The sequence below is a fragment of the Lolium perenne genome, chromosome 2, assembly GCF_019359855.2.
Source record: "Lolium perenne isolate Kyuss_39 chromosome 2, Kyuss_2.0, whole genome shotgun sequence".
In the NCBI taxonomy this organism is placed as follows: domain Eukaryota; kingdom Viridiplantae; phylum Streptophyta; class Magnoliopsida; order Poales; family Poaceae; genus Lolium; species Lolium perenne.
The window spans coordinates 4,699,260-4,771,348 of NC_067245.2; the positions used below are offsets into that span (position 1 = coordinate 4,699,260).

General features: G+C 47.0%; 2 protein-coding genes, 1 long non-coding RNA gene, 1 other non-coding gene and 1 pseudogene across 4 annotated transcripts; 3 read left to right on the forward strand and 2 right to left on the reverse strand.

Moving 5' to 3' along the window:
* Window positions 1-8,508: 8,508 nt before the first annotated feature.
* On the forward strand, window positions 8,509-11,369 carry LOC127330970 (glyoxylate/hydroxypyruvate reductase HPR3). Its single transcript, XM_051357055.2, has 2 exons — window positions 8,509-9,547; window positions 10,739-11,369. Exons 1-2 carry the CDS (start codon window positions 9,119-9,121, stop codon window positions 11,258-11,260), a joined length of 951 nt encoding a protein of 316 aa, XP_051213015.1. The 5' UTR covers window positions 8,509-9,118; the 3' UTR covers window positions 11,261-11,369.
* A 3,034-nt stretch (window positions 11,370-14,403) lies between these two features.
* LOC127329647 (uncharacterized) lies at window positions 14,404-14,928 on the forward strand. The gene is made up of 3 exons (XR_007868984.2): window positions 14,404-14,487; window positions 14,574-14,685; window positions 14,756-14,928. It is a non-coding gene; the product is annotated as an uncharacterized lncRNA (long non-coding RNA).
* Window positions 14,929-21,273: 6,345 nt separating this feature from the next.
* On the forward strand, window positions 21,274-46,318 carry LOC127330971 (uncharacterized). The gene is made up of 6 exons (XR_011751259.1): window positions 21,274-21,438; window positions 21,526-21,602; window positions 21,774-21,879; window positions 42,172-45,313; window positions 45,578-45,742; window positions 45,919-46,318. It is a non-coding gene; the product is annotated as an uncharacterized protein (transcript).
* Window positions 46,319-50,101: 3,783 nt separating this feature from the next.
* On the reverse strand, window positions 50,102-54,649 carry LOC139835111 (uncharacterized). Its single transcript, XM_071825089.1, has 4 exons — window positions 54,132-54,649; window positions 53,574-54,031; window positions 51,386-52,173; window positions 50,102-51,115 (listed from the first exon to the last, which is right to left on the reverse strand). Exons 1-4 carry the CDS (start codon window positions 54,647-54,649, stop codon window positions 50,102-50,104), a joined length of 2,778 nt encoding a protein of 925 aa, XP_071681190.1.
* A 9,546-nt stretch (window positions 54,650-64,195) lies between these two features.
* Window positions 64,196-65,736, reverse strand: LOC139835936 (glyoxylate/hydroxypyruvate reductase HPR3-like; annotated as a pseudogene).
* Between the last annotated feature and the right edge of the window lie 6,353 nt (window positions 65,737-72,089).

Genomic DNA, 72,089 nt, shown 5'->3' on the forward strand with positions numbered 1-72,089 from the left:
ATCTCTGTTTGGATTCCGTAAGCACTTCGCTAATGTAGTAGACTGGCCTTTGGACTCCATACTCGTGTCCTTCTTCCTGTCGCTCCACTACGATGACGAGGCTGACGACTCTGTTGGTAGCTGCCAAGTAAAGGAGCATAGGCTCTGACTCTCCTGGAGCTGCTAGGATAAGTGGGGAGGTGAGTATCTCCTTCAACCCTTGAAGTGCTGCATCTGCTGCCTCGTCCCAGACAAATTTGTCTGTCTTCTTCAATAGCTTGTACAGGGGTAACGCCTTCTCGCCAAGACGGCTGACAAACCTGCCGATTGCTGCAACACAACCAGTTAGCCGCTGCACGTCTTTGAGACAAGTTGGCCTTTTGATGCACAAGATTGCCTTGATTTTCTCCGGGTTCACCTCAATGGCCCTATTTGAGACAATGAAGCCAAGGAGTTTTCCAGCTGGAACGCCAAAGACGCACTTCAGCGGATTCAACATCATCTTGTACCGACGGAGATTCTCAAAGGTTTCTGTGAGATCTCTGATCAAGTCGGATCCTTTCCTGGTCATGACCGCGATGTCGTCGGCGTAGGCGTGCACATTCCGGCCAATTTGGTCCTTCAGGCACCGCTGCATCGTACGTTGGTAGGTGGCACCTGCGTTTTTCAAGCCAAAAGACATAGTAACATAGCAGTAAGTGCCAAATGGGGTGATGAACGAGCTCGCCTTTTGGTCGGACTCCTTCATCCGGATTTGATGGTACCCGGAATATGCGTCAAGAAAACACAGAAGTTCCGCCCCCGCCGTCGAATCAATGACTTGGTCAATGCGCGGCAGGGGAAACGGATCCTTCGGGCAATGTTTGTTCAAGCCAGAGTAATCGATGCACATTCTTAGTATTTCAGAATTCTTTTTGGGTACAAGGACGGGGTTTGCGACCCAATCAGTATGGACAACTTCTATTACAAAACCTGCCTCTAGTAACTTTGCTAGTTCCATTCCTATGGCGCGGCGCTTCTTATCTCCAAAGCGTCGCATAGCTTGCTTCACCGGTTTAGCCCCCGGATTTATGCTGAGGTAGTGCTCGGCGAGTTCCCTAGGTACTCCGGACATGTCAGAAGGTTGCCATGCGAAGATATCCATGTTAGCGCGGAGGAACTCGACGAGCGCGTCTTCCTATTTGGGGTCCATGTTGGCTCCGACCGAGACCTGCTTAGATGCATCTCCCTTCTTGAGGTCGATGTTTTTGGTCTCTATCGCGGCCTTGAACGAGTTTTTCTGTTCGGAGATTTGCCTCTTGGTGGTTTGCATCTCAGTCGGATCCACCGTGGCTCTGTAGCCTTCCAGCTCTTCTCCGGAAATCACAGATTCTGCGAAGGCGGCTTCGCCCAACTCGCACTCGTGAGCTTTCTTGTAGTCTCCGGATATGGTAATCATACCATTGGGACCCGGAATCTTGAGCTTATTGTAGATGTAGCACGCTCTGGCGTGGAACTTGTGGTAGGTGGGCCTGCCGAAGATGACGTGGTAGGAGCTCTTGAAGGGCACGACCTCAAACGTGATCATCTCTTCGCGGAAATTCTCAACATCGCCGAAGGCCACGGGAAGTCTGATGCTGCCTAAGGAATTCGCCTTTTTACCCGGAACCACACCATGGAATTCAGTGGTGCTGTGTTTAAGCTGTTCCTTGGTAAGGTTCATCCGCTCCAGAGTCTCCAGGTACATGATGTTCAAGCTGGCACCGCCATCCATGAGGCACTTGGAGAAGTCATAGCCGTCTATGCGGGGACTTACAACCAATGCATAGCACTCCTTCGGAACGACAGTAGGATGGTCCTTCCTATCGAACGTACACGGAGTTTCCGACCACCTGACATATCATGGCACACGGAACTGTGGCATTCAGGATCCGGAGAGCTGATTTGCTGTGCCTGACAGTTGGGGTTCCGAGGAAGGTGTGGTACGCGCCCGCACTCTTTTTGACAAAGGGGTTAGGTTTAGCTGCGGCTCCTTCCTTGGGATCCGGCGAAGCATCATCCTCGTCCATTGCCTCGAAACTGTCTTCCTCCTTGTCCTTGTTCTTGCCCTTGCCTCCTTTGCCGCGTGGGCGGTGCTTCCGGGCTCGCTTGTAACCTGCTTCCGGGTCAGATTTCAGATCGTTGACCCACTTGCAGTTGCGATTAGTGTGAGTGGACTTCCCTGTAGCCGGATCCAAGTGGGCCAGGCAGGGCATGTCTCTGTACTCTTCATAGGTTTGGGAGGCGCGGGTTCCGGCAGCAGTGACTTCGTCGCGTTGCTGGCCCCTGCCGGCTCCGCCTCCGCGGCCGCGTCCTCTTCCACCTCCTTGACCTCCGCGTTGGAACGCCATGGCGACCATCTCGGATCCGCCACTCTTCTGGTCATCAGGGGGATTTTTCCGCTTCCTGCCGCTGCTGTTACCGTTGTCACGGTTCTTTTTCTGTTGGTGCAGGGGAATTGCTGTGGCTGCTAGATCTCCGCCTGCGTCGTCATCGGCGGCGGTATGATCACTGGTAATGGAGATCATGTCATCCAAAGTCAGTTTATTTGCGTTGGCCAAGCATGTGAGCTTGTGCCACAGCAATCCTCCTCGCTGCAATCCTCCTATAAAGGCGTGCATAGCCGTGGTGTGATCGACGTTCTCACACTCGTTCCTGCATGCCAGCCATCGGGTGAGGAAGTTCCTTGATGTTTCTCCCTTCTTCTGGATACATGCCTGTAAGTCGCTTGTCGTGGCAGGCCTTTTGTAGGTGCCCCTGAAGTGCTTTTTAAAGGCGTTCTTCAGGTCGAACCAACAAAAGATGGAGTTCTTCTCGAGGTCGCTGAGCCAGATCCGGGCTGGACCTACAAGGTACAACTGGAGCATGCGGCAGGCGATATTAGGGGTTCCTCCGGCGAAGGTCACAGCATTGTAGTAATCCTCGATCCAGATATCATGCCTTTCGGTGCCAACATAGTGCTTCAGGTTTCAGGGTAGCTTGAGGTTCATCCTTGGCTTTGGTTCCTCTTGAATCATCCTGCCAAAGCATTTTGGGCCGATGTAGTCAGATCTGTATTCGTTGAGACGTTCACGTGCGTCACGCGGGCCGTTGCGGGGAGACTTTGAGCGAGAGCGAGATTTCCGACCACCGCCTCCGCCTCCACCTCCGCCTCCACCGCTGGGTGGTGGCGAGGGAGACCTGCGAAGGGGTCGGTTTGACCTTTTGCTTCCGCCTTCTGATTCTCCGTGCCCTTCGCGGTGCTGACTCCGGCTTCGGTGGCTGCCTTCACCGTGGTGCTGGCTGCCGCCGTCGTTCCGGCTTCGGCGGGGTTCCGGCTCGCGGTCGTCGTTCCGGCTCCTCCTTGGCTCGGGCTCGCGATCGTCGTTCCGGCTGCGGCGAGGTTCCGGCGTGCGCTCCCTGCTCCTATTCCTCTCAGGTACCACGTTGTCGCGGATATTGATTCCACCTGGCCCATGGGGTCTGGTGTTTCCGGCTGGACTACGACGGCGGGGGAGCGGAGGACGCGGGTATCCCCTAGGTGGAGGTGACGGGTTCCGGTACTTGTTTTTACCAGAGTACATCGCATCCTTTCCCTTATTTGGATCTGACGGAGGTGTCTTTGATGGTATGGGGATTGGATTTGGGTGCTCTCTGGTTCTCCTCCTGCGCTCCGAGGATCCGGTGCGCGATTCATCATCGCGATGGCGATTGTCGTAGGCGTCCTTCTGCGCAGTGGAGATGCAATGCTCCGGGTTGGATTCCAACCTGCGCGAAGTGTCTGCTTTGCTCTGCTGCTTCATTGCTGAGGCAACCAGCGTTCGGACGTAGTCGATATCAATTTCCTCGTCCTTCTTCTTTAAGATCTCCGCAGCCTTCTTCATGTTATCCTTTGGAGTTGCGAGTGGCTGTTGCTCAGTGGGGGTCGCGAAGGTAATCTTGCGGGGAGGTATAGCTTCCCGCCTGATTTTGTCGGCCTCGTGCTGAAGCTCGGTGACCTTGTTTTTCCAGTGTTGTTGGAGCTCCTTGACTTTTACCAGTTGTTCGTCAACCTCAAGCTCTCGCTGGCGAAAATTTTCCACGAAGTGCGTGGCTTCTTTCCTCTCGTCCAGCATTGCCGCTGCGGTTCTGGCGAATTTCTGGGCAGTTGCCAGCATCTCCCGTCTTTTAGCTTCTAGAGCCTCCGGATCTGCGGCATCGTCAGGGGTTATGGGTTTGTTGAGAATGTCCGAGTGTGTGATTGCCTCCATGCCTACTTGCTCAACCAGCTCTTCTGGAGATAGCACTTCCCTGTGCGGACGTACCCGCGAGAGCGGAAATCCAGCATGGGATGGCTGAGGGTCGGAAAAGGTATTATCATCAGAATGTCGCTGATCCAGCGCCGCCAAAGTTGCAAGAACCTGTTTAGGCTGGGCGGATTCAACTTCAGACTGTTCACCATACCCGAGTTCCGACACCTTGCGATCGAACTCTTCAGTGTTCATGGAGGGGGCATCCCCGGAAATTGGGCTCAGATTACCCAGAATTGACTCTTCGCCCGGAGCGTCGCTTTCTCCGACAGCCTCCTGCTGATCCAGAGCGGCGCTGATTTCCGGTGCCTCGACCTGCTCGGGACCAGCTCCGGCTTCTTGAGGGGTGGTTCCGGCGGTATGGGCCAAGAAGTGTACGAAGTGCCACCTTTGCTTCTCTAACACCTGAGAAACCCAGGCGGATCTGCATTGGTCTTCCACCTTTGTTTCCTGCTCAGGGGGCGGATTGGGTGGGGTTTGATTTTTCCAGATCTAAGACGGAATCTTCCTGGGGAAGTTCCTGCGTCTCAGATCGGATCTTCGCGTCTGCGTCCTGCTCAGCGGCGGTCGCGTCAGCGTTACTTACCAGAGCGTTTCCGTCGGAATCGACGGTTTCGCAGATGAAGATGTGTATGCCGCCGACTGGGACGATGGAGAGCTTGACGGGGTTTGTCTTGGCCGGAATCCAGCACTCATCCGGAGGGACGATCGGAAGGTTTCCGGCGTAAAGAACGCGCCCCACAGCGATGGTGTCGTCGTAGCTTCCCATGGCGGAACCCTCCCGGTTCCGGCCTCCAGACGCCGCAGGCCCCACGGTGGACGCCAACTGTCGTTGCCTAATCGACGATACCTCGGTGGAGGGATCCTCACGAGGGGGAGAAGAAGTAGGGGCCATAGGGCGGAGAGCACTCGGGAAGGTGGTACGCGATTTACCCAGCTTCGGAACACCTGTACGATGACAGGGCCTACTGCTGCTTGTCTGGTATTATCTGGGCGCTTTCGCGTTGTTACAACGAGTTGTTGTTCTGCCTCTAGGGCTCCCAGGATCCGGCTTATAAAGGCGCGCGGATCTAGGGTTTACATGGAGAGTCCCAGCCGGATTACAGGTTGCCTAACTACGGTACAATGTCTTGCTGTGTACGTCAAGGATCCGCCTTCCCTTATGCGCCGTACTGGATCCGGGTTCCTTATGGGCCTCCATGGATCCGGGTAACTCCAAAGGTCGGTCGGATCCGACTTCCCCCTCCTGGGCTGGACTTCATCCTTCAGGATCAACAGCAACTGGGCCGCCCGATGGGCCACATGCCTCATCACCAACTATGGGCCACCCGGGCTTGCCGGATCTAGGCACTGTCGATTTGTACACCCATGAAGTATACCCACAACAACCTCCGCACTCGGTCACACGTACGGTGTTGATGAAGACGTCCTTCTCCCAGTTTCAGCGGGCAGCGGATGTACTAGATCCTCTTCGGAATCCCGCCAGCACGACGGTGTGGTGACGGTGGTGGTGGAGATCTCCGGCAGGGATTCGCCATAAGCGCTGCGGGAGAAGAAGGAGGAGGGAGTAGCTAGGGTTTGGGAGAGGGGGGTTGCTTGGGCGCCGGCCTGGGAGCCCTTTGGTGGTGCGGCCAAGGTGTATCCAGCCCTCTCCCTCTCCCTCTCTTTATATAGGTGGAACCCCCAAGGGTTTGCCCAAAATCCGAATAAGAGTCCAACTCAAAACCTTCCATATGGGTAAAACCTAGGGGAAGTGGGACTCCTCCCTTTCCTTCCCCTATGGCCGGCCATGGTAGTGGAGTCCACCATGGACTCCACCTTCCCTTTTGGTCGGCCTAGGGTTTGTGGAGTCCATCCGGGACTCCACCTTCCATGGTGATTTCTTCCGGAAGGTTCTAGAACATTCTAGCGCCTTCCATAAATGCACCAGATCATTTCTAAACTTGGAAAGTGACTTCCTATATATGAATCTTATTCTCTGGACCATTCCGGAACTCCTCGTGATGTCCTGGATCCTATCCGAGACTCCGAACAACATTTTAACTCCATTCCATATTCCATATCTACTTAAAACGATATCAAACCTTAAGTGTGTCACCCTACGGTTCGAGAACTATGCGGACATGATCGAGACTCCTCTCCGATCAATAACTAATAGCGGGACCTGGAGATCCATAATAGCTCCCACATATTTAACGATGACTTCGTGATCGAAAGAACCATTCACATAAAATAACAATTCCCTTTGTCTCGCTATATTTTACTTATCCGAAGTTTGATCGTCGGTATCTCCATACCTAGTTCAACCTCGTTACTGATAAGTACTCTTTACTCATACCGTGATATGATATCCCTTGTGAACCAGTCACATGCTTGCAAGCTAATTAGATATCATTCCACCGAGAGGGCCCAGAGTATATCTATCTGTCATTATGATGGACAAGTCCCACTATTGATACAAGTGCCTCAACCCTATACTTTCCGAACACTTAATGCCACCTTTATAACAACCCATTTACGCAGTAGTTTTTGGTGTCATCAAAGCATCCATCCGGTGTAGGTGATTAACAAGATCTCATGGTCAAAGGATTAAGTTACTATGCATATTAAAGCTTGAAGCATAAAGAACTAAATGACTTGATCATATGCTACGCTTACTATGGGTGTATGTCCATCACATCATTCACCGAATGATATGACCTTGTTATTAATAACATCCAATGTTCATAATCAGGAAACCATGATCATCTATTAATCAACAAGCTAGTTTAACAAGAGGCTTACTAGGGACTCCTTTATGTTTACAAAACACACAAGTATTAATGTTTCCGGTTAATACAATTATAGCATGGGATGTAACCATTTATCATGAACACTAAGATATAACAATAAACACTTTTATTATTGACTCTTGGGCACCAACATTGTGTTCGTAAGCGCGCGCGGGCCTCAACCACGTCGACCGACCTCCCCGAGTGTGCGCGCCGCGGCGTCACCATCGCCAACGCCGCGGGGATATACTCCACCGAAGTCGCCGACTACGCCGTATATATGCCTCCTCATCAGGGCCGTACCGCTGGCATGTGCAGCCTGTTCAACCACACAGGGCCTCCCGATTTACAGGGCCTCCAAATTAATATGTTAAACTAGTACTCTAATAACCAATTTTATTTAATTGGATCTCAATCAATTCGATGAGAGATGCTACGGAGTACTATACTCCATTAAGGCTAGCCATAGTGCTAGTATCTTAGCTAGTATCATGTATATTGGTCCTACTAAAATACTGATGTGGCAGCTAATTAAGAAGGAGAGATGAGATTAGAGTAACATAGGTGGATTCCCTATCATAGCGCATATTACGAGAAAAATTAATGCCTAACAAATCTTGCACACAAATTTACACTGAAATTCTAAAAATAGTAAATATAGCATATCTATGATAGTATTCCATGATACCACCCACTATAGTGATAGTATCATACACAAGTATCATATGCATGATACTATTACATGATACTTAGCACGATGGCCAGCCTAAGGCACTACTAGTGCTTAGGAAATTTGTAATCGCATTAACTCCAAAGGCCCCTAAGCCACCCGCGCCTCTTTACCCGTATCTTTTCTTTCTCTTCCATCGCGAGTGCAGCTAATTCAGTTAGTCTTCTAATGAATATTAAGATTTTGTCTCAAGGAGTTTTATGAAAAACTGACTAAAGATTCATTTTTGAAACATGGCATGTTTTGACTAAAAATTAGCACTTTTGAATTCTTAGATTGCTTTTTCACATGATGCACTTCTTTTAATTTATTTTACCATATATTACCTTCATTCCAATAAATAAAATGCACACATATTTCAATGTGAACGTTGACCAAATAAATATGATAACAATATCACGATCATATAATACATAAGCAACATTGTTAGAATCGTGTTGGAAAATACTTTCTAATGATACCAGTTTTATATCAAATATTTTTTATATACTTCATCCTGAAAAATATGTTTCAACTTTATCAAAACTTGCATGTATCTACAAACTAAACTCATCAAAATGCATGTATATCTAGATAAAATTGAAACATCCTTTTTAAATAGAGAGATATAGATTCATATTTTGTCAAAAATAAAATACAAAAAACAAGGACGCATTGTTTATTGAAATGAAGTGAGTAGTATATATATAATCAGCTTAGTTGCCAATGATCATGTTGAGAGCCTCTATTTCTTGTTTTGCTTAGGGCTCTGTATTCTCAGGTACGGCTCTGCTCCTCATCGACGTGCTCGGCGCGCGGCGTCTGCGCGGGCGACCGCTTCCTCCGGCGCCGCGCGGCGAGCTCCTCCTCCGCGGCGGGCCAACGTCGATGAGGCGAAGCTCCTGAGGGCGCTGGCGGAGGGCAGGATCGCCGGCGCTGGGCTGGAGGTGTCCCGGGCCAGGTGCTGGGCATGGACACTGTGGTGCTGACGCACCACTAGGCCGTGTTCAGCCCGGCTGCCATGGCCGACCTCGACCGTCTCGTCGTCGGCAACCTCGAGGCCTTCTTCGCCGGCGCGTCGCTGCTGACACCCATCCTCGTCTTCGATTGATCGTGCCGAGATCGTCAACAAAATTTGAGCTTTTAACTGAAAAAGTCGTGATTTTTACTCTGGGTTTGGGAAAGAAAAACTAGCTCGTATGTAAAATTTTCTGCCGGAGCTCTTCAGATCGTGATCTGGTTTCGAGTTGAAATGATTGGATCGCTGACATTAATTTCTAGCGTCATGTCGTTTTCTAGCAGTGTCTACTGGTGGCATTACTGTGTCTCTGTGCCTCCAAACGTTTCAAGCCACACAAATCCCAGTGAAGAACATGAGGCCACCGCCACCGCCCAGCGACGAGAGGCCCCTGGTGCTCCTGGCGCAGCCACTCTTCCCGGACTTCGCCGCCGCGCTCGCCAGCCGCTTCCGGTTCGCTCTGGCCGCTGACGCGGACGCGGCGGACGCGGCCGAGGGGAGGGTGCTGCTCGTGGGGTTGAAGCCTGTCACGGACGAGCACCTGGCCGGGCTCCCGGCGCTCGAGCTCGTGGCGGGCATCTCCGTGGGCGTCGACCACGTCGATCTTGCCGCATGCAGGCGCCGTGGGCTCAGCGTGACCAACGCTGGTGCCGCGTTCGCCGTCGACTCGGCCGACTACGCCGTCGGGCTCCTCATCGCCGTGCTTCGCCAGGTGGCCGCCGCCGACGCGTATGTCCGGGGCGGCCGGTGGCCGGCCGACGGGGATTACCCTCTCACCACCAAGGTTAGCACGAGTACTAGCATGTACTTCTACATTTTTATTTATCTTAAATTAAATAGTTTAAACTTGACCAACTTTATGAAAAAAAACGTGATAATATGTATGGCGCCATTTCAGTATCACAAGAAGGGTGTAGAAAGGTAGTTTCATATTCCACGGATTTGATGTCTTCTTTGCAACTTTTTTTAATAAAATTGGTCAAAACTTTAAAACATTGGCTTCATATAGGAGCTAAAAGTAGGAGGTGGTGTTTCGGCACGTGCATATGAACCTATTATATAAAATGCAGAAAAGCCGAAATTTCATCTTGGCATCGCGATTTTGCAAATTAAATCTCAAACAACACGGAAGATGCTACATAGTAAAATCAAAAGTTTTAAATAGCGAGCTAATTATTTTTTAGGCGCTAAGGAAGCTACAACGGAGCTAAATTATTTAGCGTTTTTTTTGTTGTACAAAACAAGAAAACTCCTAACAAAAATAGGCATCAGACATTCATATCATCTTTACATATGACAAGAAATTCAATGATACCAAACTTGTACTCAACAATTACGATGATTTATTTTAGTAATAAAAATAGTACATAAATGCATATTGCATAAGTAGGTCCAACTTTTAAATTTAAATGTTAGAATACTTGGTCTTAGCGAGAGTTTCTATTTAACGCTAAAAGTGCTCATCTTTAGCGGGAGTCTTCTGAATCTGCTATAGCAATGCTATAGCAAAGAGATAGCCGAAAATACGCTTGTGAATCTTGGGAGCAAGCGCACCCTATATTTAAAAAAAATTAGTAATTCATAAAAAGATCAAAAAAAATTAAATCTTTTTGGGAATCAAAGATAATCATGTATTGTACTCGTATAGGAAAGATTCACCATGAAATAACTTCTCTTGTTTCCTGGGTGAAAAAAATAGACTTGAAGGTCCTATATTATAGTACTATTCACACTATATTTGTTATAGATTTGTTTTTTTTCGCCTGAAGTCAATATGAATCATTTCTTGGCTAAACAATTTTATACGAGTACAATACTGAATTATCTTTGATTCTCAAAAGGATTCAATTTTTTTACTTTATTTAAAATTACTACATTTTTTGAAGTACATAAGGTGCGCCTACACCTGAGAGCACAAAGAGCTATTTAAAACTTTGAGTAAATTTTAATCAGAGTCTTGTGCAATTAATGACAGGTAAGCGGCAAGCGGGTGGGGATCGTGGGGCTGGGCAACATTGGCTCCCGGGTAGCGCGTCGCCTAGCCGCCTTCGGCTGCGCCGTCTCCTACCACTCGAGGTCGCCCAAGCCTTCATCGCCGTACACGTTTGTCCCGACTCTGCTCGACCTCGCTGTCGGCAGTGATGTTTTGGTGCTCTCCTGTGCGCTGACGGACGAGACGAAGCACATGGCGAACCGGGAGGTGATGGAGGCACTGGGTAAGGACGGCGTGCTGATTAACGTCGGCCGGGGTGGCCTGGTAGACGAGCCGGAGCTGGTGAGTTGCCTGCGGGACGGCGCCCTTGGAGGCGCTGGGCTAGACGTGTACGCAAACGAACCGGCCGTGCCGCCGGAGCTGTTCGGCATGGACAATGTCGTGTTGTCCGACCACCGGGCCGTGATCACCCCGGAGTCCATGCGCGGCGTGCTCGAGGTCATCACCGCCAACCTCGACGCCTTCTTCTCAGGGAGGCCGCTCGTCAGTCCTGTGCAGCTCTGAACTCTGAATTGTTCAAACCATTGAGTCCTAAATAAATTGTCTTTTCGGCCTCATATGTATACAAACCATTTAGTTTCTACTCAACTAATACGAATTTTAGAATCTTAAAGAGGTACATACTACCATAAGCACCATCAACATACTAGTTTGCTTGATGAATAGCATCATTTCCATATGATCTACAACTGTTATTTCACCCAGGAAACCATAAGCACTAACAAAATTATAGCACATCATCCAATTTAAAGTTCCAAAAATACACCTACTGTGATATCCAATAATTTGATCCATGAAACCCTAATCCATAGCAAAAATTTACTACATCATCGAATCAGCAGTTTGTAGAATACTGCTACTCTAATCCTTCATCACGAAATCATCGAACCTTAGATCCTCAAACGAATTAGGTAGTGAAGGATATAAGCATAAATCATGAAATTGCGCGTACTAGACATTAGTTTGTATCTTGCCACTGCTTCATTTCCTTTTAGCTAGCTCATCATTCCTTGAACCGGAACTTGCATTGCTTGAAAACTTGCAAATATGGGCAATCATATTACGGTTGAGACATCATCGAGTAAAGGGGAAGGATAGAAGCATGCCCTAGTAAAACTTCAAAGCAATGTGTGACAATTGTAATAAGTTTATGTGTACATCATAAAATACAATGGAAATATATATTTATAGCAATGTGTGACAATTGTAATAAAGTGCAATGTGAAGTAGCCAGACCTACATGAGGCAAACATGACACTTCGTCTCTAACTACCTTGAACATGATATTTATAGAGTTTCAGGATAAGATAGGAAGCTATTTAATTGCGAAATATATATACCATGGAACAAAAGGACCATTAGCTCGAAAGTCATTTACTTATATTCAAACCGAAAGGCAAAAACTCTGGACCACCACAAGGATACCCATGGGATGATCCGGCCCCGCCGCTCATTCCCCCCCCCCCCCCCCCCCACCCCACCTCACTCTCGTCTCGCTACAGTACCTGAGCCTCTCTTCTTTCTCACCGGGCCTCTCCCTCTTCCTCTCCGCCGGAGTAGCCGGCCGGAGTTGGAGGGGAGATGGCGTCGGAGTAGTTAGGTATAGTTTTAGGTTTAGTTTTTGTTCCTATATGGTGTATGACGTTGATGCTGGGAGGGAAGTGGCAGATCTCGTCGGCCGGATCTGGCACTGGCTTGTTCTCCTTCTCTACCTCGTCGAGCTCCGGTGGTCGGAGCCGGTGATGTGGCGATGGGGGGAGACATAGATCTCCGTAAATAAGGCTGTTACTGGCGGATTTGGTGGCCAGAGGTGCAGCGACAAGCTTCTTCTTCTTCCTCGTCGGGGTGGCGAGAGGGAGGAGTTGCTGCTTGCTGTCTCCGGCTGGTCGTCGCATCTGCAGCAGGGAAGCTCATCGGCTTCTTCTCGGAGGTTCTCCACGGCGCAGTTGTCGCCGTATCCCATGGCTAAAAGGCAGCCCCACCATTGGAGGACTACTACGGTGCCTCTGTCGTCGTATTTCACGGCCGAAGGGCGGCCCCTCCACCCTCGTGTGACAACGATAGGCCGTCCTCAAGGCAGCAGCTACCTCCGTCAGGCGTTCATGCCAGCTCGGAGGCTCTCCAGTTTCGTCGGAGTTAGCTCCCACCTCTGCGCCCCAAGTGGTCTCGTCCCCGGCGGCGTAGAGGTTGACTCCGGCGAGCTTCGATGCGGTGAAGAAGGAGCTGGACCTGATCGCTTTTTCTGGTTTTATTTCAAGATCCTCTATGCAATTTGTAAGGGCCAGCTTGTAATTTTCCTGTTTCCTTTTGGCCTTATCTGTAAAATGTACTCCACCGCTGAAGAAATGAAGCCCTAGGTCCTTCAGGACCTTTCCTGTTCAAAAAAAAAAGATACCCATGGAAACCTGGAAAAGAAATACAGGTTAGGGAAAAAAACACCAAAAATAAGAACAAAGTATGTAGCAAATGATTATCAACCCACTGGTTCCTAGTTCTTTTCACTACCTGGTAAGTTCTTGATTTGGTCGTCCCTCCATATTTCCTCTGTTCCGCTTCAGAACAGAATGTCCATTGGTTTGATCCATCACTGGTTTATACTGAACCAATATCCTACATGACTTTTTTTTTATGGTCATATCCTACAGGACTGAGCATCGAGCAACATTCTCTTGTATAAGGACAAAGAAATCACAAGAACCAGCCCTCCACAACACCGCCGACCCCATCCAATGAAGCTGTTGCCTTTGACCTGCCTCTCTGGACACGCAAACCAAATCAGATAGCAAGTATTAGCGTACTAAGGCTCCAGTGTTCAACCACATAAAAAAATGAAAAAGAAACGCTGTGTGATGCGCATAAGGCACCGGAATTTCCATTGCTTCGAAATTGCTGAAGCTTTTTAAAACCCCGACAGACAAATGACTCGAAGTGTAAGGGAGGTAACCTGTAGTAACACAAGCTACTCAAATACAACAATTCAGAATTTCTTATATCTCTCAAAGATGCGAGCAACACGGTTCTACAAATTGTTTGTTGTTGTTCCCGAACGCAACAAAACTATAATCCGTAGGTGGTATCACCTTCACTGATAAATAGTAAGTCCTAGGGTTACTGTTAATTAAACAAAATCTAAGCCTGAATCGCTAATTCCAGGAGGGGGTCCGAGTTCAGGAGCTGTGAAGGGAGCGTATAAAAATTTGTGGACATGACCCAAAAGACCCTTTTATCATCCATTATGATATTAAAAAAAGTAGGAATTTAAAATATTTTTTTACCCACAATAAAACAGTCCAATTGTAGAAACAGCGACGGTAGAAACGCAGACCAGGTAAAAAAAGAACGAACCCAACGATCGCAATGGACGGCCTCCGATCCGTTCTTCCCAAGATCGTACAGACATAAACACAGGTGCGGAGAGTGGCATCAGAAACGTGGGTCATCAACATTAACTGTTTCTCTTTACGAATCAAATTTGATCTTCTCATCGGCAATCGGAAAAGATGATACGTCTGCCTCCAAATGCAAGCAAAGTATATGATTCGTGTTTTCCTTTACGCAAAGAAGAGGACTAATGCCAAAAGCGTGGAGGCAGCTGCTTTTGTAACCCTTAAAAAACATCCAAACAATTTCGTTTGAAGACCTCTGCATACACTTTCTCAGCTGAGGGTTTCATACCAGCGTCTAGGCTCCTGGAAATTCTCCTTGCTTGCTTGCAACTGCTAATTACTGAGGTTCGACCCAAACATCTCAGTTGGTTCAATATGCATATTATGTCAACTATTGGAGCATAATGTACATGTTGGTCTCGCAACATCAGGGAATTGATAGGCATATCTTGCTACCCTGGAATTGTTGGACTTGCAGCTAAATCATGGGTTATACTTGCTTCTATTTGAGGTGGCAACCGCCCGGTTTTCTGTGAGGACAAGGTATTCGACTATTCTGATTCCTTTTGTAGACAAATGTATTGCTTCTTCACTACTAGTATATTTTATTCAGAGATCACATTGCTGCCCCTCGGTTGTCCTATTTTTTTCCAGCACCTACATCTTGGCAACTCCGTTCTGTTAAAACTGCAGCGAGTATTTGCTTATGTAAATATGTAATGATGGGAATATGTGGCAATGCTGAAGAAGTAATTGTTAGATTATTAGGCAATTTCCGTGTGAGTTTAATTACCGAAAGCAACATTACAGATGCACAAGCATACTTAACCATACTTATCAGACTAAGCACATGCATCAGATCTGAACATGGAACAAGTAGCAGTGCAAGGTATGAGAGGAAAAGCACGTACATCGCGACCGGGAAGGTCGCACCAGCAGCAGCACCACCACCACCATGGGTATTGTTGATGTCGCCCATGGTGTAGTCGGATCTGTCGATGAAGCAGCCGGATCGTCGAGGAAGAAGATGAACAGCAGCGAGCAGTCGCGCCGAGACGCTCCCCAAAAACCTTATCGCCCGTCTCCCGGTGCAGGATCTCAACGGACGGAGTTTCGGAGGCCTGCTCTCCCGGACGGCTGTGCACGCAAACGCCGGGATGGGGAAGACTAGAGAGTAGCGCAGCAAAAGGAACTTCGCGAGAGAGATGGACTAGAGAGTTCTGAGAACTGTGTGTTTCTCTAGATCTGATCTGTCTCCTTGTATAGCCTGGGAGGAAGCCGACCCGACCGCGTTGACACGCGTAGGAAGCCAGGGACACGCGGCGAGCATGCACATGCAGGCCGACACGTACCCAACACAGTTGGTGCACCAAGCAAAAATTTAGGCTTCCTTGAGTGTGTATCGAACTCGAACTCGAACTCGAGTCACGAAACGCGACGTGCCGAGCCGAGACGGGCGGGCGGAGGAGGAGGAGTGCGCGAGGGCTCTTTCTATTCTCACTCACTTGGAATGACTAGAACAGCAACCCTTATATACCACTCCAACTCTCTCCCAACTAGCAATGTGGGACTAAACTTTGTCCCCCAAGGCTGTCCCAAGCTGCCAACGTGATGGGCCTTGAGATTTCAGGAATTGTAGACTACATGGGCTGCCTTACTGGGCTGCAGCCCATCTATATTCAACAATCCCCCACCAGATCTCACATGCACATCAGATGACACATTAGTTCCGTTCACTGTTTAATATACCTGCACTTCGGTGGAGACTGTTAAGTTGAACTTCCACCTAGGCAAGGTGCTACGCTTGACTACAACTGAACAATGGACTATGCCTTGAATTGTCAGTCTTTGTGCAGCAAGTTTCGCTCAATGCCGGCACGGTACTAGGCTGCCATAGCCTTCCCCTCGGGTGGAGCTTATAAGTCATACTCCTCGGCCTTTCATGAGCTTACTAGAGATTCACCCAAATCTCCCACACTATGACCAGTAGTGTCACTCATATAGGTGTGTTCTTCAAAAGATCGCCCTGTAGGACAGCGTCTTCGCTCATTAAGAGCCGCTCAGAACACATTAAGACATTGTCAACCTGCCTTACAGTAGCTATGAGAGAATTGCATCTGCAGCGGAGTGGGAGTATTAAATTTTCTCTCAACTCAGTTACTCCGGTTTGTTTTCCCAGGTCCTAGTTCACGGAATTTCCGATCACATAGGTTGGGTTACCCCCTCGGCAACTCAAGTGGGTCTCAAACCCATCTCCATCGATGCAAGGTCTATCATATTTCTTGATAGTCCTTTTGTGAAAGGATCTGCCAGATTTTTAGCACTTTGGACATAATCCAATGCTATCACTCCGGAGTTCTTCAGTTTTCTGACAGACTTCAATCTCCTCTTGATATGTTTGGAACTTTTCATATTATCCTTAGAACTTTTCACTTTGACAATCACAGTTTGATTATCACAATTCATGAGGATGGCCGGTATTGGTTTTTCAACCATAGGCAAGTCCATCAAGAGCTCACGAAGCCATTCCGCTTCGACAGTAGCTGTATCTAATGCTGTGAGTTCTGCTTCCATAGTTGACCTCGTTAAGATGGTCTGCTTGCAAGACTTCCAGGAAACAGCGCCACCACCAAGAGTGAAAACATATCCACTTGTGGCCTTCATTTTAGCATCAGAAATCCAATTGGAGTCACTATACCCTTCAAGTCCTCTTGGATACCCGGTATAATGAATTCCATAACTCATGGTTCCCTTTAGATAGCGCATCACTCTCTCAAGAGCATGCCAATGATCATCTCCCGGGTTGGCCACAAACCGGCTAAGTTTGCATACAGCAAACGAGATATCAGGCCTCGTAGCGCAAGCTAAATACATGAGTGAACCAATGATTTGAGAGTATCTCAATTGATCTTTAGTTGCCTTTTCATTCTTTCGAAGCAAGACACTAGGATCATAAGGTGTGAGAGAAGATTTGCAATCAGCATAACCAAATCTGCTCAACACCTTCTCAACATAATGAGATTGCACAAGTGTAATCCCATTATTCTCATCTCTCAATAGCTTGATGTTCAATATAACATCAGCTTCTCCAAGATCTTTCATCTCGAAACACTGAGATAAGAAGGTTTTTACCTCCTGAATCACTTTGAGACTTGTCCCAAAAATTAGTATGTCATCCACATACAAGCATAGGACAACTCCCTCACCCCCACCATGGCGGTAATACACACATTTGTCGGCTTCATTGACAACAAAGCCCACAGATGTCAAAGTTCTTTCAAACTTCTCATGCCATTGTTTGGGTGCTTGTTTAAGACCATACAAAGATTTCTTTAATTTACACACCTTTCTTTCTTGACCTTGTAGTACAAAACCATCAGGCTGTTCCATGTAAATTTCCTCGTCCAACTCTCCATTTAGGAAAGCCGTCTTAACGTCCATTTGATGAACGAGAAGACCGTGTGAGGCAGCCAATGACAGTAGTACTCGGATGGTGGTCAATCTCGCCACAGGTGAGTAGGTATCGAAGAAATCTTCGCCTTCCTTTTGGGTATAGCCTTTGGCTACAAGCCGAGCCTTGTACTTCTCAATAGTACCATCAGCTCGAAGCTTCTTCTTAAATACCCATTTACATCCTACAGGTTTGCACCCATAAGGACGCTCAGATAACTCCCAAGTTCCATTAGCCAAGATGGAATCCATCTCGCTTTGAACCGCTTCCTTCCGATGAGTACGCATCAGGAGATGCAAGAGCTTCTGAAACGGTAGTGGGAGTATCATCCACAAGATACACAATGAAATCATTACCAAAAGACTTTGCAGTCCTTTGTCTCTTACTCCTTGTGGGAGCTTCATTGTTATCTTCATCAGAATCTGAACTCTCATCATCAGATTCCTCATCAGACTCCGTAGGAGTTTCATGTATTGGATCAGATTCCCAACTAGACATGCCATGCATATCTCTCATAGGAAATATGTCCTCAAAGAATGTAGCATCTCTTGATTCAAAGATGGTGCCAACATTCATGTCGTCCACTCCAGATTTCACCACAAGAAATCTATAAGCAATGCTATGGGCAGCATAGCCAAGAAAGACACAGTCCACGGTTTTTGGTCCAAGCTTTCGCTTTTTGGTGATTGGCAAATTCACTTTAGCCAAACAGCCCCAAGTTCGTAGGTAGGAGAGTGTTGGTCTTTTCTTTTCCCATTCCTCATAAGGGGTAATCTCTTTATTCTTGGTTGGAACACGATTTAGGACATGACACGAAGTCAATATAGCCTCCCCCCACCATTCCTTGGATAAACCCGAAACATCTAACATGGCATTAACCAAATCTGTTAGAGTACGGTTTTTCCTTTCCGCAATCCCATTGGATTGTGGGGAATTGGGAGGCGTCCTCTCATGGATTATACCATGTTCCGCACAGAATAAATTGAACTCATTAGAAAAGTACTCTCCACCACGATCAGACCGAACCCTTTTTATCTTTCTTTCAAGTTGATTCTCAACTTCAGCCTTATAGATTTTAAAGAAATCAAGAGCCTCATCTTTAGTTTTCAGGAGATACACATAACAATACCTAGTGGAATCATCAATCAAAGTCATGAAAAATTTCTTTCCACCTTTTTTCAACTCACCATTCATCTCACATAGATCTGAATGTATGAGCTCTAGTGGTGCCAAGTTTCTTTCCTTCGCAGGCTTGTGAGGCTTGCGAGGCTGCTTTGCTTGCACACAAGCATGGCACTTAGAGCCTTTGACAAAGGTGAATTTCGGAATTAAACTCATATCAGCAAGCCGCGTCATACAACCGAAATTAACATGACAAAGTCGTGAATGCCAAACATTAGTTTCATTAACATTAGTGCTTACATGGTTCACAACATTATCACAGAAGTCTTGTAGAGAGAAACGCAACATTCCCTCACACTCATATCCCTTTCCAACAAAAGTTCCATACTTAGACAGTACAACTTTATTGGACTCAAACACCAACTTAAACCCATCTTTCATAAGACGGGAGCCACTAACGAGATTCTTCTTGATAGAAGGGACATGCAGCACGTTCCTCAGTTGCACGATCTTTCCCGAAGTAAACTTCAGATCTACCGTGCCAACACCACGAACAGTAGCATGTAATCCATTCCCCATCATTACTGAGGAACCTCGTGCCTGATAAGAGGTAAACATGGAGATGTCAGCACACACATGAACATTAGCACCTGTATCAACCCACCATTCCGTGGGCTGAAACACCGAAAGAACAGTAGGTAACATATTACCATACCCTGTAGTTCCTTCCTCTGTGTTGCCAATGACCATGCTGACAGAATTTGAGTTCTGTCCAGCTGACATTTCTTTCCTTTGCGTTGTGGACAACGATTGGCCCAATGGCCGCCTCGCCACACACCCAAAGAAGGATCTTTCTTCTCCGTTTTCCCCTTCTTCTTGAAGTTGGTAGTCTGGGAGACTCCCTTGTTCTTTCCCTTGGACTTGTGGGCATTTTTCTGCACCATATTGGCAGCAGAACGTCCCTCGGTTCCTCCAGTGTGTTTGTCTTTTGCCCTCGCCTTCTCCTCAACATCCAGAGAGCCCATGATATTCTCAACAGAAAACTCATGCCTCTGATGTTTCAGGGAAGTGGCAAAGTTCCTCCATGAAGGGGGAAGCTTAGCGACAATGCATCCCGCGACAAACTTGTCCGGTAGCACACACTTGAGGAGCTCGAGTTCCTTTGCCATGATCTGTATCTCATGAGCCTGTTCTACTACAGATCGGTTCTCAACCATTCTGTAGTCATTGAACTGCTCCATAGCATACAGTTCACCTCCGGCATCGGCAGCACCAAACTTAGCGTCTAGTGCATCCCACAGTTCCTTCCCATTTCGTATGTGCAGATAAGCATCAACCAACTTGTCTCCAAGCACACTTAGGACGGCACCCACAAAGATTACGGTGGCATCCCCGAACGCTTTATCCTCTTCAGGAGTAAGCGGACCTCTGGGAGTACCTTCCGCAACTCGATGCACGCCCATAGAAGTGAGCCACAAGAGGGTCTTACTCTGCCATCTCTTGAAATGAGAACCCGTAAACGGGCTCGGTTTAAGCGCAGCAGCAAAACCAGACGGTGAAAATTGCCTAAGCATATAAGGTTTTTGGATTGTTAGATTATTAGGCAATTTCCGTGTGAGTTTAATTACCGAAAGCAACATTACAGATGCACAAGCATACTTAACCATACTTATCAGACTAAGCACATGCATCAGATCTGAACATGGAACAAGTAGCAGTGCAAGGTATGAGAGGAAAAGCACGTACATCGCGACCGGGAAGGTCGCACCAAGAAGACACCACCACCACCATGGGTATTGTTGATGTCGCCCATGGTGTAGTCGGATCTGTCGATGAAGCAGCCGGATCGTCGAGGAAGAAGACGAACAGCAGCGAGCAGTCGCGCCGAGACGCTCCCCAAAAACCTTATCGCCCGTCTCCCGGTGCAGGATCTCAACGGACGGAGTTTCGGAGGCCTGCTCTCCCGGACGGCTGTGCACGCAAACGCCGGGATGGGGAAGACTAGAGAGTAGCGCAGCAAAAGGAACTTCGCGAGAGAGATGGACTAGAGAGTTCTGAGAACTGTGTGTTTCTCTAGATCTGATCTGTCTCCTTGTATAGCCTGGGAGGAAGCCGACCCGACCGCGTTGACACGCGTAGGAAGCCAGGGACACGCGGCGAGCATGCACATGCAGGCCGACACGTACCCAACACAGTTGGTGCACCAAGCAAAAATTTAGGCTTCCTTGAGTGTGTATCGAACTCGAGTCACGCGACGCGACGCGACGCGACGCGACGCGACGTGCCGAGCCGAGACGGGCGGGCGGAGGAGGAGGAGTGCGCGAGGGCTCTTTCTATTCTCACTCACTTGGAATGACTAGAACAGCAACCCTTATATACCACTCCAACTCTCTCCCAACTAGCAATGTGGGACTAAACTTTGTCCCCCAAGGCTGTCCCAAGCTGCCAACGTGATGGGCCTTGAGATTTCAGGAATTGTAGACTACATGGGCTGCCTTACTGGGCTGCAGCCCATCTATATTCAACAGTAATAACATATCATGATGTGCAGGAACCGGATGAGTTAATGTTCTGGGTTATTTGTCATATTAAGCCTTAGAAGCATGAATAACACTTTCATTTGAAAACCTCTTGATTTCGTTAGCTAAGTATTTCATATTGGCTAGGCTCCTGGAAATTCTCTCTGCTTCCTTCCACAAGGTTGTTAGGTTGCTAATTACCAGGTACATTGACAAACATTTCATTTGGTTTGGTCTCCAAAACATCCCAACAGGATTGGAGTACAGAGTACTGATATATCATGCCGACAGGAGCTGTTGGACCTACAACAGATCATCGGGTAGACTAGCCGCTGCTTGAACTGATAATTGGTCTTCTCTGGAAAAAGGTATTGCATCTTCTGTTTCTTCACTATCAGAATATCATTCCTTATGGTACACAGCTGTTTATTAGTATGCTTCGATTTGCATATTTCCAGTTCTATTCTGTCACAACATACGCAGTATGCAATAATATATATATAACAGTGTCCGAGAAGTTAACATATCGTACTGTGCAGGAACCGGTGGACTTAATCTTTAGCTCGCATATATCATGAAATTAAACATATTGCCTTTATTCTTGCGTCGTGGTCTTCTGTAAAGAGATTCACCATGATTTATGAGGTTATATTCTATATCTTATAAATACCCTTCAGGGGCCAAAGTTCTTACTATGCGTTTTTTCTTTACAAAATCTGCCATATGAAACTAATTGCACAGTTTGTCCATTCTAAACACTCACTAGTAAAGATGAGGCAATGACACACGCTTAAAATGGCCAATTGTACACTGTTTACCGAACCGTTACTACACAGGAGCCATTGCACACGGGTGTACAAACCGTTTGCAGTGAAAGTGCATTCACACGTGATTTGAGTAACTAAAATCGTGTGTGATAATTGCATATGATTTTTCTTAGTACTTTCAGGGGTTACGCGGTGGCACGCCTACAGGCCGGTGGTGTGCGCACCCCAGACGCGGCCAGTAGTTCAGATATTGGTCGCATGCACCTTGGCATGCTACTAGTATTTATGCTCGTATTGAGCAGGACGCGCACGCTACCAGTAATCCAAATACTTGTGGCACAGTCACAAAGCCTCAGCCTTCAAGTATTTAAGACAAACTATTTTTTTCCAATATAACCTGTTATATATGTAGCAACATCATCATGTATCAAAGTAGCAACATCATGTAAGGTAGCAACATCATGTAATGTAGCAACATCATGTATCAAAGTAGCACATTAGTAAGAAGAACATATATAGCTAACTATGCACGTAGCTCCTCCACGTTCGGCTCCGCCACCAGCTCGGTAGGTGGGTAATGGACAATGACCCCGTGAGCATCTCTCGAGTTGTGATATTTGCCAAGATGAGTCTACGCGGTCTTTGTAGTTGAAGTAGGCGTGACTGAATACACGACCCATGTAGAAATGACACGTTGTCCTGGGCTGAATCATGTAGAACTCCGTAAGTTGTATCCAACGAGGACCATGGAAATAGGTTGCCTCATTGGCAGGGACGGAACTATGCATGGTACTGGTGTCAGCTGACACCAATGAAATATGAAAATCCTTCATTAATTTTGAAGTAATTCTTGTTTGTCAATAAGGATGACACCAGTGATACAAAGGCTGACACCAGCAGATTATTTTTCTAGCTTCGTCCCTGCTCATTGGTAACTTAAACATTGAAGGTCCTCTCGAGTTTGGGAAGTGAGTCCTGCTAGAAGGTGACTTCAAATTGTCCCAACTGATTAATGTTTCTATGTATAGACTCCATGAAGTCACGCATTGTGCTACGGGGATAGCCTGGGCACAATTATACGAAAGAAACAACAATTAGGTCAAAGACACAAGTGAACGCAACTATATATGAATAACTTAGAGGCACAATATGTTGGATTAAAACATATCATCATGGTTTCAAGATCATCCATGAACACTATGACAAACTTCTTATCCTCACACCTGACTTGGGCACAGTTTGCACATATATTCATTTATTGCATGGTCAGTTATGTTAACAATTAGATTAAACTCATATTTGCATTTTGAAGAAAGGTCAAGTATCCATAGTTGTAAACCATCATATGAAGACACGAGGAAAAAAGAGTGCCTATAAGGTCAAATCAAATGCACAAGCAATGTGCATGGACAATATGACAAGGTCTTATCGGTACCTTTTCTCATTAGATGGTGCCATAGTATAATCATCGGTCGTTGCAACGAAACAAAACCAAAGAGAACACCAAGTAGGGACAACTCAAAAAGATGCATCATACTTACATTTTTGACACAAACCCAAGGGACGGTGCTAGCGAGCCAAGTAGGATGCACAATTGTATTTGTGCATATCACATGGGCCGCTAGCACCGCCCCGGGATCACACACATAGTGCCAGAGCCTTTTAATCATTGACATATAGCTAGATTATAATCATGGGCCATTGCAAAAAAACATAACCAAAATGAATATGAAGTAGGGCCAACTCAAGAACAACATGCCTCATACTTACATTGGACACACAAACTTGATCCAAAGATGATTCTAGCGAGCCAAGTAGGATGCACACGATTTGTATTAGTTTGTGCATATCATATGGATCGCTAGCACCACCCCCGGGTTACACATAGTGCCACAACATTTTAATCATGGATGCAACATTGCTACCCGCACGCCGCGCCATGGATGTAGCCCGCCGCCGCTCCTCTGCACCCAGGCCGCCGCAGCCGCTCCTCCTCCGCGCTTCTCAGCTCTGCCCTGGCCCCGGAAACCGCTGCTCCTCTGCGCCCTGGCCGCTGCCGATCCTCTACGGGTGCCACCGCTGGAGGGGCTCCCGCGCCGCCCCATTCCTACCACGCGTTGCCATCAGAGAGGCGCTCCTGCGCCGCCCCCTTCCAATCCCCGCGCCGCAAACTGAAGGGCTCCCGCGCCGCCCCTTCCCTAGCTCCCGCGCCACAGCCTGGATTCATTTTGCACAGCCACCGCCTAGAGTCCCCTGTGCTGACACCTAGAGCCCCCGCGCCTCCGCCTGCAGCGGTCGATCGCCCGCCACCTGAAGGGAATCCTCCCTATGCGCTACTGGGGCCAGAGAAGAGGATATACGGATGCTCCGCCATGGAAACCATGGATGAACCTCCGCACATGATGGCTGATTCGTTGCCCGCAACCTCAAACCAGTGGCGGAGAATATTAATGACGCGACTGGCCACCACCGCACGGCATGGGATAGACCATCGGTGTCCTCACCGGACGCTTCTCCACCGGCGGCGGATTTTGTTGCCCACGACCTCAAATCGGCTATGCTTGTGTCTCCTGAATTTTTGGGTACAGAGAGATTTGCACTAATGTTACATACATTACCATGTAATGTTAGATACATTAAACCAAAGTGTTAGATGTATTGCAGAGAAATGTGGTATAACAATGTCCATTTTGGAAAATGTTACATACGTAGAAGAAAAATGTTACTTTCGGGATTTTTTGTACCATTGGCGAAAATAAAATGTACCATTATTTCGCGACTAAATAAAAATATTGGATACCAATGTTACATACTATGAAATTGTTACATGCGAACCATTTTTGTAGCACGATCAACACGTAGAATTCACTCACTTAACTAGATCGGACGGTCTAGAAGGTGGCTGATGAAAGGTGTTTCTACAGCCGGCTGATTGCTAGCATTGGCCCTTGAAGATTGTATTTTCCATGAACTTCCCCATCGGGGGTATCTTCTAATATATAGATGGATAGGTACAAACATACAATACAAGGCAACAAAGAATCACAACCGATCCTTGCCAAAGAGTAGGAGATATACACAATCTCGTACAAATAGAAAATATCAGCTAAATCGATCCTATCATTATCAGTCGCGACGACAGCCAGAGGATGCCACTAGCAGTATCCATGGTCCGTGGAACCGAGAAGATGAGGATGTGCTAGCGGTGTTGTTGTGCATGTCACTGCAGTTCGCTAACAGATCAAGAGAGTATGTGACACGGAGGGGGGGAGGAGAGGTATGGGGAGAGTATGTGAGACGCCGAGACGGGGCAGTAGCTGTCGATGTTGTGAGCATGCAACAATTCTAGGAGCCGATAGGTTGCTCGCTGGAGTTCGGAAGGACGACCCTGGGTGGCTGGTATGTACTCCTAGATGTGGCTGATCATGATCTGTATTAAACAAGTGTTTTAGGGTTTTGTGGAACACCTCCAACGTGGGGTGGCCTATGCATTATAAAGGGGTACATCATCGTGTACAATACAAGTACAGGTGGGACTACAATACATGTACGAAGGCTAAGTATATACAGAGTCTAACACCCTCCCTCAATCTCAACCGTGCTCTAAAGAATTCAGCAAGTTGAGATTGCGCCGACAACCTTCAAACTGAGGTAGCGGCAGTGGCTTCGTGAAGATGTCAGCAAGTTCATCCTTCGAAGGGATGAACTTGATAAGAAGCAACATCTGAGCAAGTTCCCTGACAAAGTGATAGTCAACCTCGATGTGTTTCGTTCGGGCATGAAATACTGGATTCGGAGATAGATACATAGCACCGATGTTATCACAACAGAGGACCGACGGTTACTCCTGAGAGATCCCAACTCTCGGAGCAAAGACTGTATCCAAATGATCTCAGATGTGGCATTGACAACTACTTTGTACTCAGTTTCAGTGCTACTACAGAACACTATCGCTTGTATTCGAGCACTCTAGGCGATCAAGTTAGGACCAAGGAACACTGCATATCCCCCGTTGATCGCCTGTCATCCGGACTACTAGCCCAATCTGCATCAGAAAACACAGATAGTACTCCCGAAGGCCCGGGCTGCAGATGCAAGCCATATGAAGATGTCAACCGTATAGCGCAGGATGCATTTAACAACAATCCAGTGAGAATCTCGAGGTGCATGGAGAAACTGGCAGACACGGTTGACAACATAGGAAACGTCAGGATGAGTGATAGTCAAGTATTATAGACCACCAACAACATTGCGGTACTCGGTGGCTTCATCAGCAGAGAGAATACATACTAGCAGACTTGCACTTGAGCATACCAGAACGTCGAAGAAGATCCAGAGAGTACTTCTACTTAGTGAGAGTCAAACCAGAATCTGAGTGAGAGACCTCCAAACCAAGGAAGTAATGCAGTTTGCCAAGATTTCTAACATCAAAATCAGCACTCAAAGCAGAAACTAGATGGTCCGCAGCTATCATTGAGGAGCTGACAAGGATGATATCATCAATGTAGACAAACAGATACATAGTAATTGTAGGACGCTGAAGAAGGAACCGTCAGGTGTCAGCCATAGAGGGAACAAAACCATGAGCCCAAATAGCGGTGCCAAGACGTGCGTGCCAAGCACAAGGAGCCTGTTTTAGACCATAAAGCGCCTTGACAAGGCGACACAGATGTTGCGAACGAGCTGGATCAACAAAACCAGGAGGCTGACGCATGTATACCTCTTCCTCAAGGACACCATGAAGAAAGGCATTATGAACATCAAGCTAACAAACAGACCATCCTCGAGTGACAGCTAGCGAGAGAAGAAGATGAATAATGATGGTCTTGACCACCGGACTAAAGGTGTCCTCATAATCAAGGGCATAGCGTTGTTTGAAGCCTTTAGCAACCAGCCTAGCCTTGTATCTCTCAATAGAGTCATCGACATGTTTCTTGACCTTAAAACCCCACTTGAAATCAATGACATTGATGCCAGTCTTGGAGGAACCAAACACCATGTCTCGTTCTTGAGAAGAGCATAAGATTCTTCTTCAATTGCAGTGCGCCAGTGAGGAATACTCATAGCAGCCTGAAAATGCCGAGGTTCAGCGGTAGGGTACAACTGTTCCTGCGCCATGCACGTCGCAAGCCATGCAACCGTGTCATCGGTGCGCATACGAGGACGAAACACCCCACGTTTGCTGCATCTATGGGGGACCCAACACAAGGGGTGGAGCAGGTTACGAGGTAGTCGGTGCAGGGGTGGTAGAAGTCAACGTCGAGGACGCAGGGGTGCACTACTGTAGAGGAGACAGTGCAGGGGGTGACGAGGGCGTCGAAGCACCAGGAGAAGGCGACCTGCTTGGGGGAGACGTTTGCCTAGGTGAGCTCGGTGCACAGGACCGCGCGGGCGACACAGACGGCGGTGGGCTGCCAGGCAGAGACGGCGTAGGGGGCACGGGTGTTGGCGAGGTGGGCCGCTAGGCCAGGCTGCTAGCACGCGACGCAGGCGGAAGCCGGGCCGCGGCACTGGCGGGCAGCGCAGAGGCCAAGAGCGGGCGCGCTGCATGGGGCATGCACACCGGCCGATCGACGTGATCGACATCGGCAGAAGGAGGCGAGGCAGCAGTAGGTTTGGCCTCGTACAAGAGCTGCAGACGCGAACATCTCCCAATACCTACACCATGGCTAGACAACAAAGAGGGCGAATGTGTAGCATCTAAAAATTGATCAGGAAGCATAGGCGATGTGTGCACAGACGGTGTGGAAATGGTGGAAGGTGTAGTGAGATCAGAAAAGGGAAAAACATGCTCATCGAAGACAACATCTCGTGAGATATACACACGGTTAGACGGTACATGAAGACATTTATACCCTTTATGAATGGAACTATACCGAAGGAAACACATTTTTTAGAATGAAACTCAAGCTTGCGATTATTATAGCGATGGAGATGCGGCCAACAGGCACGACCGAACAGTTTTAGAAACATGTAATCATGAGCCTGTCCAAGCAAAAGTTCAAGTGGAGTTTTCATATGAAGGAGCCGCGATGGGAGCCCATTAATGAGAAAACAAGGTGTAGTAAAGACATCACTCTAGAAACGAAACGGGACAGAAGCATGAGCTAGCAAAGTTAACTCAGTTTCAACAATATAACGATACTTAGGTGAACCATTCTGCTAGTGTGTATGTAGACAGAACACACAATGAGCTATTCCAAGTTTTTCGAAAAAAGTATTAATATTGCGTTGCCCCCCCCCCCCCCCAATCTAACTAAACATGAATGATTTTATGATTAAGGAGACACTCAACATGTGCTTGAAACTTAAAAACACATCGAACACATCAGACTTGCGCTTAAGAAGATAAATCCAAGTAAACCAACTATAAGCATCAATAAAACTGACATAATATTCATGACCACTAACAAATATCTAATATCTGGCCAGGACCCCATACATCTGAAAAACACAAGCTCAAGAGGAGTTTTGACTATATGAGTGGAAACAGAAAATGATAACTGGTGACTCTTGCCTTGCTGACAGGCATCACAGATGGTAGCATCTTTATTACTAGACTGACGGTAACTCATGTCGGTGGAGAACATGGCGAACAATGGGTCATGCTGGATGACCAAGGCGAGAGTGCCACTATGATGAAGACACACGAACACCACTGAAGACTCGAAACTCAGCAGCAGGAGCGGGGGCAGCGGATGGTTCATCAAGTGCATATAGGCCATGGCGGTAGCGACCTCTAAGAAGTACGTCCCTCGTAGAATAGTCCTTAACAAAGAGATAAAACGGGTGAAACTCACAAAAAACATTATTATCCTGATTACGTGCGACTAAACACAGAGAATATTTCTAAGATGAAATGTTCTAGAGGTGTTTGTGAGAAGTGATGCCTGACCAACATGTGAGATGTGCATACCTGCCCCATTAGTTGTATGAACCTTGTCGTGTCCATGGTTGGGCTGCTGAACCGCGAGCTTGTCCAGCTCAGTGGTCACGTGATCTGTATCTCGAGTGTCCATGTACCAAGAAGGATCGACGGAGTAAGATGGCGTGTGTCCCTGGTGCGCCATGTGAACCTGACGATCATTGCCCTTGCCGTTGTTGCCGAGGCCGAGGTAGTCGGTGAAAGATCGAGATGTCGCCTAGAGGGGGGGGGGGGTGAATAGGCAATTACAAACTCTTGCGGATTTATCTTGTATGAATGCGGAATTAAACTATCGTTTAGTTTACAAGCACAAACCCTAAATATGCTAAGCTCAACTAAGTGTAACAATAGCAACTAGAGCTAAGCAAGATAGGCACAAGATATATGTAGCACAAGTGATAACAAGATATATGTACTTCAAGAACGATGGCTATCACAAGGAAAGAGAGCTCGGGTATAGAAATAACTGAGGCACGCGGAGACGAGGATGTATTCCCGTGTTCCCTTGCTTTGCAACAAGGTACGTCACGTTTGGAGGAGTGGAGGTCCCACGAAGGATTCCCCGCGCCACGAAGGCTCACCCTATTCTCCGAACCACACCCACGAAGGATAATTGCCCTTTCCTTATGGTTAGCTTTTCCTCCGCTCCGGAGATGGCAAGCTCCACAACCACTTCACAAGCTCCACGAAGGAGAAGCCCGGGCCTCTTCACAATCTTCTTGAAGAGATCACCGGAGCACCAATCACCAAGCCAACTAGGAGGTCACCCTCCAAGAGTAACAAGCTCACGGTCTCTCACTCGAACAAATCGTGGTGGAGAGCTCAACACTATGCAATGATGCAAAGCAAGAACACCGGAGGTGTTCAAGTCCTTCACACTCAAATCCCACCAAAGCAACGAATGCTAGGATGAGATTGGAGAGGAAGAACAAGGGGGAAAGTCAACCAAAGACTCCAAGATCTAGATCCCAAGAGATTCCCTCACTTAGAGAAGAAATAGTTTGGTGGAAGTGTAGATCTAGATCTCCTCTCTCAAATCCTCAAATATGAGCAAGATTGATTGGAGGAATCAAGAGGAAGAGCAAGTTCTTCAAATAGCAACAATGGAGGTGAGAGAGAGTGAAGAACCTCTTGCTCAAGGTGGAAGAAGGGTTATTTATAGCATGGGAGCAAATAAAACCGTTGGGGAAAAAGACAAGTGAAAAAGGCATAAAAAACGGCCCAAAAACGCTCCCAGCCGGCGGCCCAGCCGGCCGACCGGGGCTGGAGCCGGACAGGCCGGTCAGCAGCCCGGCCGGACCGGACTGGAGGCCAAACACGGCGGATGGGCCGCGCGGGGAGAGAGAAGGCCCAGCTGGGGCGGGCGAGCGGCGAGGAAGGCCGCGTGGGCGACGGAACGCCCAGAGGCGCGCGGGGGCAGCCAGGCCGTGTGGGCCGGCGGCGCCCAGCAGCGCACGGGCGGCGCGGAGCCAGGCGCGCGGGGCGCGACGGGGCGCGGGCCGGATGGGGCGGCGGCGGTTACGGTCCGGTTGGACCGGAGGGCTGGCTGGGCTGGCCGGTGTGCGGCCTGGCTGGCCGGTCGGCAACCGGCTGCCCCGGGTGGGCCGGCGTGCGGCCCGGCAGGCCGGGCGGCAACCGGTCAGCCCTCCCTTTTTTCTTTTTCTTCTTTTACCTTTTCTTTAATAACTATTGCACCCGAACTCCGATTGACATGAAACAAATTCCGTTGGAAAGATAATAACAAATGCCATCCAATAGAAAGTGCAAACTCAAGAAATTGTAGGAGGGGATTTTATCATGAATATAAAAGGGTAGAACCTTATATCATGAATAACCGGTAAAATCACCCAACCTCGAAAACGCAATAGAAGATGCATGCGAACTCCGTTTTCGATGAACTTGGGCTTGTTGTAAAGCTAGCAACAAGCTCAAGAACCTCACATAGAGAAACACCAAGAGGCAATAAGGATATGCAAAGTATGCAAAGGGTTGAGCTCCCTAAGACGATGTGATCAAGTTACCCAACCGAAAGCCCCTCTTAATAGTGCGGCTATCTATCCTATAATCCGGTCTCCCAACATCCACCTTGAGACCGGTAAAAGGAAAACCTAGCAAGGTCATACCTTTGCCTTGCGCATCCAGTTTGATCTTGATGATAACTCTTCAAGCTTCACTCAAGCCGGAATGCCTCTCTTGACCAATGTTGCTTCGTGAAGACTCACAAATGCTCCCCCATACACTATGATGGGAAAGCTCCATTGATGCACATCTTCACAAGTCCATTATCATCAAATGGACGGCAAGCTTCAAGTATATGATTCACTTGAGATGCTCATCTTGAACTTGCCTAACTCAACCTTGTATCTTCTCATACTCACATAAGATAGAGCATGGCTAATATTGAGTTCCACATAAGAACTCCATCTTCATTTCTTCTTATTGATCATATCACATATATGTATCTTCATACCGATGATCTTGATGCCAATACACAAGGTATATCTTTATCTTCATGGCATCCATACTTGAATCCAACACATGGAGAGCAAGTAGTACCTATGGAATATTCCTTCACATAAACTCAATGAAAACATTAGTCCATAGGGATTGTCATTAATTACCAAAACCACACATAGGGGCAATGTACCCTTACAATCTCCCCCATTTTGGTAATTGATGACAACCACAATAAGAGGGTTTATATAATGAATATTAGAAACAAGTACGCAACTTATCCGAGAATAAGTTGTATACAAGAGGTTGTATTTGATATGGTCAAGTAACACAAAGCTACTAGCCCATCTCAAAACCGGCTCTACTCACACAACTACAACAAATGCAATGGATGTGAGTAGAACCAATATATAGAGAAAACTCCCCCACAATGTATGCACGTGTGATGAACATGAATTCATTGCATACATTGTCAAGATTAACCTTTGGGATAGTTTCCACTATATATAAACAACCATGCAAGACATATAAATATGGAATGCATGAGAGGCAAGACACCTAAGCACAAACCAAACTTAAGTATAAAACCATTCCCTTAAACCCTCTAAACTTCTCCCCCATTGGCATCGATTGTCAAAATGGGTGAAAAATTTAGAAGGCCAATATAATGTGAGTTCCTCCCCAAAGTGTGCACTTCTCATAATTTGAGTGGAATCAAGTGCACATATCCAATGATGAATACTTGAAGGAAATCAAACTATATTGAGGATCAAAGATTGCATAAAGATAACATGGTGAAGTGAGCTTCAACAAATAAAGCAAGCAATCAAGGATCCAATTGGACAAACAAAGATATCATGATAAGAGAGATATAGTGCTCTAAAAATAAGAAAGCTCCCCAAGGTTCGTGCACAATTTATAATGTTTGCATTTGAATACAATATGCACAAACATGGAATCCTCGCTCCCTATATATCATTTAGAACACAACTAAGATAAAGGGAGTATGCTTATCAAGAACAACTTTAGTCCAACAATTACGAGATATGAGTGCATGAAGAAAATAAATAAACCAAGCACTCATAAATTTTCTTTACCAACCCATTAAAAACAAAAGGGGTAATAAGATGATTGGCAAAGAACAAAGGATATCAAGGTGATGGATTAGCCCTCTTATGTATATGAGTTTCTAAAGTGGACAAGTGATCCATAAAGAAACATGCACACACGAGAGGTTAATAAAGTAAATAAGACAAGATATCCAAGATGAAGTCATAGAATATACCAAAGGATATTTGCTTAAAAAGCACATATAGCCTATGGCTCCAATTTTCACTAGTGGTATATGAATGAGCTTCAACAAGAAAATCTCAAAAACATCACAACTAACAATAAGGGAAGTAAAGCTAGTTGGAATGTTATGAGAGAGGCAACAAGTATCACAAATACGGATTTATTTCGCAATTTCATCAATGTTGCACATAAGAGTTCTTTGAGGAATTGATATGCAATAAATTGCTAGAGGGCATATTTGGGATAGGTGAATCATAAACATGATTTATATATATATGTATATCCCCATCATATGCATCTTCTCAATTTACTCAAATGTGCAATAAGAAGTTTTCTTTAAACGGGTTTTTCAAGAATCGCATCGCAATATTTTCGAAATAAAGAGTTTCATGCCAAGATGCAACCTACAAGAGGTTGGATGCTATATGAGTATGCATGAATAAGATACTTGTTACCGAGATAGCAATGGCATGATGTAGTAGATAAGAGTTCATCGATCATCCTAGCTTGACTCCAATTCTCATATGGTGATAACACCTTCCTTATAGATGAGACAAGCCACCATTGCATCTCCAATGTACCTAAAACATCATTCAAGTACATTTTGGGCCCCAAACTTATTGGGTCCAACATGGTTAGACAAACCACAATATATAGGACACACTCCATATAAATATGTGCATATTTAGATGAAATTTGAATTTCATGCACATCTTAGCCATTTAGGATTTGATGGAGTATACCCTATATAATTGATCAAACAAAGCAAGCATGCTACAAATATAAACAAATTACATATAAGCACACATAAAGACTTTAAAGATCCAAGAGAGATATACTTTGGACAAAACACCAAATGAATCGAATAAGGCATAAATGTGTCACCAAACAAATTTGTTGTCCAAATTATATCAAAGACGCAAATCACAAAAGATTTGTTCAACAAAGTTCAACAAATGAACTAAGAAGAAACCATTGAGCATGAACGATGAAATAAAGCAAACATGCTCAAGGATTTATCTCATTCAAGCAAATAAATCATGTAAGAAAGAATGAGATAGCAAACTCCCAAAAAGAGCAAGGTTCAAACAAATAAACCAAACCCTCCACATTTCTCACAATGGCACAATGTACCGTAAGGAAAAGGTTTGTCTTCCAAAACAAACACTTGATGTGAATCAAGAGAATTTATCAAAAGATTTTTCAAAAGGACAAGGAAGACACGTGGGAGCAACAAAGATTTCTTGGAAATAATATAAGGAAATAAGAAGCAATCCAAGATGAAGATGATCCATAAATTCAACCACATACAAGGTTGTCAATTTGTCAAAGACAATGAGAATATTGGAATTAATTTCCGGTGGTATATTTCAACAAAGATAGTAAGGATCAACTTCACAATAAAGGGCATAGAATAAGTATATATAATTAAGCACTATGCACGAATGAAGATTCTTGATAGCTTCAAATAGTCAAACAATCACGCACGGCAATGATTAGAATAACTTGAAGCAAACGGTGTCCCAAATAAGATATAGAGATATGTATTTGAGGGAAACCGTACCAAGAATTTCTTATTCAAACAAGAACCCATAAGATGAGTAATAAAAGATTTTTAATAGGAGTGGAGCTTGTTTGAGCAAACATGCCACTTAGGAACAAGATAATTAAGAGCATCAACTCTAAGTGGCATAACCTCATATGTTCATATTTTCTAGACTTGTGATATGTACAAAACATGTTACTCCCCCATAATGTGATAAAACATTTCTTCTAAACAAGAGGCAACAAAAATTCAACTAGAGATGATTAATGGACATTTAGAATTTGAATTTCTCATGAGTATGACACACCACATAGTAACTAGATAATCTTGCAATATCAATACTAAGTGGTGATACCCATATACACACATTTTATAGAGGATAAATGCACAAAGCATAACACTCCCCCAAAATGGGATGTTCCATTAATCACTCAAAGAGAGCCAAATAAGATATCATCAAGATGCATTAGGCTCAAAACAATACATAAGTATATGATGAGTCAAACAAACATACTTGAATACACAAGATAAGCAAGTAAGACACAACACATACATACACATATTTGGTACAAAACCAAACATGCAAAGGGGCAAGTAACTTACAATAAACATGAAGAGTTGAAGTATAAGTTACCGCAAAGAGGAACATTGGATATAAGATATAGATGATAATCCATACGACTTGGCTTGGTAAAAATACAATATATGAAGATCCCTTAATTCTTCATGAAGTAGCCAAATCTCCAATGCCCTCCACATGCACCTATTGATCAAGTTTGAGATTGTTGGTCCCCAACCAAGTTGGGTCCTAAGAGATTAGTCACAATAGGCTTGGCAACCCAAATGGTTCTTTTCTTGAAACCACTTTGAGTTCCAACAAACTTGGCAAACACATTGCCATCCTTATCCTTCCCTAGAGAACAATCATTATCAACAATTATAGGGTTAGATAAGGTACCACCTAAGCAAGAAGAAGCAAAGTGCCCCTTCTCACGACATAAGTAGCAAGTGTTCCCCTTTCTCTTCTTTATTGATTTCTTCTCTTGGGGAACAATATCTTGATTCTTCTTGGGAAGTGGCCTATCTTCAACTTGAGGTCGAGCATGAGCTTGACCTTTACCTTGTGGCCGTTTCCCTTGTTGTTTCTCACTCAAGTGCTTCTTCTTCTTCTTCAATGGGCATGATCTAACATGATGCCCTTCAACCTTGCACTTGAAACAAACCAACTTGGCCGGATCCTTGACTTTGTCTTGGCCCTTCTTCTTGTTGCTCTTGCTCTTGGACTTGTTCTTGTTATTGGAGTTGAATCCAAGTCCACTCTTGTCATTGGGGGATTGTTGCACACTTAGCATCTTGTCAAGTGCGGATTTCCCTTCATGACGCTTTTCCAAGTCTTTCTTTAAAGAAAGGACTTGGGCCTCGAGCTCTTTGATTTCCTCTACATGGTTAGTAGAAATGCAAGTACTAGAGGAAGTAGAAGCTTCATTGTTAGAGCAACAAGGCAAAGTGAGTAATCCAACACAAGGTGTATCACTAGTTTGACTAGATGGATTACAAGGACTAGCACATGGCAATATAACATTTGTAGTAGAGATTGTGCTAACATCCATATGAGGCTCACAAGATGTTACCTTAGTGATACTTGCCTCATGAGCTAACTTTATCCCATCATAGGAAATTAGAAGTTCATCATGAGAGCTTGAGAGCTTTTTATGACTTTCTTCCAATTCCCTATAATTGCTAGTTAGCAACTCAAGTTGAGCCCTTAGCTCAACATTCTCCTTTAAGGTAGATGCTTCACAAGAATTAGAGTTAGTAGCACAAGCATCAACAATAGTTTTCTCATTTTCATGCATATAGGATTTAATTTTTTGTGTAAGCATAAAATTAGTATGCTTCTCATCTTTTAGCTCATGCTTGAGGAGAGTGAATCTCATTTCCTCATTTTCAACATGGGACTCCAACTTCACTATGGTTTCCTTATATTTATTCAAGATATCCATAGAGTGTTCGAGATTAGCACGAGCTTCTTTATTACCATGAAGAGAAGCATATATCGTTGCCATATTATGCACCAAGGTATTATATTCTTCATCATTATCATCATCATCACTCTCATCATTAGAGGAAGTGTTAGGAGTCAAAGTAGGAGATACCTTTGATCCATTTGCCATAAGGCACATGTGCATACCGGAGAATGAAGATGAAGATATTCTTGAATCCTCATTTGAGAACATGTCTTGATCCATAGAGTGTTCGGTTTCCTCTACATTGTTAGTCAACAAACAACTAGAGGAAATATAAGCATTTTGATTATGGGGGCAAGACAAGGTAAGCATATCTTCATGAGATCTATGTAAGCAATTTACACATGATATGCAAGGACTATCAACACAAGCATGTAGGTAATTTTCAATGCTAGATGTGTTTAAGTCCAAAGAGGAAGCATTACAATGGGATAGAGATGAAGAATCATCACTATTGAGCACAATATCAACATTGCAATTTTCCTCACCACTCACCATATCATTACCTCGTGTCTTGCTACACGTTGGTGAAGTGAAAGAAGATGATAACTCATCACGACCGGAGGTGGAAGCAACTTGGAGCTCTTCATGATGTGAAGGGGAAGAGAGCTCCTCGGAGTCACCACCGACCAATTGAGAAGTGGATCCACCAAACATTTCCTTAAGCTTGATCCACATCTCATGAGACGATTTTCGCTTTATATATATCAAGAACCTACGAAAATCGGGTCTCAAAGAGAATAAAAGCTCATTAGATACTTGAGCTTCAAGATGTAAGTTTTTCTCATCCTCTAAAGATAGATTTTGAGAATCCATCGGAGGAGAAAAACCGACATCTAGAAATTGCTCTATATGTGGACACAAGGTCCGAAGCTTACAAAGCAAGCAATTTCTCCACAAAAGATAATTTGTGCCATTAAAGACAATTGTGTCATTGTGCACTATACTAGCCGACATCTTTACTCTCAAGGCGGTGAAGCCTTAAACAAGGAGAGACCTTGCTCTGATACCAATTGAAAGATCGAGATGTCGCCTAGAGGGGGGGGGTGAATAGGCAATTACAAACTCTTGCGGATTTGTCTTGTATGAATGCGGAATTAAACTATCGTTTAGTTTACAAGCACAAACCCTAAATATGCTAAGCTCAACTAAGTGTAACAATAGCAACTAGAGCTAAGCAAGATAGGCACAAGATATATGTAGCACAAGTGATAGCAAGATATATGTACTTCAAGCACGATGGCTATCACAAGGAAAGAGAGCTCGGGTATAGAAATAACCGAGGCACGCGGAGACGAGGATGTATTCCCGTGTTCCCTTGCTTTGCAACAAGGTACGTCACGTTTGGTGGAGTGGAGGTCCCACGAAGGATTCCCCGCGCCACGAAGGCTCACCCTATTCTCCGAACCACACCCACGAAGGATAATTGCCCTTTCCTTATGGTTAGCTTTTCCTCCGCTCCGGAGATGGCAAGCTCCACAACCACTTCACAAGCTCCACGAAGGAGAAGCCCGGGCCTCTTCACAATCTTCTTGAAGAGATCACCGGAGCACCAATCACCAAGCCAACTAGGAGGTCACCCTCCAAGAGTAACAAGCTCACGGTCTCTCACTCGAACAAATCGTGGTGGAGAGCTCAACACTATGCAATGATGCAAAGCAAGAACACCGGAGGTGTTCAAGTCCTTCACACTCAAATCCCACCAAAGCAACGAATGCTAGGATGAGATTGGAGAGGAAGAACAAGGGGGAAAGTCAACCAAAGACTCCAAGATCTAGATCCCAAGAGATTCCCTCACTTAGAGAAGAAATGGTTTGGTGGAAGTGTAGATCTAGATCTCCTCTCTCAAATCCTCAAATATGAGCAAGATTGATTGGAGGAATCAAGAGGAAGAGCAAGTTCTTCAAATAGCAACAATGGAGGTGAGAGAGAGTGAAGAACCTCTTGCTCAAGGTGGAAGAAGGGTTATTTATAGCATGGGAGCAAATAAAACCGTTGGGGAAAAAGACAAGTGAAAAAGGCATAAAAAACGGCCCAAAAACGTCCCCCGCTGCCCACCCGGCCGATCGGGAGGGAGCTGACAGCTGTCAAGAGGGGCCGGACCGGGATCGGAGGCCAAACACGGCGGATGGGCCGCGGGGGAGAGAGAAGGCCCACCTGGGGCGGGCGAGCGGCGAGGCAGGCTGCGTGGGCGACGGAACGCCCGCAGGCGCGGGGGCAGCCAGGCCGCAGGGCCGGCGGCGGCCCGGCCAGCCGCACGGGCGGCGCGGAGCCGCGCCGCGGGCGCGACGGGGGCGCGGGCCGGATGGGGCGGCGGCCCGGTTACGGTCCGGTTGGACCAAAGGGCTGGCTGGGCTGGCCGGTGTGCGGCCTGGCTGGCCGGTCGGCAACCGGCTGCCCCGGGTGGGCCGGCGTGCGGCCCGGCAGGCCGGGCGGCAACCGGTCAGCCCTCCCTTTTTTTCTTTTTCTTCTTTTACCTTTTCTTTAATAACTATTGCACCCGAACTCCGATTGACATGAAACAAATTCCGTTGGAAAGATAATAACAAATGCCATCCAATAGAAAGTGCAAACTCAAGAAATTGTAGGAGGGGATTTTATCATGAATATAAAAGGGTAGAACCTTATATCATGAATAACCGGTAAAATCACCCAACCTCGAAAACGCAATAGAAGATGCATGCGAACTCCGTTTTCGATGAACTTGGGCTTGTTGTAAAGCTAGCAACAAGCTCAAGAACCTCACATAGAGAAACACCAAGAGGCAATAAGGATATGCAAAGTATGCAAAGGGTTGAGCTCCCTAAGACGATGTGATCAAGTTACCCAACCGAAATCCCCTCTTAATAGTGCGGCTATCTATCCTATAATCCGGTCTCCCAACATCCACCTTGAGACCGGTAAAAGGAAAACCTAGCAAGGTCATACCTTTGCCTTGCGCATCCCGTTTGATCTTGATGATAACTCTTCAAGCTTCACTCAAGCCGGAATGCCTCTCTTGACCAATGTTGCTTCGTGAAGACTCACAAATGCTCCCCCATACACTATGATGGGAAAGCTCCATTGATGCACATCTTCACAAGTCCATTATCATCAAATGGACGGCAAGCTTCAAGTATATGATTCACTTGAGATGCTCATCTTGAACTTGCCTAACTCAACCTTGTATCTTCTCATACTCACATAAGATAGAGCATGGCTAATATTGAGTTCCACATAAGAACTCCATCTTCATTTCTTCTTATTGATCATATCACATATATGTATCTTCATACCGATGATCTTGATGCCAATACACAAGGTATATCTTTATCTTCATGGCATCCATACTTGAATCCAACACATGGAGAGCAAGTAGTACCTATGGAATATTCCTTCACATAAACTCAATGAAAACATTAGTCCATAGGGGTTTTCATTAATTACCAAAACCACACATAGGGGCAATGTACCCTTACAGTCGGTCTTGAAGCGGTGGTGACAGCGAGAGGCAACATGGATCGACAGACTAGAGAGCTGGCAAGGCTGAGCCGCGCCACACCCCGCACGGCAGGCGTGGGGGTAACCGTCGACAACAAACACTGAGGAGGCCGGGCGCGGTGCCTGTTGCTGGGCAGGCGGAGCGCTAGGTTTACCTCCTCCCCTCGGGCGAGAGAGCAGCAGGAGGACAGCGGCCACCTCCCTTGCCACGGTATGCGGCGTTGACATAAGAGTTGGAGGAGATGTTAGGGGGGCGCGCGTTGAACCCTGATCCATTGAGACGAGGTGGTTCTAGAGATCATGAGGACAAATAGGAACCTTGTGTTCCTTAATTGCCTCGACGGGAGAGTCGTACTCGCTATCGAGTCCAGCGAGGATGTCGGCCGTGAACTCAGTGTCACGAAGAGGCTCACCAATCGAGGCAAGAGTGTTGGCCAACTTCTTGACCTTGTTGTAGTAGGAGGTTAGTGTACCATTCTCCTTACTGGTCTCGCCAAGATTCGTACTGCTGGCCATGGACTCAGTAGTAGACTGGGACGAGAAACTCGACTCCAGGATGTCCCACACCTCATGAGATGTCGCAGCGAAGAGGACCAGCCCAACAACACCCTAACCAAGGGAGGACTGCATCGCCGAGAGGATAGCTTAGTCTTAAGCAACCCACACACGAAACATCGGATGGTGCGGAGGCGGACATGGCAAGGTGACATTGATGAACTCCTCCAAGTAATGGTTGTGAAGGAGCGGAAGCACCTAAGCTCGCCAGTACAAATAGTTATCCAGCTTGAGTTTCACTGGAAGGAGGTGTGAGAATAGGAACGGCGGCGAGGAGATTGCGGCCAGATCAGCCTCGACGTCCACGTAGGGCGTAGAGGGCAGCGTAGGAGTAGACAGAGCCGCAGCAGCGGCGTACATCGGCGGGGTACCATATGCGTGTGGGGCCCCATACATCGACGGGGCCACGGCGGGGGTGCACCATATTGCGGCGGGGCCGCATACGCGCCCTGGCCATGGAACACATCGTAGGAGGGCAGTGCAGTCGGTGGAGGCCCATACGGAGCACCATATAGAGGGTAGCCCGAGTAGCTAGCGTAGCCTCCGTAGACCGCAGGAGCGGTGTCGGCGTCAGCAGGACCCGCTGCGGTGTAGATGGGGGCAGCGGGGACAGGGACGACGGCGCGCACCATCGGAGGCGGGGAAGTCAAGGGCGGCGGCGCAGGCAACAGGGGGTGCGTGGCGGCCGGAGGGGGCGGCGGCTGTGGGGGCTGGGCCGCGGCAGGTGGTGACAACGAGGACGCGTCGTACATCAAGGAGACTGGGCCGGCTAGAGGGCCCCGACAGATCGAGACTTCAGGGGGGGCGAGGGACGTCATTGTCGTGTAGGGCGCCGTCCCGCCATTGAGGAGGTGGGCGAGGAATGGCAGGAGGAACGCGCTATCCAGGTGGACAGAAGCCGGTGGAACGGCAGCAGGAAAGGACGCCGCGGCAACGATCGCGCTGGAGGCGTCGACGGCGGCGGCAGCCTCGCTGGAGGCGACGGCGGCTGAAGGCGGAGCGGAAGACATGTTTAGGGTTTAGACCTTTGTGTCGTCTGATACCATATTAAACAAGTGTTTTAGGGTTTTGTGGCACACCTCCAACGTGGGGTGGCGTATGCATTATAAAGGGGTACATAAACGTGTACACAAGTGTACAGGTGAGTCTACAATACATATACAAAGGCTAAGTATATACAGAGTCTAACAAGCTGCAAGTTCTGGCGGAGGAGCTGCTAAGGTTTTGCTGCTGCTTGCGAGATAGACTGTTAAGTGGCACGGCTGCAGCTCCGGCGACGAGCGTCGGCAGTGCCTGGTGGCCGCCAGGCCTGCACCCGAGTCATGGGATGTGTGTGGAGATTCTTCGACTGCGATGTGTTTCATTTTCATCGAGCAGACAGACAGTGCGAAGAAGAGACAAAAACTCTTTTTAACCGCCAACTCGTTACGTGCCTGAGAGCCATCCACCACACATTATTCTTTGAGATTGGTCAGGCTACTTGTTGCCTTTTTGACAAAACTGAAACATAATTAAAACAGATTTGGACGGTAGAAAATGTTTCAGAAGTTTCAGAAACACGTGAGAAACGTGAGAAACATATGTGAAACTTTACTTTGAACAGTAAATAAATTTTCACAAATTTCGGACGTATTTCACAAAACTTTACAAACTAGATCAGCACAAATGTGACATTAGCATGATGTCACCTTTCGGCACATACCGGAGCCGTTAAAATCGCTGCGTGTGAAGAAGCGAGGGTCATCCGAATGGTACCTAGGTTGTGCAGGGTTCAGAGGATCAGACGGTGCGGGGTTCGAAGGATCGGACCCTCCGTACTATCCTTTTTTATGCTTTCACATGCATTCGGAACATAAGCCACGGCCACTGAACCAAGTTGTTTTGCTTCAGGAGTTGACGAGGAGTTACGTCATGGATGATACTGTGGAAAATACTGTGGATGACATAATTAAAAAATATCTGAGCAATGCCGAACCTTTCTATCAGGGTATAAATAATATTATATACTTTGATGGTTGGTGTGATGGACTCGGTGCGTCTGCCGTTCTAGCTGCCATAGCAGAACCAGCCAGGTCGAAGTTTGACGTAGTAATCCACGCGGATTGCTCAGTGTGGAAAAGCAGGAGAGACATGCAGAGAAGGATTGCAAAGGATCTGAAGCTCGACAGATCTGCAATGGATTTGTTTGATAAGCAAGACGAGGAAGATGATTTCAATGGGTTAGATAGAGGATCTAGAGCTGAGATACTCGAGGTTGCTAAGCTCATCTTCCAAATTTTAGATGGCCGCAGGTGTTTGATGATTTTATGCAATGGGAGTGACAGCGAGGTTGATTTGGCTGCATCTGGCATTCCTGTGTTTGACTGGAGGTGCAAAGTGTTGTGGACATTTCAGGGGAGGTTTCGACTCGATCCTAAAATCAGAGACAAAGTGAAAAGTGCTCATGTTTTCCTTTCCGTACGAGTTCTAAGAAGCCTGCTACCTTTAGTGCATCAAGAGGCTGCCCAAATTAACCATGATGCCAACTCAACTGTAATTGCAGATTGTTGGTTCTACATGTCGCTCCTGCAATATAAATATGACAACTCCATTGACTATTATCAGGACACCCATGCTTCTAACTATTGGGTGTGTGATGGGATCGTATCTGGAGATAATGCGTGGGAGATTGGTGGCCAACTACAGGAAGCAATGCGACTGAACTATATTCAAAATGAGTATCTCGAGTTTATTCGCCGGACTATTAATCGACAACAAAAGAAGAGCCGATGGGTTTCAATCACATCAAAGAATGCCAAGGTACAAAATATCCAATGTGTGCCCAAGGAGACAACGTCATACTTCTTGGCACTAGAAAAATCTGATCATCCAGCAATATTGCCTAAACACTTGTTTGGGCAATCTAGCAAACTTCGTGTGTTGAGTATCTCTTGGTGCACCTTCAATTTTGCATCCCCGCCTTTTATCTGCTGCAACAATCTAAGATTTGTTTACATAGACAGTTGCAAAGATGAAGATTTAGAGATAATTGGTGAAGGACATGATACAGAATGGACATTTCTTAAAAGCCTATGGGTATTGGACATACGTCATACACGCTGGGACTGGATCCTGTCCCCAACAAAGATGGTGCTGATGATTGAACTTCGGGAGCTAAATCTGACGAATACAGGAGCTATTAGGTCTGGTTGGTGCATGGATAAGCTTGACATGACATGGTTGTGTGATCTTCGGAGACTCGAGTGATCAATTCTTCTACTTTCTTGACAACACTTGTAGAGGAATCATTCATGGGCATGCATAAGCTCGAGCTTCTTGACTTATCTGGAAATAGTGCCATGCAAGTTTTGCCAAACTTGTCAGCCGCAATTGGACTGAAGGTGCTTATTCTTGATGGTTGTGATGGGTTGCAACATGTTAAGCCTGATGTCATGTCCACATCATTGGAGTCATTCAGTTTTGATGGATATGGAAAAGCATCCAGGTGGAAGAATTCAATGCAGATACCCGAAAAGGAAGTTCGGCCTTCTTCTCGTTATAATCAAGAGCTTCCAAAAGTATCAAAGATCTCGCTAGAAGGTTGTGCACGACTGAAGAATGTATTCCTTCGGGGATTGCCAAACCTAGTGGAGTTGAACCTTTCTGAGACAGCAATCGAAACACTCGACCTCAAAAATTTGAAGGTGGAGAACTTGGTGTGCCTCTTTCTGATAGGCTGTGAGAACCTGCGGAGAGTGTGCTGGCTTGATGCAGAGGACCCACCATTGAGGTCGCTATGTGTGGACACCAGAGGGAAGCCTACAAGATCGAAACTAGATGGTGACTGTCAACGATCTCATTCATACTTCGAGGAAGACTACACAGATGTCTCGTTTTACACCGACTACGTGTTTTACAGCGACTACACACATGTCGTGGCTACAGATATAAGGTTTTTTCGAGGCTTCCATGTGTTTGGTAGTAATTTCCGCTTGTATATCTCATCAACTCTCAGTATTAGACAACTTCTAGAGATCGAGGAAACAGAAAATGACGGCTCTGATAATGAATTGTATCTTATCCCAGTAGTAGGATCATCATCATTCCCCTACTCAGATGTGTTTGAGGAGGTTTCCGAAGAGGGTAATAGTGAAGACATCTCGAAGCAAATTTCCAATCAGCTTCTCCCTTCAAAGCGTCACATTGAATTTTCCAAAGGAGGCTGCAATTGGGAATTGAAAAGTGGTCTTGAAATTATGATTTCCTTGATGAATAGTGCCCAGTCCCTACACGTGCATGACAGTTGCTCCATCACTGCTGCTAACCTTGAACTCCAACAAGCTAAACAATTCAAACATCTCAGGTGGTGTCGTATTGAGAGGTGTCCCAAGATACACACTGCCTTTGTTGCTGAGACGTACCACATGTCACCAAGCTTCTTCAAGAGCCTAGAGATATTATGGGTGTCCCACCTCCTAGCAGCCCGCAGCATTTGGAGCAGAAGTCTTAGTATTAGAGAAAAACCTGTTGTCCCCTTTTCACAATCAAAAAATAAAATAGACAGATATAAGAATGCCTTTTCAAAGCTGCAACATATACATTTGCACGCCTGCCCCAGGCTCACTTTTGTACTTCCCTGGTCATTTCCTACCTTGGATAGCTTGGAAACTATGCACATCACATACTGTGGTGAGCTCAGGCAAATCTTCCCGAATGGAGATGAAAGATACTGGCAACAACTTGCTACCAACATAGAATTTCCGAACCTTAGGACTATCCATCTTCAGGAGCTCCCCATGCTGCAGCACATCTGCGAAATCAACATGACCGCGCCGATGCTCGAGACCATCAAGCTCAGAGGCTGCTGGAGTCTGAGGCGGCTACCAGCCATCCATGCTGGCCGTCCACAATACAAGCCGATGGCGGTGGTGGACTGCGAGAAAGACTGGTGGGACATGCTCCACTGGGATGGGTTGGAGGCAAGCCGCCGCCTCTTCAGTCCGCTTCATTCACGGTACTACAAGAAGACCATACCGAGAGGATCACTTCTCAGGTGTGCAACATGTCTACTGCCGAATATCTAAAACTTGTACACCCTGTGTCTAAAAATAAGTGACTCAAAATTTTCTAGATATGGATGCATCTACACTCTGAAAAGGTGTGCAGATATAACTCTTTCTAGACAAAGTTGAGTTACTTATTTTTAGACGAAGGGATTATATATAATGTGATTTCTCCATATATCTATCTGAGGTCATTTTTCATCATGTCTTCTGAATTTTTCTTGTTTGGTTCTCCTTTTCACTCTGATGTCTAGGTAACCAAGAGGATCCAAGACTACTACGTGATTCAGTGTGCTTCTAACGACAGGAAGTTGATGTAATTGTTTTGGTTGTTTATTTGAGATTCTACAAGTCAGAGTGCTTGCGTTTGTGTTTGTCTGCTTTGGAGATGCTGCGTGAGGGTTTTGCCCAGTTGTCAGGTGAGAAGGTCTCTCTTGTGCGCCTTCAGTACAATACTTTCAGATCCACTTAAAATATTATTATTTACATAAAGGTATTTTCTATTTGCGTGGACATATTAGCTTCTAGTCATAACTATTTGTTTGTTTACAGCACTCCTAATCAGATTTTACTGTTTTCTATCTATCATATTTAGGACTCAGGAGAGCTCTAAAATGCATGTGGTTACTACATCGATCAGCTGCCTACCAGATTGGTGTCACCGCGACGCTCGATTAACTACTCACGCACCATATGTCTCCACTAATATGTATTGGTGTGTTTGTCTGGCTTGGGAGCTGCTAGGTACTTGAAAGGTTGTCAAGCTCATCGGCATAGTAGTTTAATTCATCAGTTTATGAGTCTGTTGGCGCAACAGTTCTGTTTTACTGAATCTGTACGTCCCTTGTTACATCTGTTTCTAGTTTCAGACCGAGTCATGATCTCAATCGTGGGATGGCACGATGGAAGTGGATCATGGCATAGGATCCGGTCCAAGTTTGTGAGTCTTTCCTTATGTTGAATAAAAGGAAAAGCGAAAAGGACGCTTGGTTTAATGCATCGCAAAACTCTGTCCCCAGTCTCTCTTTGTTCCTGAGTGTTTGTTGAGTGCAGGGAAAAGTTCAGAGTGATGAACTCATAATTCCACCGAAAATCCACAAGATCGTTTAGTGTTCAAGGCCTAAGATCCAATATTTGGTATCAGAGCCTCTGTTTATTGGACGCGATCGCAGCAGTGGTGTCAGTTCGTGGCGTAGAGGCGGCGGTGACTGATGATGGGTGACAAAACTCCTCCGAGCAGCGGCGGAAAGTACACACCGCCGAGAAAGAGGCCAGGTGGTGATGCATGGGCCAGTGGGGGCGCCGTGGTGGTGCACTCGACGTCGAGAGGAGGTGGTGTCCCGATCCACTACCCGCAACTCACGGACACGAACTATGGTTTGTGGGCGGTGAAGATGAAGATCATCCTCTGATCCCTCCATTGTTGGAGCGCAATATAGGGAAATGGTGAGCACGATCCGGCGAAGGATGAGGACGCATTTGCGGCCCTATCCTAGTCTGTCCCGGACTCCATGGTAATGGCGCTCACCGAGCATGACACCGCGGCGAAGGCGTGGGAGGCGATCCGGCAGATGTGCATCAGTGAGGACCGTGTCAAAAAGGCATGGGCGAAGCAGCTCAAGCGCCAACTTGAACGCATGGAGATGGAGGACTCCGAGACGATCACTGGGTTTGCACAGAAACTGACCACACTGGTCGGCGAGATCCGATCGCTAGGAGAGAAGATCAGCGATGAAGATGTGATTGAACGTCTCTTCAGTGTAGTCCCTGGTCGATTTGCCAATGTCGTGAACACAATCGAGCAATGGGGTGACCTCACCACCATGTGAGGCTGTTGAGAGACTGGCTTCACATGAGGAAAACCAGCGCGAGCGGTGTCGCAGCAGTGGCGGAGCTGATGCTGGTAACGATTGCACCGGAACAGCTCATGAAGGGAAGAAGAGCCATGATGGTACGAGTGGCTCGGGCGGTTCAGGTGCGAAGAAGAGCGGCGACCGTGGCAAAATTGGCATGAAAACGGGCAAACAAAAGAAGCTGAGAACTAGCAAAATCCCAAAGAAGAAAGGTAAATTCGATATTGCCAATGTCAGATGCTATAACTGTAATGAAAATGGTCATTTTCAGTCCGATTGCCCAGAGCCAGAGCAAGAGAAGGTAAATCTTGCAGAGCAGGAAGAGGAAGATCCAGCCCTTTTTGATAGAAACTTGTGATTTAGTGTTGTCACAGATGCAGTGCCAGAAGGATAAGTTTTTCTCAATGAAGAGAAAATGGGGCCAAAGCTTACAGGTGACCAAGAGACGTCATGGTACTTACATATGACTGGCATCTTAGAGAAACTCGCTGAGCTTGATCGAGCCATAAAGGGCAGAGTTGGCTTCAGGGCTATTGCTCCGGTGTCCCCCCCTCTAAACTTTGTTCTATTTAGACGGCTAGGATCTGCTGATACCTCTTCGTGGGTTGACTTAACACGTGTGTTTGGTTCATGGACAAACATGTACGGGTTGAGATGGAATAAAATATGTTTAATTAACGATTAACAGAAAAATATAAATATACCATTAACACACCGGTTAATAATATGTAATTAACGGGTCTTTTTCCCTTTGTGGTGGAGGCCGGACCTAGCGGGCAGCCGCCTACCCGTGCCTAGCAAGGTCACTACCCGCACATACTTAGCGAGGCCGTTTCTTCGACTGGGTGTGGCGCAGACGTAGCAAGCTCGTTGCTCGCCACGCCATGGAGGACGCCGCCGTCGAGTTAGTGAGCCACGTTGAAAATCAAGCCCGCCGCTTACCGCGCCCTGGAGGCCGCCGATGTCGAGCTGGAGAGCCACGCGGAAAAGCAAGCCCACCGCTCGCCGTGACATGGTGGCCGCCGCTGAGCTGGGGAGCCACACATACGACGGTGGCAGGTGTCGGAGTCGCGTCGACGGCCATGGATTCTCAGGCGGCTAGTGAGATTAGTCATGAAATTCACGGATCATATGGTCCAGCCTTTTTCAGAAATATTCGGTTTTTGGGATGGGATCATCCATATTTTCTGGTCACGAACCAAACGCACGTTTACCACGTGAACGTCGTTCGACAGGGGGGGGACACCGGAGCACAGCCCGCTTCAGAGATGGATGGATCCAATGTAGAGATATGTGGGCGTGGCTCCGTGCTATGGCAAAGCGGTAAGTGCCAGGCCGTGGCCTTATGACGCCCGCACTCAGTCGCTGCCGTTCAGCTGGCACAGAGATTCGCGATGGAGGCCCACACTCTCAACTGGCTGACCCCTACCACCGAGCAATACAAAGCCACATTGGAGAGCACCTAATATTGTCGGATGTTTATTTCTTTTTTGATCGTAGATTAAACAAACCTAAATTGTTTTTTTTTAAATTTTTGGTTGCTTACCACGCTTATCACGTGGTCGGATGTTTATTTCATTCCAAGGCTTAAGAGTAATATCATCAGTTTAGGCCAACTGGATGAAATCGGTTGCAAATACTCGGCAGAGGATGCAGTGATGACTGTGCTGGACATTTGTCACACTGAACTTGTGTGCTTGATCATTGATGGCACACACGAAGGAGTCCTCCTGGTTATGCACATGAGGTATATATGGGCTGATGGGCATGTCAACTTCCGTTCACTTCGCTCACTAGTAGCTAAGAGCATGGTAAAGGGGATGCCCATGTTAGAGCAAGTGGACCAAATATGTGATGGTTGCATGTTGGCGAAGCAACGCCATTTGCCGTTTCCAGATGAATCAAAATGTAGAGCTACACGGCAGCTACAGCTTGTTCACGGTGACCTCTGTGGGCCCATCAGGCCCGAGAAGCCGGGAGGGAAGAGGTACTTTCTCCTGGTTGTCGATGATTTCTCACGGTTTATGTGGGTAGTGATAGGAATAGACAGCTTGTATTCCTCAGGGACCAAAGGCCACAATATGTAGTACATGTACAGGTGGAAATATGCAGGAAAACCCCCTAACAAGTGGGGAAATACAATATACAAATATAGCTCTAACACCCCCCCCCCCCCTCAAACTCATGGTGGATCCACAACACTGAGTTTGGAGAGAAAGAAATCATGTTGTGCGCGAGTCTGTGCCTTTGTGAAGAAGTCTGCCACCTGCAAGTCTGAAGGCACATAATGAAGCGCAACAACCTGATCCTGTACCTGAGCACGTGTATAGAAAGCATCAACACCAATATGCTTGGTCAGCTCATGCTTGACCGGATCACGTGCAATACTGATAGCACCTGTACTGTTTGACAAAAGTGGAGTGGGTGTCGTAACAGAGACCCCAAAATCTGCAAGCAACCATCGTAACCAGGTCACCTCAGCAGTCACCGAAGCCATAGCCCGCAGCTCAGCCTCAACACTCGAACGAGAAACCGCTACCTATTTCTTCGTCTTCCAAGCAACAAGCGAACCACCAAGAAATACACAGTAAGCAGAAAGGGAACGACGATCCGTAGGATCACTCGCCCACGTAGCATCAGAGTAGCACTGGAGCTGGAGAGAACTGGAGCTGGGAAAGAATAGGCGACGAGTCATCGTGCCACGAAGATAACGAAGGACACGAAGAAGATGACTGTAATGAACAGAAGTAGGAGCTGAGACAAACTGACTCAGAATATGAACAGGATAAGAGTGTCAAAACTATTGTGGGAACCGTACTTGGACTCGTACGGGTTTCGTGTTTATATATAGGTAGACATAGTACATGAGATGTATCCAGTACACATATTGTACGGTATACGGAATACAGTATCTAACATCCTCCCTTAATCTAAACCTGTTGACAGGTTGAGATTACGCTTGAACTTAGCAAGTTTCTTAACTGGAAGTGGCTTTGTAAAACCATCTGCAACTTGATCATTGCTTGTAACAAACCGAATTGCTAGCTGATTTCTGGCAACTCGTTCTCTGACAAAGTGAAAATCAATCTCAATATGCTTTGTCCTGGCATGAAACACAGGATTAACAGAAAGATAGTTTGCACCCAGATTATCACACCATATGCTGGGTTTTTGCTTCAACTTGACTCCAAGTTCAGTAAGAAGAGCCTCCACCCAAATTATCTCAGCAGTAGCATTAGCTAATGCTTTATATTCAGCTTCAGTACTAGAACGAGATACTGTAGCCTGTTTTCTGGCAGTCCAAGAAACCAAATTGGGTCCAATAAACACAGCAAATCCTCCTGTAGACCTCCTATCATCAATGTCTCCTGCCCAATCTGCATCAGAGAAGGCACTCAGAAAAGTAGATGATGAAGGTGTGAACGTGATACCAAGCTTCACTGTATCCTTGACATATCTAAGAATACGTTTAGCAGCTGTCCAGTGTTCTGTAGTTGGAGCATGAAGATACTGACAAACTTTATTAACAGAGAATGCCAAATCAGGACGTGTCAGAGTCAAATACTGAAGTGCTCCAACAATACTTCTAAACTGAGTGCAGTCATCAGGACCAAGAGGTGTACCACTTGTGAGAGACAGCTGATCAGATGTAGACAAGGGTGTAGGGGCAGATTTGCAATCCTCCATTCTAACTTTCTTAAGCAAATCAGTAGCATATTTCTCTTGTGTCAAAAGCAACTTATCATTTACCTTTTTTACCTCAATTCCAAGGAAGAAGTGTAGATCACCAAGATCCTTGATAGCAAAGCTCTTATTTAAGTCTCGTAGAAGAGCAGAACAAAGATAGTTAGAAGAGCTTGTTACTATGATGTCATCAACATAGACAAGAACAAATATAACAATGCCTGACTTGTTGAACAGAAATAATGACGTATCAGCCTTGGAAGGTGTAAAACCAAGTGCACACAGCTTAGAACTCAATCTGGAATACCATGCTCTTGGAGCCTGTTTCAGACCATATAAAGCTTTGTCAAGCCTGCAGACATAATGTGGTGCATGTGTAGCTTCAAATCCAGGAGGTTGTCTCATATATACTTCCTCTTCCAGAACACCATGAAGAAACGCGTTCTTGACATCTAGCTGCCTGAGATTCCAACCTCGAGACACAGCAATAGAAAGAACAATTCTGATAGTGGCTATTTTAACAACTGGACTAAAAGTATCCTCATAATCAATACCATATCTTTGTTTGAAGCCTTTAGCAACTAATCTTGCCTTGTACCTGTCAATAGATCCATCAGCTCTTCTTTTGATTCTATACACCCACTTGCAATCAATCAGGTTTTTACTTTTGCTTGGAGGAACCAGATGCCATGTTTTATTTTCCATTAATGCATTATATTCTTCCTCCATTGCTTTGCGCCAGTGTGAGTCATCAAGCGCCTCAGAAAGGTTGGATGGCTCTCCTGTAGAAGAAAACATACCATATCTTACTGTACCATCAGTGTACCGCTTGGGCTGTCGTATACCTTTCTGTAATCGAGTGCGAGGCGACCGTGGAGGTGTAGCATCTGGTGAAGAAGGCGGCGAGGAGGCCACAGAAGCTCCCCCACCAGCGCTGCCCACAGACGATCCGGAGGACACGTCAGGGACAGCCGACAGCGGCAGGGAGGCATCAGACTCGGTGCTGCCCGGTGTCGCTGCAGGGCTGGGCGAAGGCGTGTGGTGAGCATGCTCCACATGCAGGGTGGGCGAGGAGCAGCTAGATGGCGCACTGCGACTGGACGACGGCGTGTGTGCAGCGGACGCAGTCGGAGCAGCATCACGCGACCCGAGGGCGGGAGAATCTGCACCAGGCAGATCAGCCTCGGGATCGGAGGTGGCAGCAGAATCAGCATCAGATTCCGCATCATTTTCGTCATCTTCTGAAGTATCTTCAAATTCATTCTCAGCAGGAAGTTCATCATCATTGTCCCTGAAATTTCCAATAGCATGATCTGCAACTTGGAGCACATTAGTAACAGGCACAATAGGCACACGGTTATCAACATTAGAGGCCCCCTCATGAGAAATAGGTGTAGAGGATGGTAAAAGGAGAATTTCTTTGCGAAGAAGGGGACCGGCATTAGGCCGTAGAGACGCAAAAGGAAACACATTTTCATCAAACACCACATCACGAGAAATGTACACACGTCCTGTAGACATGTCAAGACACTTGACTCCCTTATGAAGAGGACTATAACCAAGAAAAACACATCGAATGGAGCGAAACGCAAGCTTGCGAGTGTTATAAGGGCGAAGGTTAGGCCAACAGGCACAACCAAAAACACGAAGAGCATCATAGTTTGGTTTGGTGTGAAGGAGACGTTCAGCTGGAGTTTCAAGATTGATGACTTTGCTAGGCAATAGATTTATGAGAAAAGTGGCAGTAAGGAATGCTTCATCCCAATATTTAAGAGGCATAGATGCATTAGCTAGGAGGGCTAGCCCAACATCAACTATGTGGCGGTGTTTTCTTTCAGCCGAGCCATTCTGTTGGTGAGCATGGGGACAAGATACATGATGAGTGATACCAACTTTTTGAAAGAAAGCATTGAGTTTTTCATACTCACCCCCCCAATCAGTTTGCATAGTAACAATTTTCCTATCAAACTTGCGCTCAACATATTGTTGGAAATTGAGAAACACTTGATAAACATCAGCTCGGCTTTTAAGTAAATAAATCCATGTGAACTTGCTAAAATCATCAATAAAGCTTACATAGTATGAATGTTTTCCAGCAGAGAGAGGTGCAGGACCCCATACATCAGAGAAAATTTGTTCTAGAGGAACAGTAGATCTACTACTGGATGTAGGATATGGCAACTGATGGCTCTTGGCCATTTGACAAGAATCACAAACATACGGAGTACTCTCTGGTGTGTAAGCTATTTTATTTTTCCTAAGCACTTGTTGAACCACGAATGAAGATCGATGTCCTAAGCGGCGATGCCATGTAGAAGACGACGGCTTTATTGTGATGTATGCAGACTTGGAGGACGCGGCAGAGATGGGCATCAAGGGGTATAGGCCTCCATAGCAGGGACCTCTAAACAGGACCCTTCGTGTTGCCTGATCCTTAATGACAAAAAAGAATGGATGAAACTCAATAAAGACATGATTATCAAGTGTGAACTTATGAACAGAGAGCAGGCTTTTTGAGGCACTAGGAACATGAAGTATGGCATTAAGATCAAAAGAAGCATGAGGGGTGCGTAAAGTTGAATAACCAGTGTGACTAATATGCATACCTGTTCCTTCAGCAGTGCGGACTTGGTCACGGCCATTGTAGTTCTCATGAGTGGAGAGCTTGTTCAGCTCACCAGTGATGTGATCAGTAGCGCCAGTATCATAATACCAATTTGTGTCAACCCCATGAGAGGCAAAATTGGCATCCTTGTGTCCACGATCTCCACTGTCACGACGATCATCACCATCACGACGATCATCACCATAGCGCCACCAACAATCTTTAGCCGGATGACCATGAATATCACAGATTTGACATGTGGTGTCAACATAGCGGGTGGGCTGTCGATCACGACGGCGCCCACCATCATCACGCCTATCTGCATCACGACGACGATCATTGTCACGACGTCGATCCTGGTATCCTCCTCCATCACGTCCTTGGTAACCACCACGGTGGCCACCACCACCACCGCGCCCACGCCCATCATCACGACGTGGACGGTCATCACGCCAGCGATCATCTCGATCCTGGCCACGTGAAGGAGCTCCACCACCGCGGCGAGCAAGATGAGCAGAGGAGGTGAAACTAGTGTCTTCATCAGTTTTGTCCATGCGATCAAAGGACTGTACTTGATTGAATAAGTCGGACAGGGATGTGTTTGGGTTGGCACGGACTGCTGTGACCAGATATTTGTACTTTTCACCAAGATTTTTCAGAACATACCACACAAGTTCATCATCATCAAGTGGTTTGCCGGCAGCAGCAAGCTCTTGAGCAAGTGTCTTCATCTTGGCGAAGTATTTGTCAGCCGACATGTCCCCTTTCTTGGTCTCAATGAGCGCTGCCCGCAGGTGTTGCACACGAGACTTGGACGAGACAGAAACATGAGAGTTAATGGCCGCCCAAACTTCAGCAGAGGATTCGAGGCCAATGACATGAGCAAGAACATCTGGGGAAAGAGCGTTCACGAGCCAGCGGAGAACTTGTTGATCACGAGCAATCCAGGTGGTGTAGGCGGGGTTTAGGACGGTGGATGATTTTCCATTGCTATCTTCAACCTCGAGCAGTTTTTCAGGGGCCTTGTCAATGCCTTCGACGAGCTCAAGCACAAGGGCACCACGGAGTGCAGGAACAACCAATGCCTTCCATACCAAGGCGTTTTCCCGCGTGAGCAGCTGGGTTGGAGGAGCGCCAAGTGCAGCGGCGAGGGCAGTCGCGGAGAAGGATGACGATGAGGCCATGATCCTGAAGGGTCTTGAAGCGGCGGCGGCACGAACACGTACGGCGGCGGCGTTGTCGTAGACGTAGATTTGTTTTGGCTTGTAGGGTTTTGTAGGCGGCGGCGGCTAAGAAGCGGCGGCGGCAATTGTTTTGGCTTGTGTTTTGGATCGTTGGTGTAGAGTTTGTAGGCGGCGGCGGCACAGAGATGTGCGGCGGCGGCGGCTTGTTTTGTGGCAGCGGTGGCGACTGTTACCAGCGGCGGCGGCGGCGCGATCGTAGAGCAGCTAGGTCACGGAAGAGGTGGCTCTGATACCATGTCAAAACTATTGTGGGAACCGTACTTGGACTCGTACGCGTTTCGTGTTTATATATAGGTAGACATAGTACATGAGATGTATCCAGTACACATATTGTACGGTATACGGAATACAGTATCTAACAAAGAGATATCAGGTCGAGTGACAGCAAGATAAACAAGACTCCCAACAAGATGTCGATAACGAGTGGGATCAGAAAGAGGATCACCATCAGAAGAGCGAAGCTTAACATTAAGCTCCATAGGAGTCTCAACAGTGCGCTCATCCACAAGAGCAGCACGAGCAAAAAGATCCTGAATATACTTTTCCTGAGAAATGGAAAAGCCATCAGAAGTGGAGGAAATCTCAATCCCAAGAAAATAGCGAAGAGGACCGAGATCAGTCATAAGAAAATGATCACGGAGACGGGCCTTGACAAAGGCAATATACTCAGGATCATCACCAGTAATGATCATATCATCAACATATAGAAGGAGAAGAGTGCGACCACGAGTAGAAGTATGAACAAAGAGCGCTGGATCATGAAGACTAGGAGAGAAACCAGCAGCAATCACAACAGAGGCAAAGCGCTCAAACCAGGCACGAGGGGCCTGTTTGAGGCCATAAAGGGAGCGTCGAAGACGACAAACCATCCCGTCGGGAACAGAATATCCAGAAGGAGGCTGCATATAAACCTCCTCACTCAACTCGCCATTAAGAAAGGCTTTCTGAACATCAAGCTGGGACACAGACCAGCGTCGAACATAAGCAACAGCAAGAAGAGTACGCACAGTGGTCATATGAGCCACAGGAGCAAAAGTCTCATCATAGTCACGGCCTTGCTCCTGCTGAAAACCACGAGCCACAAGACGCGCTTTATAGCGCTGAATAGATCCATCAGAGCGGGTCTTAATTTTATAGACCCACTTACATGTGATGGGACGAACACCGGAAGGAGGAGAAACAAGATCCCATGTGCCAGTGCGCTCAAGCGCAGCGATCTCCTCGGCCATGGCAAGCTGCCATTCAGGATGGCACACGGCATCCCGATAAGAAGTCGACTCAGAGAGAACAGAGAGACCATACTGACTAGGGGAGTAACGGTTGGGAGCACGACGCAGACGAACAGGCCGTGAAGAGCGGTGCTCATCACCAGAAGACAACTCATCAGAGGAGGAGGAAGAAGGATCAGCGGAAGAAAGGTCCGAAGCAGGAGAACGAGGAGAACTAGGGGAACTAGACGGAGGAGAAAACGGTGCCGAAGGCACAGGAGGCGCATCAGGATGAGGAGTAGGATGAGAAGAAACAGCGAGAGGTGTGTCAGGAAAAATAAGAAAAGAGAGATCATCCACCGGGTAAGTACCGGAGGTGGGACGAGGATAGAAAGGACGCGTCTCATCAAACGTGACATCACGAGAGATGCGCATCTGACGACCAACGGGATCCCAACAGCGATAGCCCTTATGCTCATCACTATAGCCGAGAAAAACACACTCAACAGACTGAGCGGTGAGTTTGGTGCGTTCGCGAGGAGGAAGAAGGACATAGCAAACACAACCAAAGGAACGAAGATGCGAGTAGTCTGGGCAAGTACCAGAGAGACGCTCAAGAGGAACACCACCCTTCAGAGCAGCAGAAGGCTGAATGTTAATGAGGTAAGTCGATGTAGCGATAGCCTCAGCCCAAAAATGCGGCGGAAGAGAGGAAGCAATCATCATAGCACGAGAAGACTCAAGAAGATGACGATGCTTACGCTCGGCGACACCATTCTGAGCATGAGCGCCGGGACACGAGAACTGCGCAAGGGTACCACGCTTCAGCAAGAACACCACGCAGGTGCTGGGAGATATACTCGCCTGCGGAGTCAGCACGAAACACACGAATAGGCGTGGAATACTGAGTACGAACCATGGCTGCAAAACGCTGATAAATAGAAAGCACCTCACTGCGAGAGTGCATAAAGAACAACCAGGTGTATCGTGAAAAATCATCAATAAACAAAATATAGTATCGATGACCCCCTTTCGAAGGAAAGGGAGCCGGACCCCAAACATCCGAATGAACTAAATCAAAAGGTCGCTGAGATACAGACGCACTAGTAGGATAGGGAAGCTGAATCTGTTTACCTAACCTACAACCCTGACACGAATGTAAAGACACATCTCCTGAGACAGACCCCAGAAGGCCACGACGAACTAATGACGATAAACGGGAGCCACAAAGATGACCCAGCCGATGATGCCACTGCTGAAAAGAGCCAGTGACAGAAGCAGCAACCGCAGGAGACCTGGCAGAGGAAGTGGCAGTGGAGGGAACGCGAAGCCAGTCTAACTCCCATAGTCCCGGAGACTCAATGCTGTGAGGGCCAGCTCCAACCAAAGCCTAGGTACGACGGTCCTGAACAGCACAAGAATCAGCATCAAGGATGACACGACAACCAGAATCAGTAAGCTGACTAGCAGAGAAAAGATTCATCTTAAGACTGGGAACATGAGAAACATCAGGAACAGTAAAGGAGGAAGTAGAAAGAGTGCCTCGACTAGAAACAGGAAGAGAGGTACCATCAGCCGTGATAACACGGACAGGAGAAAAAAAAGAGCGAAGAGCAGAAAGGATAGAAGACTCAGAAGTCATATGAAAAGAAGCTCCAGAATCCAGATACCACGGGGATGACGTACCTGACTGTGTAGAAGGTGGTGGTCGCGCTGTGCCCGAAGAGCTAGACACAGAACCAGCAGTACCCGACGAGGAAGAGCCTGTAGCAGCAAGCAGACCACGAAGACCACGGAGAATATCCTGATCAGACAGCGCAGCAGCAGAAGAGCCTGAAGCAACAGCAGAAGAGCCAGATGAACCACCCTGTCGACGAGCAAGATACTGCTGACGGAGGTGAGGATGCCTCGTCCAGCAGCCAGAAACATCATGTCCAGGCTTGCCACAGTGAGCACAAGGAGGACGAGGACCACGAGGCTGCTGAGGCTGGCTGTGACCCTGGGTCGTAGAGGCAAGAGAGATGGCGGTGCTAGAGAGCGCACGAAACAGGGAGGACCACGAGCAGCAAGAACAGAGGGAACCTCAAGCGGACCCGGCACCACGAAGACGAGTCTCCTCAGCACGAAGCTCAGCCAGTACCTCAGAGAGCGGAACACGACCACGTGCCACCAGCTGGGCACGACGCGGCTCAAACTCCGGGCGGAGCCGCGATAAAAACTCAAAGACGCGCTGAAACTCCAGATCAGCGCGCATGAGCAAAGCAGGGACAGGTGGCACACACAGGTGTACGAAGAGAGTCAAGCTGACGCCAGATAGCAGCACTCTGAGTGTAGAAAGCATCAATAGTGGAATCACCCTGCTGAAGAGCATGCTCCTGACGAACCACAGACAGATAAAGTGCATCTCCAGACGGCTGATAGCGCTGGCGAAGATAAGCCCACTGAGCAGCAGCAGTGGGAAGAGCCATGAACTCAGCAGCATACTGGGGCAGAACACTAGAAGTGAGAACAGCAGCACCACGAGCATCCTCATCTATCCACTGAGTGTAGTCAGTCAGATCCAGCCGGTAGGTCGCAATGACGATGAGAATGCTCCTGGACCTTCCGGACATACTCCTCCTGAGCAGTAGCATCAGCACTCTGAGCAGCATCCTTGACCGCCTGAGTGGCATCAGGAGCAAGGACAACAGGCGTCGGAGCAGTAGGCGCCGTAGGCGCAACGGGGCGCGGTGGACAGGAGACCTCACCGGAAAGCACACCCCAAAGGCGAAGACCGCGCATGTGGACGCGCATGAAGGCAGCGAAATCAGGATAATTCGCGCCATCAAAAATCACCGGACAGCGAGGAATCGCGACGTAGCCCGATGCAGAAGACATCTCTTTCAATTTTTTTTTTTTACAGACAACCGGCAGAGCTAAGCCAGAACGGGCCGACCTGGGCCGAAAATAGAGCTGAGGCCGGAGGCAGCGTGGACTGAACCACCGCTGAGGAGAGATCGATCTCGATCGGCACTACGGGGCCGACGGGGAGGCGAGGCCGGCGGGACGGCAGAGGTCGGCGGGGTGGCCGGCGGCGAGACCGGCGGAGCAGCAGGAGGCCGGCATGACCGGCAGCGGGAATTGGTCCGGCGGCGGCGGGGCGAAGCCGGCGGCGGCGGGCGGGGCGGGTCCGGCGACGGGCGGGGCGGAATCGGTCCGGCGGCGGGGCGAGGCCGGCAGCGGCGGGGCGGGTCCGGCGGCTGGACGGGGCGGAATCGGTCGGGTGTGGGGATTCGGGGCTGGGTGGGTGGTGATTTTGGGGATAGAAGAGATTGAGTTGAATCGATCAGAAAAAAGAGACGACGACCGCGGCCAGATCGGGAACCGGCGAAGAAGACCGGGGCGAGCTGACGGCGGTCACAGGAACCCTAACGTGGGCTCTGATACCATGATAGGAATAGACAGCTTGTATTCCTCAGGGGCCAAAGGCCACAATATGTAGTACATGTACAGGTGGACATATGCGGAAAACCCCTAACAAGTGGGGAAATACAATATACAAATATAGCTCTAACAGGTAGCCCTTCTCGCCACAAAGGATGAAGCACTGGTATATATATGCTGCTCCTTGTTCGAGTTATTTGCAACAAGCAGATATATGCTGCTCCTTGTCCGAGTTACAAGGGTGACAAGGAAATATATGCTACTCCTTGTCCGAGTTACCAGGGGTGACAAGTGACAATTAAATATGTGTTATAAAAGTGATAAGCAAATAACGAAGAACGAAACAAGAACACGTGTAAGGAGCACAATATTTTAATTAATGTGGAAAACCCTCTCCAACAAAAAAAATGTAAAAATCACGGGCCACAGCTAGCAAAACTTCACTATATCGGAGAAGTGTTTACAAATGCCGTGGGTTATCTTATAATCTGATCAACCCTAGTCAGCGGCTTATAGGAGATATATATCGGCCCAAGCCTACCGGTGACAGGTCTCGCTCCGCTCGTCAGAAGTTATCATCCCCTTTAGAATGAGTTTGGATCACAATAAAACAAACTCCACCTTGAGACAAATTCCATCTTGTAGCATGAACTTCAACAATCTCGATCCTGAACAACAAAGAAAACAATTGTTGGCGTCAAGAACCACTTCGGATAAACAGTTGTACTAACCAAGCTTGAGCAAAGCTCAAACTTGGAAACATGAACTGGCTTTGTCATCATATCAGTAGGATTATCATGAGTACTAACCTTCCATACCTTCAGTTTACCTTGTACAACAATGTCACGAACATAATGGTACTTGATATCAATGTGCTTTGTCCTCTAATGTAACATTTGATCCTTAGTAAGATATATGTCACTTTGATTGTCACAGAATAAGTTAATGCAAGAATCATCTCCACAAAGCTCAGCAAATAAACCTTTCAACCAAAAATATTCTTTGCAAGCTTTAGCAATATCCGTATATTTTGCTTCGGTTGTAGATTCGGCAGCAATAGCTTGTACCGTTGCCTTCCAACTCACAATATATCCACCAACAGTAAACACATAACCTATGAGGGACCTCCTCTTATCCAAGTCGGCAGCAAAATCTGAATCCATATAGTCAGCGAGTTCCTCACCGGTCTTGCCAAACTTCAAGCAAGCTTTCGATGTGCCACGAAGGTACCTGAAAATCCACTGATCGGCTTTTCAATGTTCTTTACCAGGATTAGCCATGTATCGACTAACCAAACGCATATCATATGATAAATCAAAGTAGAACAAACCATGGCATACATCAAGGAACCAATATCATTACAATATGGAACTCGTGACATGTACTCAATATCTTCATCAGTACTAGGACATTGCAAAGCTGAAAATTTGAAGTGTGGAGCAATAGGAGTACTAACATACCTTTCCACATGCATATTAAAACGATGAAGAACTTTCTAAATATAATTTTGTTGGCTAAGAAATAACACACTAGATTTTATGTTTGTTATAATTTACATACGTAGTATTTTCTTAGCAGCACCAAGATTTTTCATCTCAAACTCACTACTTAATTGTGACTTTAAAGTAGTATTCTCTTTCTTGCTCTTGGCAGCAATCAACATATCATCAACATATAACAGCAAGTATATTGGTGATCCATTAATAAACTAAATATAAATACAACTATCATATATAGTGAGATCTCTTTAATTCATGTGCAAGTATAAATGAATCAAACTTTTTATACCACTGTCTTGGAGACTGTTCCAGATCATAAAGGGACCTCTTCAACTTGTAAACAAGACTCTCCTTGCTAGACACAATAAAACCTTTAGGTTGGTCCATGTATATCTCCTCCTCAAGATCACCAAACAGAAAAGCAGTCTTTACATCTAGCTACTCAAGATCAAGATCATGCATAGCCAGAATACCAAAGAATGCACGAATGAAACTACACTTCATGACCGAAGAGAAAAAAATCATTGTAATCAATACCTGGAATCTGGTTGAACATTTTGCACCTAACCTTTTTCCTTATACCTCGAAGGCTCATTTGAATTCACACATTCTTTTCTCTTGAAAATCCACTTACAACGAACAACCTTCTTCTGCTTAGGCAAGCGCACAACATCCCACGTGCCATTCTTCTCAAGCGATTGCATCTCTTCTTGCATAGCAGAAATCCGCTTTTCGTGGTCAACGGATGCAACAGGTTCAGTGTATGTAGCAGGTTTAGTATCATGCTCGAGTTGTTTAGCACAACTCAAAGCATAATGAACACGATTACACTCTTCAATTAAATGAGGACGTGGACCTTTGTTACGCTCGGCCTATCAGTAGGAATGGAACTATTTGTGTGCTGCAAAACATGTGGTGAGTGCTGAACAAAAGTGTTCTCATTCTCAGCAACATCATTTTATTTTTTCTCCACGTGCTCCACATGCACGCTAATCATCTGTTTCTCATCATCAGAAACATCAGAAAAATTTATAGCATCATAAACACCTATAGTTGAAATCTTATGAAACATGACCACCTCATGAAAGACAACAATCTTGTTATGCAAAACTTTCTTAGTTTCAGGATTCCATAACCTATATGACTTAACTCCTGAACTATAACCAAGGAACACACACTTAACAGCTCTAGGCTCTAAATTTTCATTATTAACACGAGCATAAGCAGTGCAACCAAAAACTCTCACCTGTGAATAATCAGCAGTTGAACCAGACCATACCTCAATGAGATTTTTCTTATAAAGCGGAATGCAAGGTGACATGTTTATCAAGTAACATGCAATGGAGGCTGCAGCCCAAAAACGTCTACGCATACCGGCATTAGACAAAATGCATCGAGCTTTGGAGATGATGGTTCTGTTCATCCTCTCCACCACACCATTCTGTTGAGGAGTGTACGGGATAATGTGGTGCCTGAAAATGCCTTCATCGCTGCAATAATTATTAAAGATAGTATAACAAAATTTCATGCTATTGTCGGTATGAAGCAATTTTACTTTATTTTCTGTTTGCTTATCTACCATAACTTTCCACTTTCTAAAAACATCGAACATATCAGATTTATGTTTCAGAAACAAAGGCTACACTTTTTTGGAGTAATCATCAATGATAGTAAGCATGTAATTTGCAACACCAATAAATGTCTTGCGGAAAGGTACACACACATCAGCATGCGCATAATCTAAAATCCATTTAGTGGTATGAACAGAAGCATTGAATTTAACTCTTTTATGCTTACCAAAAATGTAGTGCTCACAGAACTCAAACTTACTCAAACTGCAGCCATCTAGCAGGTCTCGCATGTGCAATTTTTCCATGCCATGTTCACTCATATGTACAAGACGCATATGCCACAGATTAGTTTTGCCATGTTCATCGGGAATAATAGCATCAACAATACCAGATAAAGTGGTTACTCTAAGAACATATAACTTTGCAGAATTCATATCACCAATCATGTGAAACTCGGCCGGTTCGGTGCCGTCGACGAACACTGCGAACTTGTCTGGTTGCCGTTTGATGCCGAGCGGGTCCTCATCGATGTGGAGGATGAACTCGAAGCACCTTGCCTCCTCCTAAGACAACGGCGGCGCCGGCGACAGCGAGCGGAGGGGTGATGATGCTCCAGCACGGTGGCCCCGACCGTGGCGACCGCACCCGCGGCCTCGACCATCTCGCCGGCCACCTGGACCAGCCATGGATTCCCTCGCTGGCTTGTGGGGAGTGGCACTACGGTGGAGGTTGTGCAGCGGATAGGGTTTGTGTGGAGGAGATGAGATGGGGCAGCCGAGCGCGCGCCCCTGTTTATATACGCCGTAGGCAACCGAGGGCATGGCACGCTTGGCATCGCCTTGAAGTTCGTAGGTAGAGGTAGGCGGCGGCCGCTCGACAGACAAGGCATCACCATTAGCGTGGCACAGACTGCCAGAGCTACGCCTCACCGTCAGTACTAGCACCGCTGAGAAGATGCATCGAGCCAGGGTCGCTGCCAGGTAGGCCCGATGAAACGTCCGCCCAGACGAGAGTGGTCACACGGCGCGACCGCAGAGATGCATCCGAGGCACATATTTGGACAGTGTTTGCGTCTTCAAGGATAGCCTGATCACTATGCATCGGGCTGCTGGGATTGAATGAAGACGCATTTTTCGAACGCACGATCGCAAACGGTCGCTTCGCGTCCATTTGCATAGACCCGCTGGAGATGCCCTAAAGCATGGCATCCATCCATTAGAGATGCTCTTATAGGAAAGAAATGGGCTTCTAAAAAAAGATAGCCTCCGCCTTCCACGTTTGGGCATGTTGAACTCAGTTTTTGTTGTTTTAAATATTTTTCTTATATAACTTGACTATTATGTTTCTCTTTCTGTATGTCTGAATCCATGCACACAAGAGGATATACAAAAGGAACTTCAAGGTCGTCTGACTGTTGGAAAACACGATATTTGTCCTCATGTTGCTTCCAACTCATTTTAGCATCTTTGTACCGGTTCTTACAAATCAAACATATTGATCAAAATCAATAAAGTTTGCACTGCTCTTGTTGAAGTCTCATTTCGGTATAACATACCAAACCATATATTCTTTGACCACACCATATCCAAGTTGTGCAATATTTTTATTACCTTTCAGGTTATACTATCTTTTTATTCCATTATATTATCACTGTCGAGTAATTTGGTCCTGTCCTACTGATCCTCTGCTGCAACCACGGGGTATCTTGTACTAAGGGAATGGTGGAGCCCTTGATGTCAATTAACGGACCCTTGTATACTACTACTACCACACGTTTTCAACAGATTGATGATATAATGCCGAGTCTTGTAAAATTTACCTCTTGTGAAGTTCATCTGGGAGCAAGAATATTCTCAAATTCCTGATCGGTTGCTCCAAGATTACATTCGACTGAGTTCACTCAGAAATTTGATTTTACTAGGTAACATCTTTCGTGTTTCCAAATAAGGGAACGCATCTTTTGTCGACAATGAAGTGAGCACTCCACTATTCCAGTTTCCAGGATGAAGCTTCTTCAGAGTTCAGATCGTAAAGAATCACACGCACAGGCCGGGACGACTTCGATCAACGTTTTATTCAGAGTTCAGAGCTGCACAGGACTGACGAGCGGCCTCCCTGAGAAGAAGGCCTCGAGGTTGGCGGTGATGACCTCGAGCACGCCGCGCATGGACTCCGGCGTGATCACGGCCCGGTGGTCCGACAGCACGACGTTGTCCATGCCGAACAGCTCCGGCGGCACGGCCGGCTCGTTCGCGTACACGTCCAGCCCGGCGCCGCCGAGCACGCCGTCCCGCAGGCACCTCACCAGCTCCGGCTCGTCCACCAGGCCGCCCCGGCCGACGTTGATGAGCACGCCGTCCTTCCCCAGCGCCTCCATCACCTCCCGGTTCACCATGTGCTTCGTCTCGGCCGTCAGCGCGCAGGACAGCACCAGCACGTCGCTGCCGGCGGCGAGGTCGAGCAACGCGGGGACGAACGTGTACGGCGATGAAGGCTTCGGCGACCTCGAGTGGTAGGAGACGGCGCAGCCGAAGGCGGCGAGGCGCCGCGCGACGCGGGAGCCGATGTTGCCCAGCCCCACGATCCCCACTCGCTTCCCGCTCACCTGCCATTGCACAAGAGTCCGATTTAATTCTGTTCGAGATTCAATTTGCAAGCGCGATGCAAGATGAATCAAGAAAGGATACCATGCGTTGTAATTGTACAGTCACAGCGATGTCGATGAACTAATTCTGGCCACCGCGATCTATTGACCATGGCAGCGAGCTATGTGAAAACAGAGTCGTTGAACGCGGAACGGCACGGCACTTGTCACTAGCGACAAGAAGTACTGCTAACCTTGAGGGTAGTCGCCGTCGGCCGACCACCTGCCCCTCCGGACGTACGCGTCAGCGGCGGCCACCCGACGGAGCACAGCCACCACGAGCCCGACGGCGTAGTCGGCCGAGTCGACCGCGAACGCTGGCCCGGCGTTGGTCACGCTGAGCCCGCGGCTCCGGCAAGTATCGAGATCAACATGATCAACTCCCACGGAGGTGCCCGCCACGAGCTCCAGCGCAGGGAGCCTGGCCAGGTGTTCGGCAGTGACCGGCGCGAGCCCCGGCACGAGCAGCACCCTCGCCTCTGCCGCAGCCGCCGCGTCGGCGTCCACGGCGAGAACGAACCGGTAGCGGCCGGCGAGCGCTGCCGCGAACTCCGGGAAGAGCGGCTGCGCCAGGAGCACGAGCGGCTTCTCGTCGGCGGGCGTGGTCTCCATCGGGATCCCGGCAACAGCTTGGCCGGTAGAGGGGATGGAATCAGTAGGAGTGACACCAGCACGGTTGGTGGTGACTACTGGCTGCCGACCATAATCTAATTGAGAAATAACAAAACGGCATCACATAACAAACCCATCAACAAGATTCTTCGATCGCTGATTCGTTCTCATTTCTCAAGAAACACATAGTCTCACCATTTCAATAGTTTAAGCTATATTCTAGATTTAGATGCCGTCCTAACCTGTTCTGGGTTTCTATCCCGTTTCGAATTTCAAGCTCCAAATCTTATCTTTTATGCTCGATTCCAAGAAAAAAAACTTAGAACAGTCTTTAAAGTTTCAAATTTATCAGAAAAACTTGGGACAGGGCTATTTCCCGTCGGCCTAGACCTAACTTAACTTTCGGTTAAATGATGCCACCAAATTTTATGTGCAATTCATGTATAACAGGAAAAAATATATGTGCAATTGCAAGTCTACATACAACTGTACGGTCATGTGCAATTCTCGTATACACAAATCATTATACAAAACTATCGGTTCTAGAGTCAACCTAGAACTAACTAAATTCTTGATCGTATTTGAACTAGCAAAAGAAGAAAAAAGGCATTATAGATGTGGGCAATGATGTGTTCTTTCCGCGTATACAAGGTATTTGACATTGATATTTTGCACATAGTAGGACATCTAAATTTTTTCGGCATATAATTAAACATCAAGATGTGGTTTGATTTTCTTACACAGAAAATACTCGCTATAACAATGGAACACTAAAACCCCAAACTCACAATAGCCTCTTTTTTTTTCTATAGAGCGACAAAAACACCTCCTTAGTTGGTAGATTTTTCTAATATAGATATAAAAACAGAGACATGTCATAGGAATACGTGTGCAAAACAAAGTACCAATGAAAGTGGAAATCTGTTGTTTGGTTCATAGGATGAAAGCATGCAAATACTCGACAAATTAAAATCAAATCATATATAAAGTCTATTGACAATGCTATAAAAAATTCGTGCATAAAGTTAGTAAAGTATATTGACAATTTTATCATGCTATGAAAGACATCGGCACATTTTTCTTAAATAAAATTTGAAAAAGGTTTAAGTGGAATCTAATTTTTTTACCTTTTTTCTTTGAAACTGTGATTAAACAAAAAAAATCATTATTTTCCATTTTCTTTGGTCCTTGGAACAAAAGAGATGAGTAGCTACAATAGGGAAACTCTATATGTATATGAACACTATGCTGCCACTTAGAGGAATTATACATCTTCCGGTCTCAACCGTGAATTATTTTCTCCTACCTGGATTGTGGGGACTTCATGTTCTAGTCAGTTTATCCAAAAGATCGATCTAATAGAAGGTACTATGCAATTCCATTCAACACGAGCCCGTGTATTTCTGTTTCAAGAATCATGGGCCTTTTTGGATGTGGATCTTCAGATTTTTTAAGGGAGGATGTATTATTTATTTGTAATACTAATTTGGCTATAATTTGAACCTAAAAAATTACCGCATAGCTCTGGTGCCACGTGAATGGCATGCTCTAGGTTAATTGAAAAGATTGATGTAATAGAGGGAGCGGTGATGGCAGCTAGTTGTAGGTGCTATTAGATGAACACAGTCAGCAGGGGGTAGGCTGGTGCCGTGGCACCTCTGATGATAGAATTATTTTTGCAAACTTCAAGAATAATATATTTATATAATTACTTGCAAGTTTATCAATTTTCATATATAACCTTCTAAGAAATTTTACATGCAGTTGTTCATCATTGTGTAACTTTCCTGGGACCCCTCATGAACATTAGTACATGGGTAGCAAACTCAAAACAGAGTCGTCTCGTATCAATACTCCACTAGCAATACCACTAGTCTTCATTCCTTTGCACATACAGTCCCAACCAAACCACCGACCGACCGAGTACATTCAAACCTATTTTTCTGTTGCGCTTTAATTCCCGGCACTACGGGAACCCGCCGAGGGGCCGACGGCCGGCAGCCGTCGGCACAGCGTACGCTGCCGTCGGCCCGGCCTGTGCCGACGGCTGTCGGCACACCGCCGTCGGCACAATATCGCCTCGGCACAGCCCCTGTCGCCGTCGGCACAGCGTCCAGCCCGACGGTCAGACAACGCCGTCGGCACAGTAGCCGTCGGCACAGTCCGAGTGGGGCCCGCTGAGCGTCTAACGGCCGTTAGGCCAGGAAGGGAGTTGTGCCGACGGCCAAGCCGTCGGCCCAGCTGCTGTGCTCGGACGGCCTGGAGCCGCCACGCGTCCACATCCCTTTTCCTGTGCCGACGGCCAAGCCGTCGGCCTAGGTCCATCGGCCCAGCCGCGTCGCCAGGCGCTCCGCCAGCCCAGCTGCCGTCCCCTCTTCTATGCCGACGGCATAGCCGTCGGCACAGCTCCTGCCATTTGGCACGGCTAGGGGGCTGCCGTCGGCACAGACTTTACAATTTGGTTTCCCTCGCTTTTCCTGGTCCAGCACAGCAAGCACAGCAAATAATCATCACAAATGGCAGTAATATACATTGAAATGCATCACAAATGTAGCACATCACATAATCATCATCGTCATCATATCAAACGTAGCAACAACATCATCGTGATACAAATATGTGGCATGTAGCACACACGATCATCATACATCGTCAACACATGGCACACATGATCGACACACACCCGCTAGACACCTAGCTAAGGGGGAACTAAGATCAGGGGGTCCAACCAAGTTCCCTACTTGTAAATTCAGGCGTCCGGCCTTTGTCAAGGTAGACCGAAGTAGAACCATGGCCTGAACCATCGCCAGCAGGAGAAAAACCTGAAGCACCGGGAGAATGGCGGCCGGGTGCATCGGTGTGCCCTCGCACGACGAACCAGAGAGGGTCGGTTCCGCGAACTTCCCGTGCCCTACATGTTTGACAAGAGTTAGCATCTTAGACATGCGAAAGGAAAGCGGTGAAAGCAGCTTAGACAATGGTTAGGCACAGGACTTACCGGAGTCCGTGCGTAGTATGTGGCCGCGAAAGCTTCCCTCGATGGGCACACTGGAGTCGGCCCCGGCCTAGCTGGCTCCTCGGCCGGAAGTGTGATCCTCTCTCCAGTCAAGAAGAACGTCCTGACCGCCTGCAAGATAGTTTAGATGTCAAGCGCCGCAGATATAAAAAAAGGGGAGGTGGGACTTGTCATGTCTTCGAACCATAAAAGATTGGAACTTACACGACTCGTCGCCTCCTGGTACTCTTCCCAAGCCGCTCTCTTGAGGTCCCACTCTGCTACAACCGTCAAATACTTCTCATAAGCGGCCGCGTAGGCGGCCTCAAAGTGAGCCTACAATTTCCAAGAAAAGGAGTCATGTCAATTTAGCCATTCAGGGATGAATGTTGGAAAGAAGATGGAAATGAGAAAACTTACATCCGTACGACGGTGTCGAGGAGGCGCGACCGGTGGGTCGCCGGTGGTGAGGGTAGACCTGATCTGCGTGAGGGTCCTCTGCGGCTTGATCACCCCACTAAGAAGCTTCGTGCGGCCATGCTCCGCGCCGCTCCCCGCCACCATAATCGCCGTCAAGTCGGTCTCCTGCTCAATAGGATCATCCACCTCCGGATGAAGACCCTTGAACACCGAGCAAGATTTCTCCAACTCCTCTTCGGCATAGCCGAAGTACTCGGCAGCGAGGGCTGAGGCTGGCTCAGATCGGGCTGCTTCAGCCTTCATCTTCTGCCACCCTCCCACCTCGGTGAGAGGCTCCCGAGTTCCGCCTCCTGCACAGACAAGATAAATGTTATGTGTATCAAGTAGTAATATGAGGGGAAATAAATGCAAGTTGTTCCATGTATATATGTACCTTGTGCTTCCTGTAGCGCTCACTGTTGCGGCTTCCCGCACTGTGTGTTCCTCCGGTGCCCCGGTTTGCCTTGTTGCACGCGCTCTTGGCGTTGAAGTCGCGTCTTCGCCAACCCACCTCGCTACCAAGGCCTCAAATGCGTCTTCCTTATTCTCGCACCATAGGGGCATAACCTCAAAAACCAAAACTCATTTGAAGAACACATAATGCAATCCCAACTATGCAGCAACATAGAGTCTCATTGAATATTTACTTACCTTCAAGTAATCTTCCTTTGTCACCGAGGATCGTCCCGATATTGTCGGCTTTCTTGACCCTCGTGCCACTGCTCAGCCTTGAAGTGCCCGATGCGGTATGCTTCGATTGTACCACCGTTGCCTTGTCAACCTCTGACAAGCCCTAGTCAGTACCGCCCTCCCTTGCTCAACCATATCATCAGGCACCTTATAATGGGTCTGCAATCATGCATAAGAATAATTGTGAGAGAGACATGAGTTAGCATAGTGTGGTCATCAACTATGAAGTAAACTCGAGAAGCATGCTTTACCCAAAACTTGGTGTACACGGCGTCAGAAGCTGTCCCAAAGCCCGGGCAAGGAGCTGCCTCATAGTCCGCCCAAGTCTCGGCTAGCTTCTTCTCGCCGCCGGGGACCGGAGTGTAAAAGCCCGGCCGCATCGCCTAATAAGAGCTCCAATCATGCTCGACGGCCGGCGAACCCCTTGTCATATGTCCAATTGCTGCACAATAATCAAAACATTAGTATGCCAATCAGTTATGCACAATAATGAAAACATTAGTACATAGCAAAATGAATCTAAATGTTCAAAATTAAACTTACTCTTTTTCGTTCGGGATGATGAGGGCTTTCGCATCCCGGCTAGTAGGCTCCCTCCTCTCATCGTGGACTTGCGCTTCACCACGAATGCGCAACTTCTTCGGCGCCATCTCCCTCTCCGCCTCCTCGTCCTTTTCGCCCTCCATTCCACCTCCATCTCCACCTCCATCTCCACCTCCATCTCCCCCTCGCAGACCGTGTGTGAGCGGACCGGGAAGCCACGTCGCCGTAAGCGAGGGTATGTCACAAAGGAAAGGTCCACCTCCACCTCGTCCTCGTCCTCCACCTCCACCTCGTCCTCGTCCTCCACCTCCGCCTCCGCCTCGTCCTCCAAAGCCTCGTCCTCCACCTCCACCTCGTCCTCCACCTCCACCACGTCCTCCACCTCCACCTACACCTCCACCTCCAACTCCACCCGTGTCATCGTCCGCGTAACGCGAGCCGGCACGCGTTGGTCTTCCACTTCTAGTGGTCCCGGTGAACTTCGTTGGCTCATACTCTTCAAAATGGAGTTCATGGATTGCTTGCTTCCGCTCATATTGATCAATCACCTGCATTGACAAAGAGTAAACAAGTAAGCATTCATGCCTTAATAAAATGTAGACACTAAGCAAAAAATAGATACTAAGCATAAGAAGCATATTGAAAAATAGATACTAAGCATAAGAAGCATATTGAAAAATAGATACTAAGCATAAGAAGCATATTGAAAAATAGATACTAAGCATAAGAAGCATATTGAAAAATAAATACTAAGTATAAGAAGCATATGGAAAAATAGATACTAAGCATAAAGGCATAAAGGACCCTCACCTCGAATCATCACTATCATAATGAGGCATTGGGTTCTCATAACGAGGCATTGGGTTCTCATTTTCACTATCACTATCGTATCATGTGAGTAATGAGGTTGGGTGGGAATGTCCTGGAGGCTCATCATTGAACCCATTGCCCTCATGTAACTTGGTGAGCATTTGTATGTCCTTTAGGTCCACCACTGCTTTCACCATGAAGATGTGCCTCGTTCTCGAGGTCCTCAAGACCAATTTCTATTTCGAAATCCCCAAAGTTCTCTTGCTCTTGATAAAAAAATTCCCTCGTATGTTACAGGGTCAATGTTGTTGTAATCCTCGTCGGAGGGCATGGGTAGCTTACCATGTGGTGATACCTTGAACACGACTTCCCAGCCTTTGAGGTACTCCTTTTGACATGGGTAGGGCAAATAATAAACTTGCTTGGCTTGGTAAGCCACAACAAAGACATCGGCTCCGCTATAGCAGGTTGAAGGCCTAACTTCCACTAACCCAATGGAAGGAGTGCTTCTCCGTCCAACTTGTGGGTCGAACCAGTGGCATTTGAACACAACGAGATTGAGTTGTATGTTTGTACTATTGAATGTCAGCTCGTATACATTCTCTAACCTTCCGTAGTATTCTATGTCATCGGATCCTTTGGTGAAGACCCTAGTATTTATAGTTTTTGGGTTAGGCCGATTCTTCTCGGTGATACTGTATGGAAGCGATACCCATTCACATCGTACTTCTCATACATTGAGATTCTACGGTTGCAACCCTGGGAAACACATCTCAGCTCATCCGTCATCTCAACGTTGGGATCACCTCCCTACAAATTCAGTTCAAATTGTTTCTTTGCATTAGTTACGTGTAATAAGAGGGACAAGTCACGGATTGCAAAAGTATTGGCTAAAAGGGACTTGTTAGAAATTACTTTTTCGTAGA

Coding starts and splice junctions, on each gene's coding strand:
- LOC127330970 (XM_051357055.2), top strand. CDS start 9,119: ATGAGGCCACCGCCACCGCCCAGCGACGAGAGGCCCCTGGTGCTCCTG. Junction 9,548..10,738: donor ATTACCCTCTCACCACCAAG/GTTAGCACGAGT, acceptor AATTAATGACAG/GTAAGCGGCAAGCGGGTGGG.
- LOC139835111 (XM_071825089.1), bottom strand. CDS start 54,649: ATGGCCTCATCGTCATCCTTCTCCGCGACTGCCCTCGCCGCTGCACTT. Junction 54,032..54,131: donor GATGATGATGAACTTGTGTG/GTATGTTCTGAA, acceptor AATCAAGTACAG/TCCTTTGATCGCATGGACAA. Junction 52,174..53,573: donor CATGGGGTTGACACAAATTG/GTATTATGATAC, acceptor TCCAAGTTGCAG/ATCATGCTATTGGAAATTTC.